General features: G+C 37.9%; 1 protein-coding gene across 1 annotated transcript; it reads right to left on the bottom strand.

Moving 5' to 3' along the window:
• Positions 1-32,354: 32,354 nt before the first annotated feature.
• On the bottom strand, positions 32,355-58,062 carry MUC7 (mucin 7, secreted). The gene is made up of 3 exons (XM_035726328.1): positions 58,009-58,062; positions 53,357-54,177; positions 32,355-32,574 (listed from the first exon to the last, which is right to left on the bottom strand). The coding sequence occupies exons 1-3, from the start codon at positions 58,060-58,062 to the stop codon at positions 32,355-32,357; spliced, it is 1,095 nt and encodes a 364-aa protein (XP_035582221.1).
• Positions 58,063-72,089: the final 14,027 nt, after the last annotated feature.

The raw sequence follows: 72,089 nt of genomic DNA, 5'->3' as shown, positions 1-72,089 counted from the left end.
GGACAACTTATTTGAGTATATAGCTAAAGTCTGACTCTTTCTGAGTTATTTTCAGATTATTTTAAGTGTATGGCTTTGCCTTGATTTCATATTAAAGTCTATTGATAACAGCATTATTTATCACTTTTCCGTTATATAGCCAAAGGAAGCTAAAGTTAAATGAACATCATGCCAGTATTGTTCTAGGCTATTTAGGAACTATTATCCCCTTTTTCTGCTAGAAAATTTCTGATTCAGAGGAATCAAGTATTTGTCCAAAATAATTAAATAACTAGTGGGTAATTCCAACCTATATGACCAGAATGACCTTAATTTTTCTGTTATATATTTCAAAGTGGGTTGAATGGGTTGGCTAAATGTAAATGTAAGTATTACTATTATTATTATTTTTTTATTATGTTATGTTAGTCACCATACAGTACATCATTAGTTTTTTTTTCACTTATCTGCATACATTTTATTTTTATTTTTTTATTTTGAAAAGTCAACTCTTTATTGGGTAACCATATATGATTACAAAATTTTTTTCTTGATACATCTACATAATTTTTATTTTGTATTTTTTATAATATTTATTTTTATTTTTTTAAAGATTTTATTTTATTATTTATTATTATTTTTTTAAATTTTATTTTATTTTATTTTTTATTTTATTATGTTAGTCACCATCATTAGTTTTTGATGTAGTGTTCCATGATTCATTGTTTGTGTATAACACCCAGTGCTCCATGCAGTACGTGCCCTCCTTAATACCCATCACCAGGCTAGCCCATCCGCCCACCCCCCCTCCCCTCTAGAACCCTCAGTTTGTTTCTCAGAGTCCATAGTCTCTCATGGTTCATCTCCCCCTCCGACTTACTCCCCTTCATTTTTCCCTTCCTTCTCCTAATGTCCTCCCTGCTATTCCTTATGTTCCACAAAAAAGTGAAACCATATGATAATTGACTTTCTCTGCTTGACTTGTTTCACTTAGCATAATCTCCTCCAGTTCCATCCATGTTGATGTAAAAGTTGGGTATTCATCCTTTCTGATGGCTGAGTAATATTCCATCGTATATATGGACCACATCTTCTTTATCCATTTGTCTGTTGAAGGGCATCTCGGCTCCTTCCACAGTCTGGTAAGCATTAGAATAAAGTAACCATACAAAAGTACAAACAACTATTTTAAGTACAATTTGTTGAAATAGGTAATTCATATGGTAGGTCATTATGTACTCAAAGCTTTTAAAGTTCTATTTGCTAGAGACTCTATCATTTTGCAAAATCCCATTATGTTTCTCCCCATGATTTGCCTGGACTCTCAGTGGGGACAACACAGTTGATGATAGGGTCTACTATACACATAGCTAATGGCTTTTATTCTAACACTTCTTTCACCCAGTTAAAACTTTGGAGGTTGAAAGAAAACTTTCCTAGCTAAAAATAAGAAATCCTTGGCTTAATAACTCATTTAAAAATTTTAGATCTTTCTTATTTAAATACATATTATGAATAGCTTAATTAAGAACTTCAAGATGGGGGCACCTGGGTGGCTCAGTCGTTAAGCGTCTGCCTTCAGCTCAGGTCATGATCCCAGGGTCCTGGGATGGAACCCCACCGGGGGCTCTCTGCTCAGCGGGAAGCCTGCTTCTCCCTCTCCCACTCCCCCTGCTGTGTTCCCTCTCTCGCTGTCTCTCTCTGTCAAATAAATAAATAAATAAATAAAAAGAAGTTCAAGATGATGTGTTGGTAATCCCTACGTAGGTAAGATTTGTGGTTACTAATTTGATATGATAACACAGTAATCTGATGTCTCCTTAGAGTATCTTAACTGTGGGATAGAGAAGGTTTCCCAAATTATAATGGAAATTGAAAAGATATATACAATATAAAATTAGAAGATATATACAATACTGATTTTCCTTAAGGTGTAAAGGAAGATCAACACTTATTTTCAACAAAGCAGGGCTAAAGGACTGACAATAACCAAAGTTGGCACTTCAATCATCTTTGGTGAGTATGTTAATAAGAAGGTTAGATAAACACCATGCTTTATAGTAAATAGCTCCACTTATGATTTTCAGTCTTTTCAGACTTAACCTTTCAACTGACATTAGTCTGCTTTTGTGTCAAGAAGGAGATCTGAGTTTTATTTGCCCATGTAGATTCTTTGGGATAAGGTGGTGAAGGTCAAAGACAAAGTGTTTTTGATTTAAACCTTTAAATGTGTCATTTCCTTCTTGCTTTTACAACAGTGACTTAATTTTAAGGTGGACTATTTGAGCTCATGTGCTCTTGAACTAGTATTGGTTCTCATTCTTGGGAGCTTCCTGGGTGAAGCCTGAAACTGGCCTTGACACATGGAGGGCAAGGAGAGACCAAAGAAAGAGGCAGGTGACTCCAGACTGGTAGTGGCAGGTTTAATAAGGGAACTTACATATGGGGCTTATCCTGGGTGGCTGCAAGACAAGGACACTGCCACCCGAAGCCTACCTGAATCTTAAAAACTTCTATAGAGGACTTAACGTGTTTAGTCATGTATACTGTCAAGGTTGTTGCAAGAACACATTACTGTCTCAAGGCTGTATCCTTCAGTTGGCTTCCAGTGTGGAAAAGGCAAGCAGAAAGTACATTTCAAGGGCAGGGGAGAGGGTAAGCAGTCTCTAATTGACCCGGGTCCATCTCATAGGTCAATGAGTACCTTGGTAACCTCTTCCAACAACTAAATTCAACAAAAAATTTGAGTAATCCTAAATATGTATTTTAATGTTCTTTCATCATGGAATTCTGTGATTCTGTGAAGTGTATGGATTACATAAGGAGTCCAACATTAACACAAGGCTTTGGCTTTTTGCCTTGCTTATTTGAGGTAGGTCTGTTACTTTGGCCACCGGATCCAAACCACAGAAGGTACCAGGTATCTTGGTTGAGAACAGAGATGGAGACAATGGAATAGCTGGAGAGAGAGATAGCCTTGGCTTCTGGCAGGAAAATCAGATTATGATTTGTGACACTAGCCAAAGAATGTGGCGATTCAAAGGGCAGGGGAATAGAAGGGAGAAACTGTGCACATCCTCTTTACCTAATTTCCTAATTATTTCAATGTTTTCTCATGGAGAGTTTATGCACCATTCCTTCCTGGGACGACTGAGAAGGAAGGATGGTCAGTTTAGGGACGTATTCATTTGAAAGCTGATTTTTTCATTGCCTTAAATAATTTTTGGAGGGGTTGCCCACAGAGCTCATGTTGTTCCTTCATACATCCCGATCCATCTATCTACCCATTCTCTCTACCCACAAAAATTTGTTGAGATTCTGCTCTGCTCCACTGGGGATATAGTAGAGAGCAAAAAAACATGTTCCTTGTCCTTGTGGAGATTACAGACAGGTGAAGGAGACAGACAAAGCAAGTAAACATACAAAAAATTTATAATTACATTTTTATTATTTTAAGAAAACATACAATTGTGATAAGTGCTACTGAGAAAATAACAGGTACTATGAGAATAACAATCCATGTTTTTTTCTGTAAATAATGCTCAAGTTGCTAATCTGTCCTCAAGGTTTTAGGTACTTTACACAGATTGAATCTCCATTTTCTTTCCTAAAATCTTAACTCTTTCCAACTTCAGCTCTTCAACTTCCTGTGAACATCTCCATTTGGATATACCATCAATACTAAAAATATTTTTGTAAACTATCCCACAAGCAAGCAATTGTATCCAACAGGGAACTACTGTGTATTTGTTGGGTCTACTGAAAGATGTAGGTTGTTTTTGTCCTTCTTTCTCCATCTTCATCTTTGACCTCAGTCTTGCTAATTTCCCCTGACATTTTCTTGTTCTAGACTTTGTTTTGTGCTTTGGTGCTCCTTCCCTCTTCTAATCTTGCTTTACTTTCCATCTTGTTTCGTTAATACTTTTACTCTTTACCCATACTATAGCTATAAAATATACTCAGGTCGTGGAATTATTAGCCCCAAGCTCTATTTTCTCCACATTATTTTGCTGTTTCAAAATATACCTGTTTTTTGATTGATATCGATGGGTCAGCAATATTTGTGGACAAATGAATGAAATGAAATGAAGCAATAACCCTGGTACAACCACCAGATTCAAGTTATAGACACAGGAGAATATCCTGATCGATTTTATTTTTTAGGTCCTTTATGCCTAATGTTTCATCACACTCTGGTTATGATGTATATGTGCCTGGAATTTTATGAATTAGAAAAGAAGAGCATATGCAGTGATGTTGACATTCACCTCATGTTTGTGCAAATTGGGAGTTTTATGTAAAAATATGTATACATAAAAGAAGGAGTTCAGTGTATATAAATAAAAATATTATATTAATGGGCTATAAGTTGGGTAAGAAGAGAAAGAAGAGAAAAAGGGACAGGAGGGAGGTGATGGAACTTGATTCAGCTGGGGAGGTGAATTGATTAAAGGCCAGATATACCAAGGAATTATTGAGATTGGTAGTACTGGAACTGGAAAGATAGAAGATGGTGATTACAGAATAGAAAGCTTGAAATTGGGATTTTGGCAGAGATCCAGTAATTGATTGCCAGGGTTTGACCATGGGAAAGGGTAGAGAAGTGGGGTGGAGGAAAGGATCATTGGTTATGAGGTGAAAGAAGTGAGGCCAGGTTTTAAGCAAATCCCTTGTGTGATTGTTAGAGTCATCAAGCATGATAAAGCAAGAAATGGGAAAAATTCAGTGAGCTGGGAAGGAAAATATTCAGTGACTGGAGGAGTGACTGGGAGAAGAACAGGTAACTGCAAAAAGGGAGAGTAGTGTTTGTAAACTCTGATAAAACAAACTTTAAGGGAGTTATGGGTTTTGAGGGAAAAGGAACAGAAATAATCTAATTGAGGCCAAGAGGTGCCCATATATGCTATCTCCAAGTCCTGTGCTTCATGAGGGTGTGAGAAAAAAGCATCCAATACTAGAAAGTCTACTTTGAGGAACCCAGTCACACCTAGGGAAATAGGATGACAGGAACTTTCTGATTAGAGACTGAAGACCCATGGTATTGTGTTCATGACTGACCTGCCCTTGAGTCACAGTGGAAAGGCAGGGATTGAGGGGAGGGTGGGAGATCTGGTTCTAATAAGGCATATATAGATCTATATGGGGATAAAAGTCCAGATGGTGATCAACAATTTGGGAGTCCTAAACATCTTTCATTGATTGACATGAAAAAGAGAAATACTTTAATCTCTAGGGGGGAAGCAAAATCATTTGCCACTTTAAATGAGCACTATCCAAGTAGAGAGTATTTTAAATACAGATAACCCAGAGGAGACAGAATTGTCTTCAGAAATAAAAATAATCTTATGTCTCTCTAATTTAGGGGGAATTTACATGCATTTTTTCTAAGAGATTAGGTAAATATGTCAAAAATGAATTTTTCAGTGCCTGGTGGTGCTTTGGATGCATGTACTGACATTTTAGCCACCTATTTTCAGAAATAAATTCAGTAAAAATTTAGAAAAATTTCTTTTTCAGTACTGTATTTCATCCAGTTTATATAACATGTGACATAACAACATGACACAAATCTTTTCCAAAATATTTCACTTTATTGTCCTTCCTCAAAAGCAGAATCAACAACATAGAGGGCAAATTTGATACAGTATAAGTCTCAGGAGTGAAGCTTAAATTCATATGATCTGAATTCTCTAGGTGATATTTTGCTTTAATATCCAATTTTGTATTGAATCTCTGAAAGAAAATGATACAATCAAGAGCTTATAAGGACTGAAGAGTCTACCTACCTACCTACCTGACTTTTAATATGGAGTAAGGCAGTCTGGTTTCTCATATTTAACAGATGCAAGTGAATGGGTTTTAAGGAAGCCAAGATCAATAACAACCTGTTGTACTGCAGGGATACTGCCAGCCAAGTGCTAAGCTAAAGTGGAATGAAAAAAAGCAGAGAGAGTTCTACTTCATGTGTAGGAGGGCAGGAAGGAATAACTCTACATGATTTTCTGACAACAACCACCATTTAGTGGTTACTGTGTTAGGTACCTATGTGAGGTACATCATTCGTTTTAAATTTCTCAACTATTTTATAAGGTGAGACATTATTATCATTTTAACACATGAGGAATTTGAAGACTGGAAAGGTTGCTCAAGGTTATTCCACCAACAAATGGCAGGAATAAGACTCAACACTAGTCTGACTCCCACACCTATACTTTTCAGCAGTTCACAATATTTCCTTTACCCTTTTCTACCAGAACAAATTAAATGACAATTTTCAAAGAAATCCCTGAAAGTCCACTAGTTTCTTCCTCCTCTCCAACCCCAAAACTAAGCTTTGAGCCTTAAGGATGACTCTAGAAGTGTTTGTGTTTCTATTTGTACTTTAAGTTATCTAATTCTCTCATTGAGGGCTTAGTGGAGTCAGGCAGTGGTGGAAAAGGAGGGTAGTACTTTAAAATGACTAATTAAAGAGTTCTTTTCTAGAGGTGCCTGGGTGGCTCAGATGGTTAAGTGTCTGCCTTTGGCTCAGGTCATGATCCCAGTGTCCTGGGATCGAGCCCCACATCGGGCTCCCGGCTCGTCGGGGAGTCTGCTTCTCCTTCTCCCTCTGCCTCTCTCCCTGCTTATGCTCTCTCTCTCTGTATCTCTGTGTCTCGAATAAATAAAATCTTAAAAAAAATAAAGAGTTCTTTTCTAATGAAATCATAAAATACCTCATAATTTCACTTGTTTAATCTTTATTGTCTTTCTGAACACTCGAAAATTATTTTAGAGAAAAAAGGCATAATCATGGAGTTAAAGAGCAATATAGTTTAGAAAATTGTGGTATTTAGTTGGTGGTAGAGGCAGGTTTGGGAGTGGTGTAGGTAGGCGTTGTAATTTCAGAATCAGAGGCATCAAATTATTCATAATAGTAACAAGATTCTGTAGTTTCAAGTATGTGGTTATTATCAGGGTTGGTGCTGCTATAGGGAAGTTCTGCTGTTTCATATCTTGACTCGGTGGTCATCCCGAGGGCCTTGATCCCTTCTGTATCAGCTGCGGATGAGGTGTTAGTGAAAGGAGTGGCATTTTGCACAGTAGTGGCAGATGATCTGGTGGTAAAGAGAGTTGCATCTGTGAATGTGATGGTTGTGTTGGAAATTAGAGTTGGATCTCTAGTGACTGCATGTACAGTGGTAAGCTCTTGTGTGGTAAAAGAAGTTGTTTGCATGGTGGTCGTGAGAGAAGTGGTAGTAACAAGGGGAGTTGGGGCATTAGACGTGGTTGCAGCAGTGGGCGGAATGGTGGCTGGAACTTGGATTTTTAGGACTGGAAACTGAGATATCAGAAGGAGTTGTACTTTCGGAGATGAGAGCAGATGATATTTTGTTTGTGGTTGTAGTTGAGGTTGTGGGGGAGCTGATAGTGTAGGGAGTTGTGGTGGCAATGGCAGCAAATGGAGTTGTGTTTAAGACTTGGGTTCTGGTGCTTACCACCTTGCTAGTTGGTTGCACCTGAGGTTGTGGGCTGGGAATGAAGGGAGGTGGATATAGCTTGCCTGGACAAAGAGGTATATGTGGATGTGATCCAGGTTTGTTTTGAATGTGTGGCCTAATACAAGGCTTAATTTGTCCAGGTACTTTAATTGGTGGATTTGGTATCTTTTGACCAAGTGGTTGTGGGTATCGTCTTCGACTAGATGACTGTGGACATCTTCCTTGAATTGATGGTTGTAGACATTTTCTTGGATTAAGTGTCTGTATACATTTTCTTCCACCAGGTGTTTGTAGATGAGTTTTGGTGTGGCATGGTGTATTTTGGACAAGTGCTTTTGGATTAGGCTTCCTTTGTCTAGTTCTTCTTTTAGCAAATTCATTTGCATGTGGCTTGTTTAGGTTAGGTTTTTGAAGAGTGTGTGGATTAGGATTACGTTTGGTCAGTTGAGGTTTTGGCTGAAAGACTGTATTTAAAGGAGATTTAAATGGCCTGATCACTCTTTTAACAGATGAATTTAGAGGAGATTGGGATTTTTGAGGTTTCTTTTAGAGTATGATAATGGACCAGGTTGTAATGAATTGGGTCTATTGTGAATAGTTGACTTGAAATGGGTCCTTTTTTGAATAGGGTTATTTTGATAAACTTGCAGCTGTCTAGACCTACTTTGAGTTTTTGAACTGTGCTCAGTTGGATCTAGTTTTGGTTGGCTAGCTTTATTTGAATGAGTTTGTGGTTTTGTGAGGTTTTTGGGGATAGATGACTTTAAAAGGAGTTGCTTTTTGGGAGGAAGTAACTTTGAATTGGTTGATCTACTTAGTGATTGGCCAGCTAAGTTTTGGTGATATTGAGGCAAGATGGATCTTGGTGGATTTGGATTTGGAAAATGCTTGACTTGAGCAGATTGTGATTGAGCTAGCGCTTGACCAGATGAACACAACTGTCGTCTTTGATTGAACCCATTATTCCTTTCTTGACTCTGACTGGCCTGAAGATAGACATAGGCAAAATCAATCATACTTAATATCTTTATTGCAAAATATTAAATTACAAAGAATTAAGAACACTTGTTCCTAATAGTTATGGTCTGGCTCATTAAAAAAGGCCTGCATTTAAACAAGTGAGCATCTCTCTCTCTCTCTTTCTTTCTTTTGTTCAGTATTTCTTAGTGAGATATACAAGACCTTGTCACTGGCACATATAAAGATGAAGTCTTTGGCCATTCATGCATATTATGTGTATGCATGTACTCAATGTTGTTTTTCCAGACAATCTTAAAAAAGTCCCTCGATTTGAATTACTTTTTCCCTCTTCTGTAGAATTTCGTTTTTATTTCTATAATAGTAATCAGGACCTCATGTTATAAAAAATTAAGTATTTATCTAAATTATAAACTTCTAAAGATTCTACAATAAATTCCTTGGAAGAAATAATTGTCTTTTTTGCTTATCTTCATGTCATCTTAAGTCTTAGTATAATTTTTGGTACATATCAGACCCTGAATAACTTAGTCTTGAATAATTCCTTCTTTACTGAAAAACAAGTTTAATTTAGGATAAATTAATCATATTACTTAAAAACAGTACAATATTCAAGAAACTCTTATATACATGTCTCAAAAAGTTGCTGCTGATATACTTGGACCTTGATAAAGGAACTCATATATGTTACTATAGTCATCCACAGTACTCCATTCAAAGCTTTTTAAAAATTTCATACAATCTCAGTCCAACTCATTTGTTAAATAAAATTGAGTGGAGCAGTAGCTGGGAGAGACATGAAGGGAGTTGATAGAGGTTTTCTTTGTTAAAATAGAAGAACAAACTTTCATGTTGTTGAGAATAATCTAGCTGAGAGTGAGAAAAGTAATGAGAATGGAGAGAAAGGAGGTTTTAGGGGTGGTGTCCTTGAGTAGGTAAGAAGGCGTGGGAACTAGTGGATGAGTGGAAAGATTGGTCTTAGCAAGGAATTTGGGCTGCTCAGAATATATAGGTATGGCTGAGAGTATGGTGAGTATAGATAATGGTGATAGGAACTTGTAAAGGTTTGTTTTTAGTTGTTTTTATTTTCTTGGTGAGATGGGAAGTCATCAGCTGAGAAAGAGGATGGAGGAAGAGTGAAAGGAAAGGGAAGGGAAGTGTGAAAGGAAAGGGAAAGGTGCTAGTTATCTAGAAGAGTGAAAAGGTGTATGGATGGGAGGAAAAGCAAAGAAGGGCTAATACTGGTAGACCATGAACTCTAATTTGGCTAAGGAGAAAAATGAGGACACAAGGGAAGTTAGGACAACAAAATAGGCTTAGAGGATTTAGAGCACAAGAGGGAGAGGCCTCGAAAGACTGAAGTGTTGGTTGGGTGGATGATAAGATCTTTTAAGATGGCAGAATCAGCAACCGAGAGGATAGGGTTTTGGAAGGATTTTCTATGGGGATATTGAAACTACCAAGAATTAAGACAGGAATAACATCAGAGAGTGATAATGAGCCAGGTGCGAAAATCCTTGAGGAACGAGGACAAGCAGCCTGGGTAATTGATGACTGAAGCTAGACAGGCTGGTGGGTATCTATAATAGATGATGGGAAATTCAAAGCTAGTGGTTTTCAAGAATGTGGGAGGGAAGAACAGGCTGGAAGCAGTGATCAAAAGCAAGGAAGTCAGCCATCACAACAACAGGTCTCATGGAATGAAGGAAGAGGGAAGAAACTAGCTCCCATTTGAAAGAGGTACAAGGGAAGCCAGGTTCTTAGGGAAGAGCCTGATTGCAGTTAGTGTGAGAAAGGATGGGGAACATTTAGAGAAGACATTTGGGATGTAGGGTCTATCAGATTCATAGCTTCTACTATGATTTCTAGCCCATGTGCTACATACAGGCTTTTAAACCTGAACACCCTCACCAGCTTTCGCCCTGAGTTCTGAACTACTGCCAATGTGATGAAATGAGGACAGGTGGAAAAAGAAAAAAAGAAAGAAAGAAAAGAAAAACACTTAGAGGGGTGACTCAGTCGGTTAAGCGACTGCCTTCGGCTCAGGTCATGATCCCAGGGTCCTGGGTTCGAGCCCCGCATCGGGCTTCCTGCTTAGTGGAGAGCTCGCTTCTCCCTCTCCCTCTGCTGCTTCCCCCTGCTTGTGCTTGCTCTTTCTGGCAAATAAAAAAATAAAGGAAAAACACTTAGATGCTTTTCCCTTAAATAATTATACCAGAACATATATATCTAAATGAAATTCTGCTTTAAAGTAGTCACTTGATTCTTTATATTCCTGTTTCAATAGTGCTATTGTTCCAAAGTAATTTTTGGAGACTTTTTTTCTTTTTTTTTTGGCTATTTGCCTTCATGGCTGATATATTAAGCCCATGTAAAAATTTGTATCTTTTTTTAAATTTTTTTATTGTTATGTTAATCACCATACATTACATCATTAGTTCTTGATGTAGTGTTCCATGATTCATTGTTTGTGCATTACACCCAGTGCTCCACGCAGAACGTGCCCTCCTTAATACCCATCACCAGGCTAACCCATCCCCCCACCCCCCCAGAACCCTCAGTTTGTTTTTTAGAGCCCGTCGTCTCTCATGTTTCCTCTCCCCCTCCGACTTACTCCCCTTCATTCTTTCCCTCTTGCTATCTTCTTCTTTTTCTTTTTTCTTAACATATCTTGTATTATTTGTTTCAGAAGTACAGATCTGTGATTCAACAGTCTTGCACAATTCACAGCACTCACCATAGCACATACCCTCCCCAATGTCTATCACCCAGCCACCCCATCCCTCCCACCCCCCACCACTCAGCAACACTCAGTTTGTTTCCTGAGATTAAGAATTCCTCATATCAGTGAGGTCATATGATACATGTTTTTCTCTGATTGACTTATTTCACTCAGCATAACACCCGCCAGTTCCATCCACGTCGTTGCAAATGGCAAGATCTCATTCCTTTTGATGGCTGCATAATATTCCATTGTGTATATATACCACTTCTTCTTTATCCATTCATCTGTCGATGGACATCTTGGTTCCTTCCACAGTTTGGCTATTGTAGACATTGCTGCTATAAACATTGGGGTGCACGTACCCCTTCGGATCCCTACATTTGTATCTTTGTGGTAAATACCCAGTAGTGCAATTGCTGGATCGTATGGTAGCTCTATTTTCAACTGTTTGAGGAACCTCCATACTGTTTTCCAGAGTGGCTGCAGCAGCTTGCATTCCCACCAACAGTGTAGGAGGGTTCCCCTTTCTCCACATCCCCGCCAACATCTGTCGTTTCCTGACTTGTTAATTTTAGCCATTCTGAGTGGTGTGAGGTGGTATCTCATTGAGGTTTGGATTTGGATTTCCCTGATGCAGAGCGATGTTGAGCACCCTTTCATGTGTCTGTTGCCCATTTGGATGTCTTCTTTGCAAAAATGTCTGTTCATGTCTTCTGCTCATTTCTTGATTGGATTATTTGTTCTTTGGGTGTTGAGTTTGATAAGTTCTTTATAGATTTTGGATACTAGCCCTTTATCTGATATGTCATTTGCAAATATTTTCTCCCATTCTGTCGGTTGTCTTTTGGTTTTGTGGACTGTTTCTTTTGCTGTGCAAAAGCTTTTTATCTTGATGAAATCCCAATAGTTCATTTTTGCCCTGGCTTCCCTTGCCTTTGGCGATGTTTCTAGGAAGAAGTTGCTGCGGCTGAGGTCGAAGAGGTTGCTGCCTGTGTTCGCCTTTAGGATTTTGATGGACTCCTGTCTCACGTTTAGGTCTTTCAACCATTTGGAGTCTATTTTTGTGTGTGGTGTAAGGAAATGGTCCAGTTTCATTCTTCTGCATGTGGCTGTCCAATTTTCCCAACACCATTTCTTGAAGAGACTGTCTTTTTGCCATTGGACATTCTTTCCTGCTTTGTCAAAGAGGAGTTGACCATAGAGTTAAGGGTCCATTTCTGGGCTCTCGATTCTGTTCCATTGATCGATGTGTCTGTTTTTGTGCCAGTACTATACTGTCTTGATGATGACAGCTTTGTAATAGAGCTGGAAGTCTGGAATTGTGATGCCGCCAGCTTTGCTTTTCTTTTTCAAGATTCCTCTGGCTATTCGGGGTCTCTTTTGGTTCCATACAAATTTTAGGATTATTTGTTCCATTTCTTTGAAGAACGTGGATGGTATTTTGATGGGGATTGCATTGAATGTGTACATTGCTCTAGGTAGCATTGACATCTTCACAATGTTGGTTCTCCCAATCCATGAGCATGGAACGTTTTTCCATTTCTTTGTGTCTTCTTCAATTTCTTTCATGAGTATTTTATAGTTTTCTGAGTACAGATCCTTTGCCTCTTTGGTTAAATTTTTTCCTAGGTATCTTATGGTTTTGGGTGCAATTGTAAATGGGATCGACTCCTTGATTTCTCTCTCTTCTGTCTTGTTGTTGGTGTATAGGAATGCCACTGATTTCTGTGCATTGGTTTTTATATCCTGCTACTTTACTGAATTCCTGTATGAGTTCTAGCAGTTTTGGGGAGGAGTCTTTTGGGTTTTCCACATACAGTATTCTATCATCTGCAAAGAGTGAGAGTTTGACTTCCTCTTTGCCGATTTCGATGCCTTTGATTTCTTTTTGTTGTCTGATTGCTGTGGCTAGGACTTCTCATACTATGTTGAATAGCAGTGGTGATAGTGGACATCCCTGCCGTGTTCCTGACCTTAGGGGAAAAGCTCTCAGCTTTTCCCCATTGAGAATGATATTGGCTGTAGATTTTTCATAGATGGCTTTTATGATATTGAGGTATGTACCCTCTATCCCTATACTCTGAAGAGTTTTGATCAAGAAAGGATGCTGTACTTTGTCAAACGCTTTTCTGCATCTACTGAGAGGATCATATGATTCTTGTTCTTTCTTTTGTTAATGTATTGTATCACGTTGATTGATTTGTGGATGTTGAACCAGCCTTGCAGCCCAGGGATAAATCCCACTTGGTCATGGTGAATAATCCTTTTAAGGTACTGTTGGACCCTATTGGCTAGTATTTTGGTGAGAATTTTTGCATCCATGTTCATCAAGGATATTGGTCTGTAGTTCTCCTTTTTGATGGGGTCTTTGTCTGGTTTTGGGATCAAGGTAATGGTGGCCTCATAAAATGAGTTTGGAAGTTTTCCTTCCATTTCTATTTTTTGGAACACTTTCAGGAGAATAGGTATTAATTCTTCTTTAAATGTCTGATAGAATTCCCCTGGGAAGCCATCTGGCCCTGGGCTTTTGTTTGTTGGGAGATTTTTGATGACTGCTTCAATTTCCTTAGTGGTTATAGGTCTGTTCAGGTTTTCTATTTCTTCCTGGTTCAATTTTGGTAGTTGATGTATCTCTAGGAATGCACCCTTCTTCCAGGTTATCTAATTTGCTGGCATAGAGTTGCTCATAATATGTTCTTAGAATTGTTTGTTTTTCTTTGGTGTTTGTTGTGATCTCTCCTCTTTCATTCATGATTTTGTTGATTTGGGTCATTTCTCTTTTCTTTTTGATCAGTCTGGCCAGGGGTTTATCAATCTTGTTAATTCTTTCAAAGAACCAGCTCCTAGTTTCGTTGATCTGTTCTACTGTTCTTTTGGTTTCTAGTTCATTGATTTCTGCTCCTATCTTGATTATTTCTCTTCTCCTGCTGGGTTTAGGCTTTATTTGCTGTTCTTTCTCCAGCTCCTTTAGGTGTAGGGTTAGGTTGTGTATTTGAGACCTTTCTTGTTTCTTGAGAAAGGCTTGTATTGCTATATACTTTCCTCTCAGGACTGCCTTTGCTGTATCCCAAAGATTTTGAACACTTGTGTTTTCATTTTCATTGGTTTCCATGAATTTTTTAAATTCTTTTTTAATTTCCTGGTTGACCCATTCATTCTTTTAGTAGGATGCTCTTTAGCCTCCAGGTATTTGAGTTCTTTCCGACTTTCCTCTTGTGGTTGAGTTCTAGTTTCAAAGCACTGTGGTCTGAAAATATGCAGGGAATAATCCCAATCTTTTGGTACCGGTTGAAACCTGATTTATGACCTAGGATGTGATCTATTCTGGAGAATGTTCCATGGGCACTAGAGAAGAATGTCTATTCTGTTGCTTTGGGATGGAATGTTCTGCATATATCTGTGAAGTCCATTTGGTCCAGTGTGTCATTTAAAGTCTTTATTTCCTTGTTGATCTTTTGCTTAGATGATCTGTCCATTTCAGTCAGGGGGGTGTTAAAGTCCCCCACTATTATTGTAATGCTGTCAATGTGTTTCTTCACTTTTGTATTAATTGCCTTATATAATTGGCTGCTCCCATGTTCGGGGCATAGATATTTACAATTGTTAGATCTTCTTGTTGGATAGACCCTTTAAGTAGGATATAGTGTCCTTCCTCATCTCTTATTACAGTCTTTGGTTTAAAATCTAATTTCTCTGATATAAGGATTGCCACCCCAGCTTTCTTTTGGTGTCCATTAGCATGGTAAATGGTTTTCCACCCCTTCACTTTCAATCTGGGGGTGTCTTTGTGTCTAAAATGAGTCTCTTGCAGACAGCATATTGATGGGTCTTGTTTTTTAATCCAATCTGATGGCCTGTGTCTTTTGATTGGGGCATTTAGCTCATTTTCATTCAGGGTAACTATTGAAAGGTATGAATTTAGTGCCATTGTATTGCCTGTAAGGTGACTGTTACTGTATATGTCTCTGTTCCTTTCTGATCTGTGCTGCTTTTAGGCTCTCTCTTTACTTAGAGGACCCCTTTCAATATTTCTTGGAGGGCTGGTTTCGTGTTTGCAAATTCCTTTAGTGTTTGTTTGTCCTGGAAGTGTTTTATCTCTCCTTCAATTTTCAGTGAGAGCCTAGCTGGATATAGTATTCTTGGCTGCATATTTTTCTCGTGTAGTGCTCTGAAGATATCATGCCAGTCCTTTCTGGCCTGCCAGGTCTCTGTGGATAGGTCTGTTGCCAATCTAATGTTTCTACCATTGTAGGTTACATATCTCTTCTCCCGAGCTGCTTTCAGGATTTTCTCTTTGTCTCTGAGACTCGTAAGTTTTACTATTGGATGTCAGGGTGCTGACCTATTTTTATGGATTTTGAGAGGGGTTCTCTGTGCCTCCTGGATTTTGATGCCTGTTTCCTTCCCCACATTAGGGAAGTTCTCTGCTATAATTTGCTCCAATATACCTTCTACCCCTCTCTCTCTTTCTTCTTCTTCTGGGATCCCAATTATTCTAATGTTGTTTCGTCTTATCGTATCGCTTATCTCTCGAATTCTGCCCTCGTGATCCTGTAGTTGTTTCTCTCTCTTTTTCTCAGCCTCTTTATTTTCCACCATTTGGTCTTCTATATCTCTGATTCTCTCTTCTGCCTCATTTATCCTAGCAGTTAGTGCCCCCATTTTTGATTGCACCTCTTTAATAGCCTTTTTGATTTCGACTTGGTTAGATTTTAGTTCTTTTATTTCTCCAGAAAGGGTTTCTCTAATAACTTCCAGGCTTTTTTCAAGCCCAGCTAGTATCTTTAAAGTCATGATTCTGAACTCTAGGTCCGACATCGTACTAATGTCTGTATTGAGTAGGTCCCTGGCTGACGGTACTACCTCTTGTTCTTTTTGCTGAGGTGATTTTTTCATCTTGTCATTTTGTCCAGAGTAGAATAGATGAATAAGAGAACAAAATGCTAACAGGTTAACAACATCCCCAGCAAATATACTCTATACAAATCAGAAAAGACCTGAAACCAGGGGAAAAGTAAGGGAAAGAAAGAAAAAAGGAAGAGAAAAGAAAGAAAGAAAAAAAAAGAAAAAGATTAAAAACAAAAACAGAACAATACTAAAAAAACCGAATATGATCAAATATGATCAGGCTAGTGTATAGATCAGTGCCACACACTAGATTTTGGGTGTATTTTGGTCTGTTAGAAAAAAGTGCCTCCTAAAATTTTAAAGGAAGAAAGACTTATATATGTACAAAATAAGGGTTGATACAATGGAGGGATGGAAGATGACTGTAAAGATGAAAATTATAAAAGATTTTATAAAAGGAATTGATACGATAAGAAGTTGTTTGAAAAAAGAAAGAGGAAGATTTAAAAAAAAAAGGGAGAGAATGTGATCAGGCAGGAGACTAGAACAAAGCCATACACTAATGATTTAGGGTATATTTTGATCTGTTAGAAGAAACTGTATCTCAAAATTTTAAAGAGAGAACAACTGATATATATTTGCCAAAAATAAGGGTAACTACTATGAAGGGATAAAATATGACTCTAAAAATGAAAAATAAAAAATGTTTTTTTAAAAAAAGGGATTGATAAGATGTTGGTTGAAAAAGGGAAAAAGAGAAATTAAAAAAACCGTTAAAAATTAACTTTGAAAAACTAATGAATCATGGTAAAAAAAGCCATGAATTCTATGTGCAGTATTCCCCTAGCGCTGGAGTTCTCCCGTTCTCCTTGATTGGTAAACTTAGTCTTGGCTTCCTGGCTGTTCGTGCTGATCTTCTGGGGGAGGGGCCCGTTGCCGTGGTTCTCAAATGTCTTTGCCGGAGGCGGAATTGCCCCGCCCTTGTCAGTCCGGGCTAAGCAAGCTGCTCGGGTTTGCTCTCAGGAGCTTTTGTTCCCTGCAAGCTTTCCGAACAGCTTTGGAGGATGACAGTGAAAATGGCGGCCTCCCAATCTCCGCCCCAGAGGAGGCAGGAACTCGGGCTCCACTCCTCAGTGCACCCCCAGAGAAAAGCAGCCAGTCACTCCCGTGTCCCCGGTCTCTGGCCGCACTCCGTGCTCATCGGGCCTGTGACTGAGCATTTCTAGCTCTGGCACCCGACCGTGTGGAGTCTCCAAACCCAGCAGATCCCTGCGGTGCGCTCCTGCGCCCCTCCTCCCGGGGGAGGAAGGGTAGTCTCCCCGGCTCTGCTGCTTGTTGGGTCCCTGCTGGAGGGGCAGTGGCCCAACTGGGCCACAGATCACAGTTTATGGCAACCCCGAGCTGAGAGCCCGCGCCTCGGCTCCGTCTCTGCAGCTGGCTTCCCTGCTCCAATACCTGGGAGCTCTGCCGCACTCAGGTACCCTGGTCTTTCTGTGACCCCGAGGGTCCTGAGACCACACTGTCCTGCGAGGGTTCCACCCCCCGCTTAGCCACTGGAGCGACGTCCCTCAGCGGAGCCGACTTCTAAAAGTTCCAATTTTGTGCTCCGCGGCTCTATCACTTGCCAGAAGCGGCCGACGGAGGCCCCCTCCCCCGCCGTCTATCCTCCCGAATATCGCCTCGGATTCACTTCTCCGCACGTCCTACCTTCCAGTAAGTGGTCGCTTCTCTGTTCAGAGAGTTGTTGCTACTCTCCTCTTCGATCTCCTGTTGAGTTCGTAGGTGTTCAGAATGGTTTGATCCCTATTCAGCTGAATTCCTGAGACCAGAGGAAATCCAGGTCTCCTACTCCTCTGCCATCTTGCTCCGCCCCTCAAAAATTTGTATCTTTTAAAAAATCATCGTAGTGACTATGTATCATTTTACTACAGTGTTTGGAGTCAAAGATAAACTACGGTGAAAATTTTCAAAAGATGATTGTAAATTGAAATGCTCACTCACTTTTAAAAATTTATTTATTTATTTATTTTAAGTAATTTCTGCAACCCAACGTGGGTCTTGAACTTACAACCTGGGGATCAAGAGTTGCAAGCTCTTCTGACTGAGCCAGTCAGGTGCCACGTCTCACTCCCTTTTAAAAGTTAAACACAATGAGGGCACCTGGGTGGCTTGGTTAAGTGTTTGACTCTTGATCTCAGCTGAGGTCTGGATCTCACGGTCATGAGTTCAAGCCGCACACAACGTGGAGCCTACTTAAAAGTTAAACACAACGTATATAAAATTCTTATATGGTTAAGAAATCATTAAAACAAAATTTAGTTCCTTATAATGGGATATTATCTAAGAAGTACAAAGAGATGGAAGTAGTGAAAAGAGGAAAAAAAGAAGTGTAGGGGAAAGCAGAGCAGCAGAAAAAGGGAAAAAGAGAAAGAATAGGAAGAGAAAACAGTGCCTTTAGGAGGGTCTTGTCTTCCCATTGTATGTGTCTCCCTAGAGCAATCTCATCCAAGTGGGGACTTCAGCTGCCAGCTCTATGCTCTTGCCTCCCAAATCTCTATCTATGCAACAGAGCTCTCTCTGAGCTCCAAAACTATATATGTGGTTGTAGGCAAAAGGATTTTCCTTCACATTTCCAATGGGAACTCCAACTGATATCTGCAAAATTAAACTAGTAACATGTCTATCTCATCCTGCCTTGTGTCTTTCTGAAATAGCCCCTTCAGAAGGAGTAATACTAGCATTCACACACTTGTTTAAAGAAAAATTTGAAAGTTATTTTTGACTCCTCATTGTCAAAACTCCTCTTCATTCCATACTTCCACCTCACATTTCAGCAGGATTCACCAATCCTAACAGTGACCAAATGTTCTCTATTCAGTTCATTCGGTTTCCTGATCCTTTTTGCCTTATTCCATGTCCCCATCTGGGGGGACATGAAAAGCTGTAGTTCGGCTTTTCACAATTTCTTAATGTACTATGTAATAATTTCCAAACTGAAGCCCTACTACTCTGCCTTCCACCCTTCCTGCAACTCCTTTCCCTTGGTAACCAGAATGTCCTTCCAAAAATGTGAATGCCTTCATGGTGCTCCCCTGCTTACAATCCTTTGTTTACTTTCCACAGCTGCAGGATGAAATCCAAACTCTCTGGGTGTACAAGATCCTCCGCATTCTGTCTAATGTTTTTTAAAACTGGCTACGCCAGCATGAAGGACTGGCAGTTTTCTAGATATCCTATGTTCTTACTGCCCTTGGTGCTCTTACCTGGAATCTGCATGGCTTCTCTGTCTCCTGTTGCTCCAGTGAGTAGATAACTTCTACTCATCTTTTAAAAGTTTGTTTGGCTATGGTCCCTAAGCCTTCCTGTGTCCTCACATTATGCCCAATACTATCCCCTGAGCTATACTGTATTATCTACTCTTCTCCCCAGACCACCCCTACATACGTCTAGACTGAGAGTTTCTTCTTAAGATTGGAACTTAAAACCCCCAAATCTCTGTATTCTTAGTGTCTGGCAAAGTACCTCCCACAGAGCTAGCACTAATAAATGTTTCCTCACAGAGTGCAGGTTGAGAGTGAGAAGAAGGGTTGGTAGGTTAGGAAGCAAATATTTTAAATGCTCTTATAATTTTTATTTGAATAATGTACACTACTCTTTGAGATAAGGTTCAACTCTAGACTAAACCTTAGTTTTTTTGTTTTTATTTTTACATTGTAAGATGTTCATTATTTCATTTTAAAGCTGAATTTTTTTTAAAATGATTTTTTTTTTAATGAATCCTGAAGATTTTGCACACACAAAGAAACGACTGGGGTCTTATACATGACTTTCTAACTTCAAATATTTCACCTAGTTCAGTTAGTTTGAAATCACATTCATTTTTTGAGAGATAATGGTTTCCTGAAGATTATATTTTCATAGGTGTTTACTTATTGCAAGTGTTTGGTTAACTAAATTCAGTTTTGATCTTGTAGACATAATAAGTGATGGGAATAAAAAAAAATCACAGTAAAAAAACACAGTAAAAAAGAAAATATTTTGTTCCTGTTCACTTCATGTTTGGCTCAGATAAAAGAAACCACAGGACATATTGGGGGTTTTTCACTATGACATTTATTTTGACAAGTTCTAACTTAGTTTGCTTTCTATTACCTGTTCTGGTGAACATTACAGAAAATTAAGTTATCCTGAGAGGAATATTTTATTTAAAGGAAAATTGGATGAAAACTTACTGCAAGTCTATTACATGGCAGGAGTATGTGGGACGCTAAGAATCCAACAGTGAGCAAAGCAGAATTCTTCTACCTCATAGAACAAGTTAGGGAGCCAAGCAGTAATTAAATAAAGACACAAATACCCAGTTAGAAGTGGTGGTAAGTGCAATGAAGAATAAGTACAGGTGCTATGGGAGGGTATGTAATGGGACAGTTTTGATTGAGAGGAGTAAGGAATGCAAACGGAAGACCACTTTGGTGAAGTGACATTTAAGCTGACATCTGTAGAGTGAGTAATGTTAGCTAGATAATGAGTATGGGAAGGGGGTTTGAGGCAGACAGATGGCTAAATTTCAAGAAGTCCAGTGTAGCGGGAGGATAGAGGTCAACAGGAGGAATGGTTGAGATAAAGCTGGAGAAATGCCAACAGTAAGACTTATTACTTCTTACACAGGGCTTTTTAAACCATGGTGAGGTCTTGGATTTTGCATTTTATCTTAGTTTCAAGAGTAGTTCCAAAAGAACTGTTTCAAAATACAACAGAAGCTCTTTTCTTAGCCACATTCAGTTGCTGAAAACTTTAAATCTTTTTAAAAAAATATTCATTTATTTTAGTAATCGTTATACCCAATATGGGGCTTGAACTCACAACCCCGAGATCAAGAGTCACACACTCTTCTGATTGAGTTAGCGAGGTGCCCTGAAAGCTTTAAATCTTAAAAAATATTATGTCCCTCCTCTTTCTCTTGGGGCATGTTTTAGTTTTTGGATTGGCTGCAATTAATATCTTCTGGCATTTCTTATATGTATCCTTTATTAGGGACTCTATTGTAAACTGAGGAATTTTAGATAGATTCCAGAATGGACTGGGTATTTCCAAATATCCATACACTTACCCTGTTAGGAATTCCTTCTTGTCACGTTGATTCTTATCAGCTACTCTATGTGAGCATCCTCTTGATGGTAACTAGAAATTAAAAAACAAGATTAAGAAGGAGAATTTATAGGAAAAAACTGGTGATTATATACAGCCCTTTTGCTGGTAACAAAAAAGTTTGATGAACTTATTTCTAGTCTGATGATCTTTTCTTAAACAATGGGTAGTTGTGAGTAGATATTGGCAGGCATGCTTTTGCATATATTCTTTTCTTAGGCAAATAGAGACTCATATTCTTCTGATGAACAGATTGTACATTCAAGTCCATTTTGAAAATTCTCTCAACTCTTGAATCCCTGGGGTGTGTCTATGGGAAGACCTTTAGTTGATGGAAACTTATTGTCCTTGGTGTCTTTTAATATTATTTTATATAATATCTAACATGCTTTCAGGAGGAACTAAAATATCAGGAGAATTTAAGATTGTCAATTCTCTGGAAATGACATCAAGGGGTTAGAGTTCATTGATATTTAATATTAGTAAGGTAAACGTACTTAAAAGGGAGAGTAAATGCAAACAGGAGTTACTAACCTGTCTCAGATCTTCAGCTATTACTTCAGGCTAAATTCCAGGGACAGTATGATGTCTTAGGCAATGTGACGCAGGGTCTTGACTCTCTAGTCGAATGTTTGAACATCCAGTACTTGTGAAAAATTAAAGTGGAATGAACTGGAAGAAATAAATGAATTGTTCATAATATTATGTTTATAACATTAAATGTCTAAATTTGTTGAGACAGTTTTGTGGGAGAGTTAAATTCAGATAGATTTTACATTAACATAAGTTATTTCTTACAGTTTATAAAAAAGTGTGATTCTTAAGTATAACTTTTAGTATATTTTTAAGTTCTTTTTCTGTGTTTATATGCATATATATGCATGTGTTTATATGCATATATATGCATATGTTTATATGCATATCTCTAGCACTGTAATGAAACTTAAAAGGAACAAATTCAATCAGTTATCCGTTTTTATTTAGGATGGATTATTTTGATAAAAGAGTAAAATCGTTAAAATAAGCCAGACTATTTTCTATCTTGTGACCTTTGTTCATGGAGACATTGAGAACTAAGGATAAATTGTAAGGAATCTCACAATAGTTTCTATTCCACTTTCCATGCTAAAGTGGATTGTAGAAAGGTTAGACAAACAATTTACACTTTAGAGTAGGTTCGTTTGGGACAAGCATCTTAGTTACTGATTGATGCTAATATGTTTTTGTGTGAAATGACTGTTGCACTTGGAGAGGCTGTTAACAGAACTTTATAGGTTTTGCACTAAATTTAACCTTCACATTGGCATTTCCTCTTTCTTTTTTGTACAACTCCAAACCTAGGAATTCTAAAGTTCAGACAGGCTGTCCTTCATGTTGGAAGTTATTTTAACACTTGTGCACAATATTCCATTTTCTGTTCCATTCATCTGTGCTCAGGTGAGAGAGAAGTGTCTTAAACTAAGCAGGGGGACCTCAGAGATGTCGTGACACAAAGTGCACCTCCTTAAAATCTCCAAGGTGGAGTGCACCCACCTGGGGATATGTGTAAGATTATCAATTAAATGTGGAAAGGAAATTCTAGAACTTAGTCTTTAATTAAAAATAAAAAATAAAATAAGCATTACTGGTAGCTAACGTAGGTACTGATGGGCCCAAATGTCAAAGATTCATATGTCATGTTTCTACTGAGGAAGCTTGCTTTTTGTTGGTAGACTATTGAGTTAGTATAATAGGGGGCATGTTGCAATGTTTTGTTTTATTTGGTAGTATGCATAGTGAAGTATATGTTGAGAAAAGAAAGGGAGTTTCATAGCGTGAAGTGACCACTGTATTGTAATGTAATATGGTTTAGGTATGTTAGATGAAGACATTTATCAATTATATATTGTTTTAAATAGTAAAATCTTAAAAAAATTTTTTTTTAATGAAATAGAGCGACAATGAAAATCTTTCTTATGGGGTGCCTGGGTGGCTCAGTTGCTTAAGCGTCTGCCTTTGGCTCAGGTCATGATCTCAGGGTCCTGGGATCGAGTCCAGTGTTGAGCTCCTTCCTTGAGCTCCTCCCCAAAAGAATCTTTCTTATGGCGCAGAGGTTTGATAGTAAAGTTTTAATTAAGTGTTTAAAAAGTCTGTCAAATTTAAAGATGAGATGCATTTTCTTTTACAAAAGGCTTTAAATTTTCTAAACTTTTTCTAGGTTGCTGTTGGCAGTAAGCAACATTTTGATTCTTTGAAAAGTTAGAAGCATTAATATGCCCCTACAAAGTAATTCCTAAAATGAACATACAATGATGAATGAAAGAGTAACTGTTTCTTGAGTACAACTTGTTTTACGAAAAACACAATTTGTAAAATATGTTTTAGAAATATTTCTATAAGTTTTGTTGTCAAAAATTATTTGTGCCTCCTACATAACCTCTCATATATATATGCTTAAAAAACTCAGGGGCGCCTGGATGGCTCAGTCGTTGAGCAGCTGCCTTCAGCTCGGGTCATGGTCCCAGGGTCCAGGGATCGAGTTCCACATCAGGATCCCTGCTCGGCGGGGAGTCTGCTTCTCCCTCTGCCTCTGCTGCTCCCCCTGCTTGTACATGCTCTCTCTCTGTGTCAAATAAATAAATAAAATCTTTAAAAAAAACTCGGAAAATAATACTCTAAACTATTTGAAAACCTTCCAAAGGAAGAGTTTCAGTGGGTTTTGAAACAGTTTGTTAAAAAATGCAAGACCATCTGACTGTTTAATGAGAAAAACTGATTGATAGTAGGAAAAAGGATATAATAAAATACTTATAGACTGGTGAATAGGATGGAAAAACAGGTGTCATGATTCGGCAGTCATAGCCAATCCAAGCTCGGTATGATAATTTGGTAAGCACAGCCCAAACGTTCTGTTTGGATCTACACTTACTTGTGAGGTCATATGTGCAGCTGTGACTGCCTATAAAGCCGATTATTAAAATAAACTGAACACTAAAGCAAACTTTGAATTTCTGTATTTTATAGTATTAAATAAATATTTTAAAAAAGTAATAGAGTTAATTTCATTACTCCCAGTAAATTTCTTAAAATTATTAATGTATTTATGAAAAGTATTTGTTATAACTAACAAGTAAATAAAAATTTAAAGCATTGGGTTTTCTTCCCTATCTTTATCTCATTTGTCTTTACTTTCGTCTTCCCTCATTCTCAAAGGAGACTATTACTTTTATCTGCCTGGTTCCTCGACTTTTATAATACAGAATCAGGAGGCCTGTTAGAGAGAACAATACTGGTAGATCAGAAAAAGAGGTAAGGGGAACTCAAAATGAAAGGCTGCCTGGGTTAATATATTGGGGAAAGTTTTTTGGGGCTGGTCGAGAGTACAAGAGAAGCCTGGGGTAGGGATGATATCTTCATCAAGGCTCTTCTCCGAGCCAGCTCCATGCCTGGCACATAATGGGTGCTCAGCAAATATTAGGATGATTGATGCACAATTAACTTGCAGGTTAGAAACAAAACAAAATGAACACTTTAACATTCTCCTTAGTCTAATTGAATTCTAAGCAATTTCATAAAAAGAAAGTCTAAAATTCAATGTTTTGAAAAATGCAGTGCAAAGAACCTAAATAAAAATCTGTCTCTGAGTAGATGTGTGTCAGAATTACCTTGAAGCATTTAAAAATGCATGACGGCACTCTCTTTTGTTAAATAGAAATTCTACTACGCATTATTTTTGTTGCTCTTTTGGAATAATATGCTACTTTTCTAAATGGGAAAATCAGAAAGATACAACAAAGGAAACATTTCCCCTTGCATAACCTAGTTATCTCTACAATGCATTACTTTGATGTACTGGTGGCCTCTTAACACATAACCAGAGATCACAGAATCAAAAGACTCACAGACCAAATTGGAATGTTTGAATCCCATGGTTTATTAAATCAATTAAATTTTTTTTATAGATTTATTTATTTGACAGAGAGAGAGAGATAGTGAGAGTGAGAGCACAAGCAGGGGGAGGGGCAGAGGGAGAGAGAGAAGCGGGCTCCCCGCTGAGCAAGGAGCCCAATGTGAGATTCGATTCCAGTTGCCCCTATTAAATCAATTTAAAACACTCGTTGAGGGGCACCTGGCCGGTTCAGTTGGTAGAGCATGCGACTCTTGATCTCAGGGTTGTAAGTTCAAGCCTACTTAAAAAAAAATGATTAAAAAAACCCACCACTCATTGAGAAGTAAGAAGAAAGAGATGGGGCAGGCGCAGCGCTTCGGATAGGGTGCAGGTAGGTGGATTCCTGTGTTACACAGCACTCATCTGTCCTGTCTCTCTCTGACACACCCCATTCCCACCGATGGCATCGTCACAAAACCAGAGTGGAGGTTTGGGCAAGGAAGCTCGACAGGAGAGTGACCTGGGCTGATTGTGCCCTTTTCTTTCTCAAAGAGAGGCAGGGAAAGTATGCCTGGCTATTGCTGCAGCTCACCAATTAGCCTGCTGAAAAACTATGGAGTTTAGCACATATGGGGCCCAAATGGGATCAGTGTCACCAGTGGATGGCAGAAGAAGAGATGACAGTTGTCAACCTAGAAGTACCATTGTCATCACTTGGTCTGTACATCTTTTTCTATCTCTAAGTAACATTCTTGTTTGTTTCTCATTGTTTCATTTGTTCTACCTTTTAGCATGTCTCACAGGTTATTAATCTATTTGCTATCTATATTTAACACATTTTATGAATTCTGCCTATGTATCACAAGCCATTTACTTACCCTTTATCTAATGTATTCAAGCATACCTCAGAGATGTAAATTTGATTCCAGACCACCGCAATAAAGTGAATATGGCAATAAAGTGAGTCAAATGAACTTCTTGGCTTCCCAGTGTGTATAAAAGTTATGTTTACACTCTACTGTAGTCTATTAAGTGTGAGCATTATGTGTAAAAAATGTACATACCTTAAAAAAATACTTCATTACTTAAAAATACCAGCCATCATCTGAACTTCCAGTGAGTTGTGATCCTGAATCACAGATCACCAATAGCAAACACAATAATAATGAAAAGGTTTGAAATGTTGCAAAAATTACTAAAATGTGGCACAGAGACACAGAGTAAGCAAATACTGTTGGAAAAATTGCAGATAGACTTGCTCCATGCATGGTTGCCACAAACCTTCAATTTGTAAAAAAACACAGTATCTGCAAAAGGTGGTAAAGTGCAGCACAATAAAAGGAGGCGTTCCTGTACTGTTTTGCCTATGTCTCACAAGCTATTATGCTAAATGTGGCTTATGGATTTTATCCATTTGTTAGATTTTTTTTGTTTGTTTTTCTTGTTTTCTATGGCAATATTGAATATTCTCAAATAATGCAGAAAACACATATCACACACTCCCTTTTTTATGGGCCCCAAATATCTATGCAGTTGATCTTGAACAACATGAGTTTAAACTGTGCGGATCCACTTGTAAGTGGATTTTTCCTTCTATAAATACAGTACAGTATTGTACATGAATTTTTTCTAGCTTACTTTATTGTAGGAACACCATATATAATACATATAACATACAAAAATATGTTAATTGACAGTTTATGTTATTGTTAAGGCTTCAGGTCACCAGCAGTCTAACAGTAGTTAAGTTTTTGGGGAGTGAAAAGTTATAGGTAGATTTTTGACTATGAGTGGTTGGCATCCCCAACTCTTGTTCAAAGGCCAGCTGTACCTTCCTTTATGATTGTGTAATAACTAATGTCTGTCTGAGAAGGTGCAATTAGATAATTTTAAGACTGTACCTTTATTACCTTATTGTCAAGAAAAACTTTTAAATAAGATGGTTTAGTTTACTAAAAAGTTTTGGTACACTTTTATTTTAATGGCTGCAAATATGTTGGAATTTGATCATCCTGTGAATTTTATGGGTGAGTCGCTTTCTTGGGTACTACACAGATATGCATGGAGCAGGCCCTGGTTCTCCACTGCCTGGGATTCAAAGTTCTTCTTCTTCCTGGCTCAAGGGAATGTCTTCTGGTGTGGCGTAAGCTTTTCTCTTCCCTTTTTTTAAAATTTTTATTTATTTTTGAAGATTTTATTTATTTGAGAGCAAGAGAAAGCACGCATATGAGCAGGGGGAGGGGCAGAGAGAGAGGGACAAGCAGATTCCCCGCTGAGCAGGGAGCCCGATGTGGGACTTGATCCCAGGACCCTGAGATGACGACCTGAGCCGAAGGCATCGTTTAACCGACTGAGCCACCCAGGCGCCCAACCTTTCTCTTTCAAACTCCATTCACAGTGACTTAGGCTCTTGGAAGTAAAAGCCAGTAAGACTTATGGACTGTTTCTGCTGTCTAGCTATACACCTTCCTTCTTCAGGTGATGAAGCTCACATCCTGCTATGTGACTGAATATGCAACAAGGGAAAAGAAATATAAATTGATATCTGAAATAATGTTTAGTTGGTGTCCACTGAGGTGAAGTTGTAATCCTCTGGTCTGAAGGGTCTGAGGAGGCTTCTCTCATGTGTCTGATGTCTCGGCAGAGAGGCCTATAAGGCTGGGGCCGTCTACCAGAGAGCCTACATAATAAGACCTCTCCAGCATGATGGTTTCAGGGTACTCAGGCTTCTTTATTTCTAGATACATATTTTCTGATATTACTGTAAACTGCCTTTTCTTTTTAATTGTGATTTCTTCTCGAAAGCTGCTGCCTCTTTCGGTCTCTGGCGCCTCAGTGACAGGAGCTGCCACCACGGCTGCCTATCCAGAATGGATGGACGTTCAGAACGAAGAGCTTCTTGAGCAAGAGAAGTAAGTCGGCCTCTGCACAGCACCCAGCCCAATAATCTGCAGGCCTGCAACGCCTTCCGCTACAACGGGCTGATTCACCGCAAGACTGTGGGCTTAGAGCTGGCAGCTGAAGGCAAAGGTGTCCTGGTGGTCATAAAGTGGAGATGGGCCAGAAGAAACCTCCATTCCTACCTTTGACCACCATCAACAAGAACGAACGCAGGCAGCACCTGTCACGTGATCTGCAAGATCTGCAGGAACATGTACCGCCCCCATCTGCGCACGCCTGCTATCCGATCTGCACATGCCTGCTATGCGTCCTGCGCAGCTGGTGACGTCCTGCGTAGTCAGAAGCTGCGGGTTTCCTGAAGAGTTCGCCCGCGTTCCTAGAGTCGGCTAATAACCCTTGCTCACCCAAAGCGATAAAGTCAGTTTTTCTCGACAACAAAAACAAAATATTTAGAAATGCAGGTAAGTCTTACTGTAGGCACCTTGCTAAGTTTTCCCATTATTTTAAATATTTTGCCCGTAGTTTTTCTATAAAAATGACTATGGCCTGTATAACTAATAATAATTTTATTTCTTCCTTTCAGACTTAGGTCTAAGTTCCTTTTCTGTCTTACAGCACTGGCCAGACCAGTGCAATAGTACTCTTGCATAATACTGAAATTTAAAGTAAGTGTATCTAGGGGTGCCTGGATAGCTCATGGGTTAAGTGTCTGACTTTTGATCTCTGCTCACGTCTTGACCTTAGGGTGGTGAGTTCAGGTCTCCCAGTGGGCTCCATGCTGGCCGGAGCCTTCTTAAAAAGAATTAAGTTTATCTAATGTTTTCCACTTAGAATGATTTTTTTTTCTAGCTTAAAAAAACATATTCTTAAGCTTAAGGGAATTCCTTTATATTTCTAAGTTAATATAAATTAAAAAAATGAGCAGCGTTGAGCTTATTAAATGCTTTTCTCCCTACATCTATGGAAATGATCATTTGGTCTTTTAACATCTCTGTTGCATTGAATTACATTTACGAATTTTTCTTTTCACATTTAACCGTGTTTAATTTTCACTCAATTTGGTCGTTTCTTTAATAATTCTTTAATAGGATTTTGGTTCCTAATACCTACTGCTTCCCGCCCCCATCTCTTTATGAGTGAAATAGGCCTATAATTTTCCTTTCTCTGTTTGGTATCATGGTTGAGTTGGGGAGCTTTCTCTCTATCTTAATGTCTGGAAGAATTTGTATAAAAATTGGACTAATCTGTATACTGACAATTTTGCAGACCTATTTTCTTCCCTGTAAAACCTCTGGGCCTATTTTTTTCTTGAGGGAAGATTTTTAACTATCTCTTCAATTTATGTAATAGTTATAGGGCTATTTGAGTTTTTTCTTTTTGAACAAGTCTGTAAGATATTTTTTTATGAATATGTCCATTCAGTAAGTTTGAAAAATTGTTGGCATATATTTATTTGTTCATGGCATTTTCTTACCTTACTTTTTAACGTTCACTTTGTGTGTAGTAACTGTGTTTTAACTTACCATATTGTTAACTTGTGCTTTTTCTCTCCTACTCTTGATCTGTCTTACTAAAGATTATTTTTTAGTTTTTGCTAAGAACTAACCTTTGGCTTTTAAATCTTCTTTATTCTACCCTTATGTTCTATTTAATTTATTTTGACTCCTATTTATTGTCTTTCTTCTGTGTTATTTGGGATTATACTGTTGTTCATTTTATAACTTAAGAAGGATGTTTAATTCATTTTAAAAGAGAGTATAAACTTTACTACAGTATTTGGCCATTATTACTTCATGTATCTTATAATATCGGGTTTTTTCTATTATTTAATTTTTTAATTAAAAACTCTTTTTTGGCAGTGTTTTGCATGGCAGAACTCTGTAACAAAGCCTTTGAGTCTTTGAATGCCTAAGATTATTGCCCTCATATGCTGATGGCAGTTCAGTTAAATATAAAATTCTGGGTTCTTGTCCATTAGTACTTTGTAAACACCACTCCATTGTCACCTTACATCCAGTGTTGGTAATGAAAAATCTTATGTCAATCTGATTTTTTTCTTTCTTTTGAAAGCTTTTAGAGTTTTCTCTTGGTTTTTAATATTCTTAAATTACACCAAATGTGTTTAGGGCCGTTTCTGTATCATTTCCCTTTTACTCTGAGATCTCTCATCTTTCTAAAGATTTTTTTTTTAAAGATTTTATTCATTTGAGAGAGAAAGAGAGAGGGAGAGGGAGTGCATGTGCATGGGGTGGGAGGGGCAGAGGGAGGGAGAGAAGCAGGGAGCCCAATGCTGGGCTCTATCCCAGGACCCTGGGATCATGACCTGAGCTGAAGGCAGATGATTAACCGATGGAGCCACCCAGCCGTCCCTCTGTTGTCTTTTTAAATCTGAGAAATACATCTGTATTTTCTCTTCAAATATTGTTTTTTACCCATTTTTATTTTTTTTCAGGGAATTCCGTTAGTTGGATATTAGCACTCCACTTCTATCCCCCATATCTCATACTTTTTTTTTTTAATACTTCCTATTTACATGTTCTTGTTTTTTCTTTCTGGGAGATTCCCTCAGTTTGTTCTTCCAATTTGCTAATCCATTCCTCCACTATATCATTCTCTATATCCCAGTGTTTGGGCTCTTTCAGTTATTTTATTTTCATACATAATATTTCTGCTTGTTTTTTTTAAAATTTTTTCATATTGCTAACATCTTTCCTTATTTCTTTTAGTAATTTTAGCAAGATAACTATTTGTCCATTGTTCTAATAGTTCTGTTTCTGATAGATGCCATATTCCAACATGTATTTTTCTTTTGAAATAATTGTGCTCCTCAAATATTTTGTTGATTATTCTTATGAACTTAGTTTTCCCTGGTAGTATGAGCTTCTTCACCAGTCAGTACTCAGTCCCTGATAGCCCCAAATTGCTCGGTGTGTTGGGGTGGGGTGGGGTCACTGGCCTTTGAGTCTGTCATTCCTAGTTCATAAAGCAATTCTTAGGCTAGAGAGCTGCTCTGCATCACACAGAGAAGAAACATTAGGAGGAAATGCATCTTAAATTGTAACTCACCGCCCTGGGACTTAGAGGGGAAAGGTGCAACTCTTCAAAGTTTCTTAGTTCCTGTCTGTTTTCTTCTAACTTTTCATAAGCTGTTTTAGATTGGGTTCCCCAGGTAAGAGACTGAGATGAAGATTTGTTTGTGGGAATTTATTGGAGTGTGGTCTCAGGAACAACACTTGTAAGGATGTAGGGGAAGCAGGATTGGGTGGGGGTGGGGGGAGTGAACTTTGATGCTGTTGCAGCAGGGGTTTAGCTTATCCCACAGGAACTCTGGAGTGAGGAGAGACCTTCAGAATGTCTGACACTGAGGCAAGGGGGCTGGAATTTGGTACCATCTTCTCATCCCCATTGACCAGTAATTGAATGCAGGCTATGCCTATTTTCTGGTATGTTTTCATGTTCTGCACTCTTTTCTGGGGTGGTTTCAAGTTTGGTTGTGGTCATTGAGATGGCTTTAGGTTGAGTGGTGATCTCAGGGTGGTTTTGGGTTCAGTGATGGTCTCTTTTTTTTAAGTTTTAGAGAGAGAGAGCACGAGTGGGGAGGGGCAGAAGGAGAAGGAGAGAGAGAATCTTAAGTAGGCTCCTTGCTCAGTGTGTAGCCTAATGTGGGGCTTGATCTCACGAACCTGAGATCACGACCTGAGCAGAAATCAAGAGTCGGATGCCTAACCAACTGAGCCACCCAGGCACCCCCAGTGATGGTCTCTTGAATGGAGTCATGTTGGTTAATGATTTCTGGAGTGGTTTTGGGTTTAGCAGTGGTTTCTGGGATTGGTGTGGTTTAAGGTTTAGCAGTGTTTCCTAAGGAGGTTCAAATTTAGCACTGGTCATTGGTTGTCTCAGTTTTTTTTTTTTTTTTTTTTTTGAGGGGAAAGTTTACGGTGATTTCAGGTTCAGCAGTAATCTGGGGTAGTTTTAGTTGCTGGGTGGTCTCTGGTGATTTTAGGATCAGCAGTGTTTTTTGGGGTAGTTTCTTTTTAGCTGTGGTCTCGGGTGTTTTTATGTTCAGCAGTGATTCTTGATGGGGTTTCAAGTTTAGCGCTGGTTGTTTGTGTGGTTTCAGGATCAAGGGTGTTATGTGTGGTTGTTTTGAGTTCAGTGGTGATCCCTTGGCTGCTTTCAGGTATAGGAGTTTTCTGGGGGTGGTTTTAAGTTTGGTGATGGTCACTGAGTTTGTTTTGGTGTTTTGAGTTCATCAGTGGTCTTTGGGTTGGTTTTTGGTTCAGTGGCAGTCTCTTGTCTGATTTTGTGTTCAGTAGTGGCCTCTGGGTTGGTTTTGGGTTCAGCAGTGGTTTTCAGTATGGTTTCGGAGTTAATAGTGGTGCCTGAAGTGGTTTTAGTTTCAGCCACAGTTTGTGGAGTAGATCTGGGTTCAAAGGTGGTTTTTGTGGTGTTTGTGAATTTGGTGGTGGTCACTGAGGAGGTTGTTTGGAGTGGTTTTGCATTCATCTTTAGTCTTTTGTGTAGCTTGTTCAGCAGCAGTATTTTCTGGGGTGGATTCATTTTCAGAGGTGATTGAAGAAACGTCTAGAGTATGTTCAATAATAATTGGAGTGCTGGTAGATTTATGCAGAATGCTAATAACATCTTGGCTGGGCAGAAAGGAGGCAGCAGGTGTTTTTGAAGGGATTTTTGGAGCAGTTATTTTATGTTGATTGTGAAAGACAAAGTTATCAAGATAAATTATACAACCTGAAAATGGCATTCGATGTGGCTTCTTACAAATTTTTTTAGGTAGATGGTTCTTTTTTGGTTTAATTTTTTTTGTAAAGGTAGCAGTTACTTTCCATTGATGTTTGTGTGATATGTGTGGGAGTCTTTGAAACTGAATAATTCTGCTTTTATGCAAAAGGCCATATTTTGAGAAGAATAAAGTGTTTGGGTTTGTTTTCCCACTGAAGACATCCTGTGGGTTTTTTTTTTTCTTACTCTCACTAGGCTGTAAAAAGAGGAAGGAGACTATTATTCATGAATAAAATAATTATTGAAATTTAGATGAATCAAACATCATTTACATTTGAAGCATATTTTTATTTAGTTACTGAAGTGTATCACACATACATAAAACATAATGTATATATATTTCAATCAATTAAGGTAAATACCTGTGTAACTATAGCACAGATAAAAAAATATATAACATTGCCATCATTCCAGAAGACTCCCTTGGCCCTTTCCAATTTTTATTCTTCCTTTCTCCTCAAAGTTAACCACCATCCTCACTTCTAAAACTTGTGTAGACCTGTTTTCTGAATTTTGTTTGAATGGAATATACAATATAAAGTGATTCATGTATGGCTTCTTTTGTTCAACATTATGTTTATGATATTATCCATGTTGTATGTAACTGTAATACATTTTTTTGAAGTCACCATAGAGTAAATAGTCTCTTCTATAAATTTACCACAATGTATCCATTCAATACTTTATGAACCTTTAGAATATTTTCAGTGTTTCATTATTAGAAATGATGCTGCTGTGAACTCCTTGGTGCCTGTGTATTGCTATAGCTGTATAGGCATTTTCTTGAGGGGAATATACTAATTTTGTTTACTTGATGACTCAGTATATACAGATCTTGAATATTATTGTATAAAACCATACCGTTTCTAAAGTGATTCTACTAACTTGCTCTGCTGGTAGTGTATGAGAATTCCAGTTGCTCCAAACTTCACCAACATTTACTGTTGCCAGTCTTTTAAATTTTAATCATTTTGATTAGTATGTAGTATTATCTCATTATGGTTTGCATTTCCATTTCCCTCTACATATGAGGTGACTCTTACTACAAATATTTAATGGCTACTTGAATATGATCAAAGTCTTAAAGATATTCTATTACCTTCTAGATACTTTAATGTATTGTCTTTTTACTTTGAGATCTACAATTCAGTAGTTGTTTTGGGGAAAGAAAGGTGGGATGATACGAGTTTGGGGTCAGGTCTGATTTTTTTTCCCCCAATTTGGATTGTAATTGACTCAGTAATTTTATTGAAAAGAGTATTTTTTTCTCTATTGATTTACAGTGTTACCTTTCTTATAGATTAGTTGTCCATATATCTATGGGTCTGTTTCTGGGTTTTCTGTTTTGTTCTGGGAGTTTTTTTGTTCATCTTTTGCCAAAACCACACATTGTGATCACTCTTGCTTTATATTGTCTTTGTGATCAGTAGAGCAATCCTATGAATGAACTTACCAACTAACTTCCTTCCTTCTTCCCCTCCCTTCTGTTCCTTTCCCTTCCCTTCCTCCTTCCTTCCTTCTTTCCAAGATTATCTTGGCTTTTCTTAAACTTTTGCATTTCTGTGTAAGTTTAATGATTGGTTTGTCAATTTACAGAAAAGACATCTTGTGCTTTTTTTTAAAAAAGATTTTATTTTTAAGTAATCTCTACACACAACATAGGGCTCAGATTTACAATCCCGAGATCAAGAGTCACGTGCTCTACCAACTGAGCCAGGCAGGCGTCACATCTCGTGTTTTTGGTTGGGATGGTATTGAATCTATAGATCAGTTTGGGAAGAATGATTATTTTTATAATAATGAATCTTCCAATCCATGGACATTTTATGTTTCTCTATATCTTTCCATGTTTAGGCAGATTTTAATTTTTTCTTTATACTGATACCTTGTATAACACCCTTAGTCTCCTAATTTTTTGAATACTGTCTTTTATTTCACTGTTGGGAGGAATATTGAAATCAGTTACTGGTTTTTTTCGCAACCCTTTTTCTCTGTCCTAGAATTTAATTTGAATTATTTGTTTACTCTCTTTTATGTCTATAAAGCAATCAATGAGCTTGTACTTTCTATATATTCTCCTACTAGCGACTAGTACAATTTCTGAAAGTTGTACTGTAGCTTCATTATGAGAGCATATAACCATTACATACACATCTCCCTTATATCCATAATTAAATCTTAGTTATACAGGAAAATACATATTCAGTACTCATCATGAACACATTTTTGATACCTTTTGTAGCATTTGTTTTTTTTTCTTTTTTCTTATAAATTAGGATATAGTTGGCATATAACATTGTATTAGATTTAGGTGTACAACAATTACATGATTTTGTATACAATGCAAAATGCTCACTATAGTAAGTTTACTTAACATCCATCACCACACATAGTCAGTTTTTTTTCTTATGATGAGAACTTTTAAAGATCTACTTTCTTAGTAGCTTTATAATACACAATACCGTATTATGAACTGTAGTCACCAGGCTGTATAGTAAATCTGAAGGACTTATCTTATAACTGGAAGTTTGTACTTTTTGACCATTTTACATATTTTGCCACCCCACAACCCTGCCCTACCTCTGTTCTCTGTTAGAACCACCATTCTGATGTGTTCCCTGTATCTGAGTTCTGTTTTGTTTTTTGTTTTTTTACATTCCACATATAAGTGAGATATTATGGTATTTGTCTTTGTCTGACCTATTTCACTTAGCATAATGCCCTCAAGGTACATCCAGGTTGTCACGAATGGCAAAATTTCCTTCTTTTGTACAACTGAATAATGTTCCATTGTATATATATACACACACCACATTTTCTTTATCCATTCATCTGTTGATGGACACTTATGTTGTTTCCTTTGCCTGGGCTATTATAAATAATGCTGCAGTGAACATCGGGGTGCAGGTTTCTTTTCTATTCCTTTCTCTTTTTTATTGTACAGATCCCAGTACATGAGCTAGAGACCTCAACTTAAAATAGTTACAGAGGTGAGACAAAAGAGACAAACTAAACTGGTCATTAAACTTTCTCCAACAGCCATGGATAAGGTGAACTTGAGGGAAGGTGCAGATATGTAAAGGAAAAAGAAAAGAAGAGGAAAGAAAGAGGAAGTTTCTGTCCCAACTTTTTCTGATTGCTTGTTTCCATGTTTCTGAAATGAGCCGAGAAAAGCTGCCAACCAAGAAGGCACAGGATAAGGAAATGGATGTAACATATAGATTCTTAGTGTCTAGTGAGAAAAGGAAAGGGACTCTGACGCTCCATTTCCAAATAACAGAACAGGTGTTATTTAATTATGCAATCCTTTCTATTCTCTTAGATGTTGGCAAAATTTTCTGTGCACCATTTTAATGTTTTGTGATGTAATTCTTTTATGATTTAACATGTCACTTAAATTTATATTTCCTGCCTGTTCTTTCCACCCTGATTTTAACCATACAAAAAACTTACACAAAAGAGGAGAAAATTCATGCAGGACAAATAAGAATATAGTATTGGGGCAATTCTTGATTAAGGTTAGCATTTTACATAACAATACAAGATATAGCAAAAGTCAACTCAAAATGTAATATGTTGCAACTGCATTATAATTAACCAAGTCCATACTGAAATTTTACACCAATTGTAAATCATGGACTAAGATAAAACTCAGTAAAACTCATGCCTGAGCCAGAGTTTGCTTTCCTTGACTTTAAAAAAAATTTTTTAATTTAAATTCAATTTAGTTAACTTATAGTCTATTATTAGTTTCAGGGGTAGAATTTAGTGATTCTCATCAGTTGCATATAACACCCAGTGCTAATTACATCAAGTGCCCTCCTTAATCCCATCACCCAATAACCCCATTCCCCCACCCACCTCCCCTCAGCAGCCCTCAGTTTGTTCCTTATTAAGAGTCTCTTACGGTTTGCCTCCCTCTCTGTTTTTATCTTACTTTAATTTTCCTTCCCTTCCCCTCTATTCATCTGTTTTGTTCCTTAAATTCTACATATGAGTGAAATCATAATGAGTGAAATCATATGCTGTCTTTCTCTGATTGACTTTTAAATTTTATTTTATTATGTTATGTTAGTCACCATACAATACATCATTAGTTTTTGATGTAGTGATCCATGATTCATTGTTTTCATATAACACCCAGTGCTCCTTGCAGTATGTTCCCTCCTTAATACCCATTATGGGCTAACCCATCCCCCCCACCTCCTCCCCTTTAAAACCCTCAGTTTGTTTCTCAGAGTCCATAGTCTCTCATGGTTCGTCTCTCCCTCTGATTACCCACCTTCATTTTCCCCTTCCTTTTCCTAATGTCCTCCACGCTATTCCTTATGTTCCACAAATAAGTGAAAACATATGATAATTGACTTTCTCTACTTGACTTATTTCACTTAGCATAATCTCCTCCAGTCCCATCCATGTTGATGTAAAAGTTGGGTATTCATCCTTTCTGATGGCTGAGTAATATTCTATCGTATATATGGACCAAATCTTTATCCATTTACCTGTTGAAGGGCATCTCAGCTATTTCCACAGTTTGGCTACTGTGGACTTTGCTGCTATGAACATTGGGGTACATGTGGCCCTTCTTTTCACTACATCTCTATCCTTGGGGTAAATGCCCAGTAGTGCAATCACTGGGTCATAGGGTAGCTCTATTTTTAACTTTTTGAGGAACCTCCACACTGTTTTCCAAAGTGGCTGTACCAGCTTGCATTCCTACCAACAGTGTAAGAGGGTTCCCCTTTCTCTACAACCTCTCCAACATTTGTTGTTTCTTGCCTTGTCAATTTTTGCCATTCTAACTGGTCTAAGGTGGTAGCTCAGTGTGGTTTTGATTTGAATTTCCCTGATGGCTAATGATGATGAACATTTTTCATGTATCTGTTAGCCGTTTGTATGTCTTCTTTGGAGAAGTGTCTGTTCATGTCTTTTGCCCATTTTTTGACTTGAGTATTTGTTTTTTGGGTGTTGAGTTTGAGAAGTTCTTTATAGATCTTGGATATCAGCCCTTTATCTGTAGTGTCATTTGCAAATATCTTCTCCCATTCCGTGGATTGCCTCTTTGTTTCATTGACTGTTTTCCTTTGCTGTGCAGAAGCTTTTTATCTTGATGAAGTTCCAAAAGTTCATTTTTGCTTTTGTTTCACTAGCCTTTGGAGATGTATCTTGAAAGAAGTTCCTGGGGCCATTGTCAAAGAGGTGACTGCCTATGTTCTCCTCTAGGATTTTGATGGATTCCTGTCTCACATTGAGGTCTTTCATCCATTTTGAGTTTATCTTTGTGTATGGTGTTAGAGAATGCTCGAGTTTCATTCTTCTGCATGTGGCTGTCCAATTTCCCTAGCACCATTTATTGAAGAGACTGTCTTTTTTACATTGGATATTTTTTCCTGCTTTGTCAAAGATTATTTGACCGTAGAGTTGAGGGTCCATATCTGGGCTCTCTATTCTGTTCCATTGGTCTGTATATCTGTTTTTGTGCCAGTACCATGCTGTCTTGGTGATCACTGCTTTGTAATATATCTTGAAATCCGGCAACGTGATGCCCCCACCTTTGTTTTTCTTTTTCAACATATCCTTGGCGATTCGCGGTCTTTTCTGATTCCATACAAATTATGGGCTTGTTTGTTCCAGCCCATTGAAAAATGTCATTGGAATTTTGATCTGGATGGCACTGAAGGTATAGATTGCTCTGGGTAGCATAGATATTTTAACAGTGTTTATTCTTCCGATCCATGAGCATGGAATGTTTTTCCATCTTTTTGTGTCTTCTTCAGTTTCTTTCATGAGTGTTCTGTAGTTGCTAGAGTATAGATCCTTTACCTCTTTGGTTAGGTTTATTCCGAGGTATCTTATGGTTTTTGGTGCTATTGTAAATGGAATCGTTTCTCTAATTTCTTTTTTGACAGTTGCATTGTTAGTGTATAAGAAAGCAACTGATTTCTGTGCATTGATTTTGTATCTTGCCACATTACTGAATTGCTGTATGAGTTCTAGTAATTTAGGGGTGGAGTCTTTTGGGTTTTCCACATAAAGGATCATGTCATCTGTGAAAAGAGAGAGTTTGACTTCTTCTTTGCCAATTTGAATACTTTGCTGTCTGATTGCTGTTGCTAGGATTTCTAGAACTATGTTGAACAATAGTGGCGAGAGTGGGCATCCTTGACGTGTTCCTGATCTTAAGGGAAAGGCTCTCAGCTTTACCCCATTGAGGATGATATTTGCTGTGGGTTTTTCATAGATGGATTTTATGAACTTGAGGAATGTTGCCTCTATCCCTATACTCTGAAGAGTTTTAATCAGGAAAGGATACCCTATTTTGTCAAATGCTTTTTCTACATCGAGAGGACCATATGGTTCTCTCTTTCATTAATGTGTTCTATCACATTGATTGATTTGTGAATGTTGAATCACCCTTGCATCCTGGGGATAAATCCCATTCTCTTGGTGGATGATCCTTTTAATGTATTGTTGGATCCTATTAGCTAGGATTTTGTTGAGGATTTTGGAACCCATATTTATCGCAGATATCGGTCTGAAATTCTCCCTTTTGATGGGGTCTTTGCCTGGTTTGGGGATTAAGATAATGCTGTCCTCATAGAATGAGTCTGGAAGCTTTCCTTCTGTTTCTGTTTTTTGAAAGAGCTTCAAGAGAAGAGGTATTATTTCTTCTTTGAATGTTTGGTAGAATTCCCCAGGGAATCCATCAGGCCCTGACTAGGTTTTTGGGTGGTTTTTGATTACTGCTTCAATCTCATTACTGGTTATTGGTCTATTCAGGTTGTCAGTTTCTTCCTGTTTCAGTGTTGGGAATTTGTAGGTTTCCAGGAAGGCATCCATTTCATCCAGGTTGCTCAGCTGATTGGCATATATTTGTTGATATTAATTTCTAATAATTGTTTTTATTTCCTTGGTGTTAGTCATGATCTCTCCCCTTTCATTCATAATTTTATTAATTTGGGTCTTTTCTCTTTTCTTTTGGATAAGTCTGGCCAGTGGTTTAGCGATCTTATTAATTCATTCAAAGAACCAGCTTCTAGTTTCGTTGATCTGGTCTACTGTGTTTCTGGTTTCTAATTCATTGATTTCTGCTCTAATCTTATTTCTCTTCTAATGCATGGCTTAGGCATTGTTTGTTGCTTTTTCTCTAGTTCTGTAAGGTGTAGGGTTAGATGGTGAATTCGGGATTTTTCTATTTTTTTGAGTGAGGCTTGGATGGCTATGTATTTCCCCCTTAGGACCGCCTTTGCAGTATCCCATAGGTTTTGGACTGATGTGTTTTTGTTCTCATTGGTTTTTATGAATTGAAGTTCTTCTTTGATTTCCTGGTTGACACAAACATTCTTGAGCAGAGTGGTCTTTAGCTTCCATGTGTTTGAATTTCTTCCAAATTTTTTCTTGTGATTGAGTTCCAGTTTTAAAGCATTATGGTCTGAGAATATGCAGGGAATAATCTCAGTCTTTTGGTATCGGTGGAGACCTGATTTGTGACCCAGTATATGGTCTATTCTGGGGAAAGTTCCATGTGCACTCGAGAACAATGAGTATTCTGTTGTTTTAGGGTGGAATGTTCTGTATATATCTATGAGGTCGATCTCGTCCAGTGTGTCATTCAAAGCTCTTGTTTCTTTGTTGATTTTCGGCTTAGATGATCTGTCTATTGCTGAGAGTGGAGTATTGAGGTCTCCTACAATTAACGTATTGTTATCTATATGACTCTTTATTTTGGTTAACAGTTGGCTTATGTAGATGGCTGCTCCCATGTTGGGCGTGTAGATATTTACAATTGTTAGATCTTCTTGTTGGATAGACACTTTAAGAATGATATAGTGTCCTTTTGTGTCTCTAATTACAGTCTTTAGTTTAAAATCTAATTTTTCTGATATAAGATTGCTACCCCAGCTTTCTTTGAGGTCCATTGTCATGGAAGGTGGATCTCCATCCCTTCACTTTCAGTCTGGATGTATCTTTAGGTTCAAAATGAGTCTCTTGCAGACAGCATATGGATGGGTCCTGTCTTTTTATCCAGTCTGCAACCCTGTGCCGTTTTATGGGAGCCTTTAGGCCATTCACGTTGAGAGTGATCATTGAAAGATATGAATTAATTGTCATCATGTTGCCTGTGAAGACCTTGTTTTTATAGATTGTCCCTGTAAATTTCTTTTCTGTATCACTCTTGGGGTCTTTCTCCTTTTATAGAACCCCCCCTTAATATTTCTTGCAGGGCCAGTTTAGTGGTCACATATTCTTTCAGTTTCTGCCGGTCTTGGAAGCCCTGCATCTTTCCATCCATTCTAAATGACAGCCTTGCCTGATAAAGTATTCTTGGCTGCATGTTCTTGTTTAGTACTCTGAATATGTCTTGACAGGTCTCTGTGGATAGGTCTGAGGTTATTCTGATGTTCCTCCCTCTGTATGTAAAGAATCTCTTCCCCCTATTTGCCCTTAAGATGGTTTCCTTGGTTCTAAGATTTGTGAGTTTTACTATTACATGCCAGCATGTTGGCCTGTTTTCCTTGATCTTGGAGGGGTCCTCTCTGCCTCTAGGACACGAATGTTTGTTTCATTTCCCAGATTAGGGAAGTTCTCAGCTACAGTTTGCCCAAATATATCTTCTAGTCCTCTCTCTCTCTCCACCCCCCTCAGGGATTCCAATAATTCTGACTGGAACATTTCATGGTGTCGCTTATTTCTGATTCTATTTTCATGGATTCTGAGTTGTTTTTCCCTGGCCTCTTTTCTCTTTTATCTATTAATTGGTCTTCTAGGTGACTAATTCGTTCTTCTGCCTCGCTTACCCTAGCTGTTAGATTATCTAGATTAGATTGGATCTCATTGATAGCATTTTTTTTCAAAGATTTTATTTATTTATCTGAGAGAGAGAATGGGAGAGAGAGCATGAGAAGGGGGAGGGTCAGAGGGAGAAGCAGACTCCTTGCTGAGCAGGGAGCCCGATGTGGACTTGATCCCGGGACTCCAGAATCATGACCCAAGCCTAAGGCAGTCGCCCAACCAACTGAGTCACCCAGGCATCCCTCATTGATAGCATTTTTAAGTTCTGCCAATTTAGTTTTCATTTCTGGCCTTAGAGACTCTATGTTGCCATTAATTGATTTCTCCATTCTAGCTGTTGTCTTCATAATTGCTAGCCTGAATTCCATCTCCAACATCTTGGTTATATCTGAATCCATTTGTAAATCTGTGGCATAAGTCATAGTCTCTGAGTCTTTCCTATTTTGGGGGTTCCCCCTCCTAGTCATTCTTTTGAGGGGTGGTTGAGGTAATGTACGGAGTCCAAATTATTGACCACAACCCAAGCAAGATGCACCTGTTTTATAGGGACCTTAGGGTTGCTGGCCTCTTATTCTCCCAGCCTGTCTTCTGGGGGAGGGGCCTGCCTGGCTGTTACTCAAGCAACCCTGTTTAGGCAGAGTTGCCGTGCCCTCTGTGGGGGGGATGGGCTCAGTGATAACCGGTTTTTTGGGGCTTTTTTTCTCCGGCGGCTTTCTTTGGTGGCTTTCCACATCTCTTCCCAGAGAGCAGAAGAGACATTTCCAACCCTCTGCCTCAGAGCAGAGAGATCGCAGTCTGTTCTTCAGTGAGCTCTTCCAGCTACACTATCTCTGTTTCTGTCTGTGCTGCTATAAACTGCAGCATCCTGGGTTGTGTGCCCCTTAGCAGTGCTCCCAGTCCTCGCTTCCAGGTCGGGGCACGTCTCTGCCCTTTGTGCTTCTAAAACCACCAGCCGTCCCCAGTTCACATGTGCGACGCCCCCGCTCTGGATTTCCATCCGGGGGGCTGCCCTAAAGTTCTTTCCCCACCGCTAGCAGTCTGAGAGTCTGTGCCTGGTCCCCAGCATGGGAGGCTATCGCTCACTGGGGGTGCAGGATCCACATGGCTCCCTCCCCCTGCCGTTTATCCTCTGATATCTGCCTGCGGAATCACAGCTCCCCGCTTCGTACCTCGAAACCAATTGCTTGCGATATTCTGTTTGTAGAGATCCAGATCTATCTTTTTACGTCTTAGGCTGATTTTGTCGGTGTTCAGAGTGGTCTGGTAGATATCCAGCTCAATTCCGGGGACCGATTGGAATAGGGTCCCCTACTCCTCTGCCATCTGTTCCCTCCCTCAGCTTTTGGATATTTATGAGGACTGTCATTATAGTACTCTAGTTCCTGGATGAGGAATCTTTCCTTACCAGGATCCACTGGCCAGGCCCTGAGTGGGCTATGTCTCCTCCTGGTTTTGTCAGTTTGCTCATCCCTGACTGACTTATTCTGCTTAGCTAATACCCTCGAGTTCTACCCACATCATTGCAAATGGCAAGATTTCATTCTTTTGGATGGCCAAGTAATATTCCATTGTGTGTTTGTGTGTGTGTATATATATGTATCACATCTTCTTTATTCATCTTTTGATGGACATCTAGGCTCTTTTCATATTTTGGGTGTTGTGGACATTGCTGCTATAAACATTGGAGTGCATGTGCCCCTTTGAATCACTATTTTTGTATCTTTTGGATAAATACCTAGTGCAATTGCTGGATCATAGGGTAGTTATATTTTTAACTTTTTTATAAAAAAGATTTTATTTATTTATTTGTGAGAGACAGAGAGAGAGCACAAGCCGGGGGAGTGGCAGGCAGAGGGAGAAGCAGGCTTCCTGCTGAGCAAGAAGCCTGATGTGGGACTCGATCCCAGGACCCTGGGATCATGACCTGAGCCAAAGGCACATGCTTAACTGACTGAGCCACCCAGGTGTCCCTATTTTGAACTTTTTTTTAAATTAAAATATTTTATTTATTCATTTGAGAGAGAGAGAAAGAGCACAAGCAGGGGGAGTGGCAGGCAGAGGGAGAGGGGGAAGCAGGCTCCTCGCTGAGCAGGGAGCCCGACGTGGGACTCGATCCCAGGACTCCAGGATCATGACCTGGTCTGAAGGCAGATGCTCAACCATCTGAGCCACCTTGCCACCCTATTTTTACCTTTTTGAGGAACCTCCATACTGTTTTCCAGACTGCATCAGTTTGCATTCCCACCAACAGTGTAAGAGGGTTCTCCTTTTTCTACATCCTTACCCTTGCTTTGACAACTACTAATTTGCATAGGATAAGCAGGAGAGGAGAAAATACTACATTTCTTTGGTCCAATCCATGGTAATAAAGGATAGCTAATTCTTTTTTACTTACCAATTAGATTTTTAAAAAAAGATTTATTTATTTTAGAGAGAGAGAGCCTGCATGCACTCATGTGGGAGGGGCAGAGGGAGAAGGAGAGAGAATCTCAAGTAGACTCTGCGCTGAGCACAGACGCTGCTGGTGAGCCCAGTCTCATGACCCTGAGATCATGACCTGAGCCCAAATCAAGAGTCAGACACTTAGCTGACTGCACCACCCAGGTGCCCCACCAATTAAATTTTTAAATAACAAATCCAACAGAAATAGAACTGCATCCAAACAAACTATATCCAAAGGTCACTATGTAAATATAAACTGTGTTCTAAATGACATTATTAAACTTATAGAAAGAATAAAACCAATAGAACCTATCATTTATTAGAGCCTAGCATGTGCTAGTTAGTAGGCTAAGTAGTTTATGTACATCATCTTGTTTAACCTTTTTAGAAAATTTTATGTATTTGTTTATTAAAGTCCATAGTTTACATTAGGGTTCACTATTTATATTGTACATTCTATGGATTTTGGTAATGAAAAGTGTCATGTGTCCACCCTTATAAGATCGTACAGAGTAGTTTCACTGCCCTAAAAATCCCTTGTTCTTCATTTGTTCATCTACAGCCTCCCACTCCCCACCCCTAGCAACCATCGATTATTTTTACTGTCTTCAGAGTTTTGTATTTTTCAATATGTCACATAATCTGAATCATACAGTATGTAGCCTTTCCAGACTGGTTTCCTTTACTTACCAGTATGCACTTAAGGTTCCTCTATGTCTTTTCATGACTAGTAGCTCATTTCCTTTTATTAGTGAATTAGTACCCATCATATGGAGGTACCACAATTTGTTTATCCATTCAATTATTGAAGAGTATCTTGGTTGCTTTCAAATTTTGGCAATTTTGAATAAAGCTTCTGTAAACATTCGTGTGCAGGTTTTTATGTAGACATAAGTTGTCAGCTCCTTTGGGTAAATACTGAGGAACAGATCTTCTGGATCATGTAGTAAGGCTATGTTTAGCTTTTTAAGAAACTGCCAAACTGTCTCCCAAGGTGTCTGTACTGTTTCGCATTCTCATTGCTTCATCTTTTAGTAACCCTTTGATGTATGTATTTTGCACCTGTTACTTAGATGGGAAAACTGAGATTCCAAGAGGTTACATAATTTGCCCAAAGTTACACAGCAGAGAATGGGCTAATGCTGGCATTCAAATTTGAGTTGGTCTGGTTTTAGAACTGGTGATCTTTCTGTTACACTATGCTGTGTCTTTGAGCAAATCAAGCATTAAGCTGGGTAGGGTCCTTTAATGGTGTATGTGTATGTAACCAGTTTCTACTATGTACGTATGTACGTATGTATTAGTGCCTCTGAGTTTAAAGCTAGACATCAGGAAAATATTCTATTGCGTAAGCCTAAAAACTTTCCTCATTTCCCTGGGACGGGGAGTCACTCTTCCCCACCTCCTGTGCCACAGTTCTGGAGAGGAGCTACAAGGCCCTATGAATATGGTAGAGGGCAGGTGCTAGAGGTAGCCGTTCCTGAGTCCAGCTTTAGCTATAGGCAAGAAGACAGTTTGCTATCATTATACTTTGCATTCATTCAATAAAAGCACTTTAAGTAATGCACATACTAATCAAAAGATTTCTGAATTCAAGGCTTTGTTTTTAAAGAACTAGGAAACTAGCAGCTGTCTGTTCTAGGATGGAAGGCCGGGGGAAAAAGTCACTGGCTGTCACTTGTAAGTTGTTTTGCCAGAAACAACTTAACATGATTGTTCTAGACTCAACTGTAAGCTAACTAAACTATTTCATCACTTAACAATTTTCAGCTCAAGACAGGGGAGTTTTGCATTGTACTTTTAAGGTGTCATCTGAAATAGTCCTCATTCTCAACAGGGGCACAAATCCAGAAGGACTTGTACCTCGGTTAACTGATTATGACAACATACAGTGTAGGTGTTGGGGAGGAGTGACAGGAAGTGATAGTTGGGGGGAACAGGAGGCATGGCCAGACTAAGTTCACTGTCAGTACAGGCTTTGAGGCCCAACCCTGTCTTTTACTTAGTATGATCTTGAAGCATAATATGGAGACCATTCCACCATTGGGAATAAGGTAATACACATGTCAGCCATATTGTATTCTGTAAAGTGTATAGTAAAATTCCATGTTCTCAAAGATAATTCTTTCTTTTTCTCTCTTTTCCTGCCAGCGTTTCCAGCAACATTAGTCACACCAGCTTTCAAACAGGGTGCAGAATGTCCTACTCCAAGGGGCACCTGGGTGGCTCAGTCAGTTAAGCATCTGCCTTCGGCTCAGGTCCTAGGATCAAGCCCCGCATCAGGCTCCCTGTTCAGTGGGGAGTCTGCTTCTCTCTCTCCCTCTATCCCTCCTTCTCCCACTGGTCATGCTCTCTCTCGCTCTCTTGTGCTCTCTCTGAAATAAATAAAATAAAATAGTTATGGAGAATATTTCTTTGGCTGCCACTTGTAGAATTGGCTGGAATTCTCTCAGGGAGGACACAGGTTGAGGGGAAGGGATGAAATTGTTCCATATGAAAACAGGCTAAGTTCATGGAAATTTTATGAAAATTCAGGAGCTATAGCCTGTTTAGAACATACGTGTTGGAGAGATGATAAGCTCAGCCCTAAAGACTGCACACTGTACTGTCTCAAACTCATAAAACATTTTTAGATAGTAAATAGGTACTTCCTTATTTCATCTTCATTTTTTGAAAGACAATAACAGACTGCAAAACTTTCTAGGATCTGTTTTATTAGTAAAACTGAAACCATCTGTGCCAATTTGAATACCTTTTATTTCTTTTTGTTGTCTGATTGCTGTTGCTAGGACTTCTAGTACTATGTTGAACAATAGTGGTGAGAGTGGGCATCCTTGTTGTGTTCCTGATCTTAAGGGAAATGCTCTCAGCTTTTCTCCATTGAGAATGATATGTGCTGTGGGCTTTTCATAGATGGTTTTTATGAAATTGAGGAATGTTTCCTCTATCCCTACACTCTGAAGAGTTTTAATCAGGAAAGGATACTCTGTCACATGCTTTTTCTGCATCAAATGAGAGGACCATATGGTTCTTCTCTCTCCTCTTATTAATGTGTTCTATCACACTGATTGATTTGCAAATGAACCACCCTTGCCTCCCAGGGATAAATCCCACCTGGTCGTGATGGATAATCCTTTTAATATACTGTTGGATCCTATTAGCTTGGATCTTGTTGAGAATTTTGGCATCCATATTCATCAGGGATATTGGTCTGAAATTCTCCTTTTTGATGGGGTCTTTGCCTGGTTTGGGGATCAAGGTAATGCTGGCCTCATACCATGAGTCTGGAAGTTTTCCTTCTGTTTCTATTTTTTGAAACAGCTTCAGGAGAATAGGCATTATTTCTTCTGTGAATGTTTGGTAGAATTCCCCAGGGAATCCATCAGGCACTGGACTCTTGTTTTTTGGGAGGTTTTTGATTACTGCTTCAGTCTCCTTACTGGTTATTGGTCTATTCAGGTTGTCAATTTCTTCCTGTTTCAGTCTTGGTAGTTTATAGGTTTTAAGTAAGGCATCCATTTCTTCCAGGTTGCTTAATTTATTGGCATATAGTTGTCGATAATAATTTCTAATAATTGTTTCTATTTCCTTGGTGTTAGTCGTGATCTCTGCCCTTTCATTCATAATTTTATCAGTTTGGGTCCTGTCTATTTTCTTTTTGATAAGTCATACTCTCTCTCTTCGCAGATGACATGATACTTTATGTGGAAAACTCAAAAGACTCCACCGCTAAATTACTAGAACTCATACAGCAATTCAGTAATGTGGCAGGATACAAAATCAATGCACAGAAATCATTTGCTTTCCTATACACTAATAATGCAACTGTAGAAAGAGAAATTAGGGAATTGATTCCATTTACAATAGCACCAAAAACTATAAGATACCTTGGAATAAACCTAACCAAAGAGGTATAGGATCTATACTCTAGGAACTACAGAACACTCATGAAAGAAATTGAAGAAGACGCAAAAAGATGGAAAAAGATTCCATGCCATCCTGACTAAAATACCAATGGCATTTTTCAAAGTGCTGGAACAAACAATCATAAAATTTGTATGGAACCAGAAAAGACCCCGAATCGCCAAGAAAATATTGAGAAAGAAAAACAAAGCTGGGGGCATCACGTTGCCTGATTTCCAGCCATATTACAAAGCTGTGATCACCAAGACAGCATGGTACTGGCAGAAAAATAGACACATAGATCAGTGGAACAGAATAGAGAGCCCAGATATGGACCCTCAATTCTATGGTCAACTAATCTTCGACAAAGCAGGAAGAAATATGCAATGGAAAAAAGACAGTCTCTTCAGTAAATGGTGCTGGGAGAATTGGACAGCTATATACAGAAGAATGAAACTCAACCATTCTCTTATACCATACACAAAGATAAACTCTAAATGGACGAAAGACCTCAGTGTGAGTCAAGAATCCATTAAAGTCCTAGAAAACATAGGCAGTAACCTCTTTGACATTGGCCACAGCAACTTCTTTCAAGATACATCTCCAAAAGCTAGTGAAACAAAAGCAAAAATGAACTTTTGGGACTTCATCAAGGTATAAAGCTTCTGCACAGCAAAGGAAACAGTCAATAAAACCAAAGAGGCAACCCATGGAATGGGAGAAGATATTTGCGAATGACACTATAGACAAAGGGCTGATATCCAAGATCTATAAAGAACTTCTCAAACTCAACACCCAAAAAACAAATACTCAAGTCAAAAAATGGGCAGAAGTCATGAACAGACACTTCTCCAAAGAAGACATAAAAATGGCTAACAGACACATGAAAAATGTTCATCATCATTAGCCATCAGGGAAATTCAAATCAAAACCACACCTTAGAGCTACCGCCTTAGACCAGTTAGAATGGCAAAAATTGACAAGGCAAGAAACAACAAATGTTGGAGAAGTTGTGGAGAAAGGGGAACCCTCTTACACTGTTGGTGGGAATTCAAGTTGGTACAGCCACTTTGGAAAACAGTGTGGAGGTTCCTCAAAAAGTTAAAAATAGAGCTACCCTATGACCCAGCAATTGCACTACCGGGCATTTACCTCAAGGATAGAGATGTAGTGAAAAGAAGGGCCACATGTACCCCAATGTTCATAGCAGCAAAGTCCACAATAGCCAAACTGTGGAAAGAGCTGAGATGCCTTTCAACGGATGAATGGATAAAGAAGATGTGGTCCATATATACAATGGAATATTACTCAGCCATCAGAAAGGATGAATACCCAACTTTTCCATCAACATGGATGGGACTGGAGGAGATTATGCTAAGTGAAATAAGTCAAGCAGAGAAAGTCAATTATATGGTTTCACTTATTTGTGGAACATAAGGAATAACATGGAGGACATTAGGAGAAGGAAGGGAAAAATGGAGGCAATTCAGAGGGGCAGATGAACCAAGAGAGACTATGGACTCTGGGAAACAAACTGAGGGTTTTAGAGGGGAAGGGTGTGGGGGGATGGGTTAGCGTGGTGGTGTGTATTAAGGAGGGCACGTATTGCATGGAGCTCTGGGTGTTATATGCAAATAATGAATCATGGAACTCTACATCAAAAACTAATCATGCACTGTATGGTGATTAACATAACGTAAAAAAAAAACAAAAGGAGAGAATGTAAAAAAAAAACCTGATACCATCTGGGGAGAGTGTTCTATTTGTATAGAATACTTAGAATAAATATGTCTTAATTCTTCAGTTTTTACAGAGTGCTAACTCATGCATTTTTGCTAGAAGGTCATAAAAAACTAGAGTCAGTCTAGTTTTCAGAGCCCTCAGCCCATTCTTTTCTTGTCTCTGGATCTGTTCCATCCTGGTTTTTTACAGGTCTGGACCCTGTGCTTCTGCTCTTTGTGCTTTTGAGTGCGCTTGGTTTCCCCATCATTACCCCCTGTGTTCCTATATAAGACTGTGGCTTGTGTTCAGTCCTGTAGTGTTTTGGGCTCTGGGCTGCTTTGGATGGTATATATTACCCTGGCCCCTAAGACACAACCGACTCTGCTTGTACTCCAGCTACTCCCCAGGAAGAATGCAGGCCTTGCAAATTATATTTCTTCTATACTGACACAAATCAAAGCACCTCATTAAGTAATTTGTTGTTCTAATCAATGACTGGTAACTATATTTTTTTACGATGACAAGCATCACATTTATGTTGAAAGGTTTTATAGTAAAAATTGAAGTTGCGAAATTCAACTTTAATTCCAGTACAGATACTTCAGAGAAATATCAAAGTTTTTAAAAATTCTAAACATTTGAGTTACTAAAATCAGTGGGGAAAACAATACCTCTGTAAGATTTAACTAGATATTTTCCAAGATAGTGGTTTTGTTTTCCTTGGATAAATATCTAGCAGTGGAATTAATGGATCATATGGTATTTCTGTTTTAAAGTAGGCTCTATGCTCAGTGTGGAGCTCAGTGTGGGGCTTGAACTCATGATCCCAAGATCAAGAGGCCTGAGCGACCCAGGCGCCCCTCTATTTTAAATTTTTTTGAGGAATTTAAATACTGTTTTCCTAGTGGCTGCCCCAATTTACAGTCCTACAGACAGTGCACAAAGGTTCCCCCCCTTTTTAAAAATGTTTTATTTATTTATTCATGAGAGTCAGAGAGAGAGAGAAACAGAGGCAGAGGGAGAAGCAGGCTCCCCGCCTAGCAGGGAGCCCGATGTGGGGCTTGATCCCAGGACCCCCGGATCATGACCTGAGTCGAAGGCAGACGCTTACCATCTGAGCCACCCAGGTGCCCCCAAAGGTTCCCTTTGCTATATACCCCCACCAGCACTTGTTATTTTTTGTCTTTTTGATAATAGTCATTCAAACAGGTGTGAAGTGATACCTCACTGTGGTTTTGATTTGCATTTCCTCATGATCAGTTGTGTTGAGCAACTTTTATGTACCTGTTGGCCATTTTTTGTCTTTTTCAGAAGAATGTCGTCTTGGTTCCTCTGCCCATTTTTAAATCAGATTGTTTTTTCTCTATTAAGTTGTACGAGTTCTTTATATATTTTGGATATTAACCCCTTATCAGTTATATGATTTGTAAGTATATTCTCTCAGCCTTAGGTTGCCTTTTCACTTTGTTGATGGTTTCATTTCCTGTGCAGCTTTTTAATTTGATGTAGTATCACTTATTTTTGCTTTTGATATCAAATCCAAAAAAATTATTGTCCAGATCAGTGTCAAAGAGCTTATCCCCTTTGTTTTCTTCTAGGAGCTTTTTGGTGTCAGGTCTCATGTTTCTCTAATCCATTTTGAGTTGATTTTTATGTATGATGTAAGATAGCACTCTGGTTTCATTCTTTTGCTTGCATATGGATGTTCAGTTCTTCCAACACTATTTATTGAAAAAACTATCTTTCCCCACTTTATATTCTTGGCTCCTTTGTCCTAAGTTAATTAACCATATATGTGTGTGTTTATTTATGGGTTCTCTGTTTTGTTTCATTGAGCTGTGTGTCTGTTTTTGTGCCACTACTGTACTGTGTTGATTAATATAACTTTGTAATATAGTTTGAAAACAGAATGTGTGCTGCCTCTAGCTTTGTTTTTCTTTCTCAAGGTTGCTTGGCTATTCAGGGTCTTTTTTGGTTCCCTACAAATTTTAGGATTATTTTTTCCCTTTCTGTGAAAAATGCCACTGGAATGTTGACAAAGATTGCATTGAGTCTAAGATTGCTTTGGGTAGGATAGACATCTTAACAATATTAATTTTCCCAGTCCATGAGCAGGGTATATCTTTTCATTTATGTGTTTCTCCTTAAGTTTTTTCACCAGTGTCTTACGGTTTTCAGTGTACCATTCTTTTACCTCTTTGTTAAATTTATTCCTAGGTAGATTATTATTTCTGATGCAATTGTAAATGGAATTGTTTTCTTAATTTCTCTTTCTGGTAGTTCTTTTTGATCTAGTCTGAGATGAGACTGAAGGAACAGAATTAAGTGAGAGGATTGGGGGTCTTTTGTAGTCAGTCTGGGAAGCATAGGGCAAACACAATTTGGATTGGAAATGTATTTGTAAATTAAGACTAAGTAAAGATTAAGTTAATCTAAGTAAATTAACCACTTTGCTTAAAGGATTTGAAAAACCCCCCAGTGTTCAGAGATATTGAGTGTTCTACCCAGGTCATTGGCTAATTAGTGGCAGAGTTGACAAGAATCCAGATGTTCACTTTCACCCTTCTCAGAATCTAAGTGATAAGTGGCTTCCAGATACACACAATGAAAATAGATTGCCATGTGAAGTCTTTATTAGTTGACAAAAAAATCTAAATAAAATCATCAGAGTTCTCAGTAGTAGTAACACAAAGTAAAAATACCTCCACATCCCAAATTAACATTATCTCTCTATACCACGTAGGTAGTTTTTATTCTCCTGTTGATTAGAATCAGGGTTTATTTTCAGAGACAATTTTGCAAAAATGACATCAGGGCAGTAGTTTGGTATGGTTTGCTTTAAAACACATTTAAATAGATGGCTAAAACTTTTAGAAAATATTCTGCTGAATACATTTCACACTGAATTAATTGAATTAGTAAGATGAAATTAATTGAATTCATAGTAAAATATTATAACCACCATGTGAACATACACAAAAAGTCTTCTTGTGATTCACAGAGGCTAGAATGAAGTACATTGGATCGAAATTAACTTAGAGATAATACAGTAAATATCAACCATAAAACCTAAACAATTATGTGCTCTCAAGTATGTAGTGCCAGAGATCTGGTTTGTTCTTGGCTGCCAGATTTTGTTTTCACCACTTAAGATCTTCTTTTCAAATCAACTTTCTTCTTTCTTGGTTCACATTTTGTGGAATGGAATTGGATTTAAAGATTTAAGATGATTGTCTAAAGAATTTTTGTCTTTAATCAGTAATGCAATGATAGGTCTATCTAGATTTACATGTTTTTGTTTGAGAGACCTAATTTTAACCCTTTTTATTTGTGGGATTAGTTCAGGTGGGTTCTTGGTTGGGGCTACAGAGTAGTGACCTTATGGTTTCCAACATTTAGGAAAAGTAAAGGGCTCCTGATTCATATAATTTTCTCTGTTTAGCTAATGTCTCCCCCCACTCCCCAGCGGGCTATCTCCGCAAAGTGGAGATTCCACAAAGTGATCTTAAATTACGGTTATGCACCTGTTTTGTGGGATAGAGGTGGTTTTCATGTTAATAAGTCATGTGAGGTAAATCGATTCAAAGATTAGTAATAGTGCTTTACATTTGAGGAATATTATAATTTCACTTTGAGATTGGTGATAAAAGTAAAGGTGGTAGTTCTGCACTCATAAATCATATCTGACAACAGAACACTTCATGATATATGATGTACTATTTCTTTTGTGTAATACCAGAAATGTACTTTATTATATTATAAATATATTGCCAGAATTGAGAATTTGCATTTTGGCTGGAAGGTGAGGTTGTTTGTTCAACAGTAGTTTGAGTAGTGGCTGGAGTGGTAGTTTGGGGTGTGGGTGCAGTTGTAGTTTGGGAAGTTTCAGGTGCAGGAGTGGTTGGGGAAGGATTAGGTGTGGTATTTGGGGCAGCTGTGGTGTCCGGCAAAGCTGGGGAAGGTTGTGGTGCTGGTGTAGTTAGGGAAGATGTAGATGGTGCAGCTGTAGGCTCTGGCAGAGGTGGGGGAGATGTCAGTGGGGCAGCTGTGGTGTCCGGCAAAGCTGGGGAAGGTTGTGGTGCTTGTGTAGTTAGGGAAGATGTAGATGGGGCAGCTGTAGGCTCTGGCAGAGGTGGGGAAGATGTCAGTGGGGCAGCTGTGGTGTCTGGCAAAGCTGGGGAAGGTTGTGGTGTTGGGGTAACTGCAGGAGAGCCCGTGTTATTTTCTTTTACAAATGTGGTGGTAGTCTGAATAAGAGAAGTCACACCTGGAGATTCAGTAATTTTGTTGGAAGTAGATGTGGGACTCAAAGATGGGATTTGAGTGGTAGCCCCTGAGGTGTTGTTATTGACCACGGTGTTATTTTTAACTGGACACCTAGATGGCTGGCGATGTTTTGGCCTTGGCTTTCTCTTGATTGGATATGAAGGCCTTGGGTATTTGTATGGACCAAAAATTAAATGCTTTTGAATTAACATATTCCAGTTAGGTTGAAATTTTTGATACAGTGGTAATCGGCGGTCTAATATATGTTGTAGGACATAATTCTTTCTGTGCTGTGTTTTCCATGGCCTTTTTCGACCTTCACTGAGCTGTGGGAAGAAAGAAAACGCAAGAACTGAAAACATCCATTGATTTATCAACTAGGGGATTATTGCTGAATGTTGGATGGGCAGTATTTATGGAGTTTTGGGAATGGAAACCAGATTGCAGTGGGTTTAGTGAGTATTGTTCTAATTTCACCAAATCTCAAGAACAACTTGCTATTAGTTTATTTTGTCATGCATTTATTTCTGAGCTAGCTACAATGGATATATTCCTGTGGGTTCAAGCTTGGAGGATTAGCTAGATCTGCCCTTTGTGCTTATAGTTCCTCTCTTCTTCCTCTGTTAGAAAATGATTAGGTTACTGCCTGAGGACCGAGCAAAAGGCCACCCTGTTTGCTGCGCTCTGTTCATGAAACTTCTGTTAAAGACGTTCAACTGAGATCAAGGAGTCTTTTCTGAATCACACCTTTCACATCTGCCATCATCAAAAAACAAAACAACAAAATCCCAAACAACCAACTTAACAAATACCCCACTTCACCTTTTATATTCTCCACATCGAAAAAAACTTAGTTTTTAGCTTTTTTAAATTGGAAAAAGAACTTTAGCCATTAATATTTATTTAAAGTAGGTTTCACACCCTACGTGGGGCTCGAACTCATGATAGCAAGTTCAAGAGTCACAAGCTCTACAGACTGAGCCAGCCAGGTGCCCTGGCCGTTACCTTTAATTGTAAATTATAATTACAGAAACTCGGGTCAATGAATCCTATGATATTGTAGGAAAATTTTGCATGTTTATGCATTTTGTCTGCAGAGAACCTATAGCTTTCATGATTTCTCAAAGATGTTCACATCTGAAAAGAATACTGATTTAGTCCAGTTCCACAACCAATACTTGATCTTTTTTTCCAGTACACCTGAATGGCTTTCCAGCCTATGCTTGATAACTTTTTCTAATTCTCTACCATGTCTCACCAGGTTGCCTGGTAGAGAGTTGTTCTTGATACTAAATGGATTTTTTTGCGGGGGGGGATTTCCATTCTTAACAGAACAGAGAATTTTTTTTTTTCAGGTATTCATTCTTGGTCCTAATTTCGCACTTGGCAGCACATAGAAGATCCTGGAGACCTTCAAAATTCGAAAATATTTTACCATGTCATCTGGGTTTTATATTCTTCAAGATTAACATTCTTAGTTCCTGACATTATTTGAGTTAGAGTTCCACTACTGTTTCAGTATCTTATCTCTAAACATACTGCAATTTGTCTATATCATTTTTTCCTGCATTTCATCTCATACTAAAATTATCAGTTATATTAATTTAGAGAAAAGAAATATTAACATAAGGATAAGGGAGCACATGCCAGAATTCCAAGCAAGGATAGGTTACTTTTTACCTCCTGATAATTTACACATAAACCCTTTTGAGACCACCCAATAGATAAATCATTCCAGTCTCACACTATAAAGCTTGGCATAGGCAAAGGTGACAACTTTTGAGAGACCAGCAGTGTTGTTCAGCTAAGATAACTTCTTCAGAGACTAATATATACAACCTTAAAATAACTTTGGAAAGCATGAGTTGTTTGAAAAAATTTATTCAGGACGTTTTAGTTCATAACTTAGAATGTTCTTAAATGAAAATATTGGCTTGTGACCCACATAACTGGTATTTTTGCATAGTTCTCTTATAAATGGGCATAGAATTCCGGAGTCTGCAACTCTGAATCTGGGATGCTCATGGAACGTCTCAGAAGATGTTCTTATAGGGTAATATTTTTCTAATATGAAATAAACAGGTCATATTGTTCTGGCAAATTTTTCAAGATTCAGTATGTGATCCAGATAATTAGAAAATTGCTTTGATTGAAGCAGGATTGGGGGCCTTGAATTCCACCAGCTCCTTCTCTACTTTTTCTTGTGGTGTTTGAGGATGGTGAGAAGAACTCCCAGATCTTAAAGGAGGATGTTTGAAACACACTGCAGCAGACCATCAGGAGAGGTTTGGGTCTGTCCGGCATCTGCCATTAACACTGAGTAACTTTGGGCAAATCACTTAATTTCACTGGATCTCAGTGTACTCATTTATGAAGTGATGCAAATTAAATTGCAGATCTGAAGTCTAATTCTATGACTTCTATACTTTGAAATATTTAATACTGTTCATTCCCTTAATCAGATGATTAAATTCATGAGGGTGAGGATTTTGTCTTGTTAATCTCTGTATGCCCAATATCTAGAACTATGCCTGGCTCATAATAGGCACCCCTTAGATATTTACTGAATGAACAAATGCATAGAATTGATAATAAGCCAGATTTCTCATCAAATAAAATCTTAACATTTATAAGTGTTTATTATGTGAAAAAGTTTCAGCTATTTTAATTTAGATGACCAAAAAATATCTGTGATGTTTTACTAACTTTGTTAGCATAGAACATGTATCAAATGAGCAGTTTGACTAGTTTACTTAAAATATATTGACTAATTATCATTAAGATCGGCAGTTATGGATGGCTCTGACAGGACTTTTTGACTAGAATTGGGATTAGGGAAGTTTGAGAGGGGGACAGGTTGAAAATGCCTCTAAGGGTTTGAGCTTAGATTTAAGGATGGAAGTGCTTATAAATATAAAGCCAGGAAGAGCATATTTAATATATCCTCATTTGCCTGTTCACATCTGTCATTATCTTTGTAAAAAAGTCCTTTTACTTTTTGTGCACTTAACTTTGTGTCAGGCCTTATTTTAAATGGTTTCCAAATATAAGTTTTCTTAATTCCTTAGCAACACCAGAAGGTGAGTTCTATTATTATTCTCATTATACAGATGAAGAAACTGAATCCCAAAGAGATTAAGTAAATTTTAGGAAATGTGTTTTATAAGAAAAATAGAAGGCCATGTCCTTCTATTTTTGATAAGGGAGAGGGGCAGAGGGAGAGGGAGAAGCAAATTCCCCTGCTGAGTAGGGAGCCCATTGCAGGGATCACGACCTGAGCTGAAGGCAGATGCTTAACCAGCTGAGCCACCCACGTGTCCCAGACCCTAAATATCTTTTAAAGGTAGGGCCCATTTTACAATCTCTTGGTTTTGGAAACTGTACTTTCCTGTCCCCTTTGTGCTTCCTTCATTTTCCCTATCCATATCCAAAGCACCTACATGTTTTCTCTAGGTAATCTTATAAGGTCCCATGGCTTCAAATACCTTTAAAACATAAACTTTACTCTTAAACTTTTTTTTGAACTCCAGAAATTTAACTTTCAAATTTAACTTTGAAATTTCAAATTTAACATGTCTAAAACTCTTATGTTCATTTCTTTCTTTCACTACACACCTAAGCAGCATAAGTTATGGCAGACTTAATCACCAAACTGTATCTTAAATCCACCCTCATATTTTGTTTTAATTGCTGACATTTAGTGCAAGATACCATCATCTTTTATCTGGACCACTGCCTTAGCTTCTTGCCTGTTTTCTCTACCTTAGCTTTTGTCCCCTGAAATCTGTTTTCTCCCCAGGACCCAAAGTCAGGTCCTTCCCCTGTGGACACACTAGTCATCCTGAGGTTTCCCAGTATACTGAAAATGGAATCCGTGTTCTACACCAATGAGGCCCTATATGATCCATTTTTTCTGCATCTCCATCTTACTTCATCACACCTATGATAAAGTTAGTGATGTGGAAATATTGATTAAAATGAATGAAATGAATCATTTCCTAGTGCTTTAATTAGCTGTTTTTTTATGTTTCACAGAAAACAAAAGATGTTAAGCTTCTTGGAAATAGGAATTGCGTGTACTTTTCAAGTCTCAATTAGGTATACACACTAAATGTTATCGATATATAAGAATAACAGTTACTTGGGTGGATACTTACTGAGAAGCAAGCACTCAGTGCACAGATGCACGCCAGCAGTGTCAGAGTCTTCATCTTTTTCTGCTAATTCTTGGGAAAAGCAGAAAAGTTGCTCACTATTAGTTATGATATTGTGAGAGATGGGATGTGTTTTGACAAATGACTTAGTTTTGTTAGAAAGTACAATTTAAAAGACAGCAGTGGTTTCTGAAAATTGTGTATATATTTTCATTCCATAGTGGTGAGGCAAAATTACTTCAAGCTAAAACACATTCTTTAAGAGAGAAAGTAATGGAGGAAAGTCAAGAATTATTATTCTTATAACTAGTTTATAGGATGGGCATTTTCCACTGATACTAAAGTTTGCCTAGGAAGGGCAGGATCTTAGGAAGTTTAACAATAAGAGAATGAAATAGTTTCCTTTTTATTTCTATTCTAATCCTAGAAACTTCCCTGTTTGATGGACCATGATACAAATTTTCTGATATTTATTGAGCAGTAAATGTTCATGATTTTGTAAATGTTCTATGATGTTCTTTTAAGCAAGGAAAGTGTTCCTTGTTTCTGTTTTATAAGGCTGTTACTTAGGACTAAGAACCATATCAAATGGACTCTTTCCCAAACTTCTTTCTACTGAAGATTTTGCTACCTGATGCCCTTTTTCTAAATCCCTAAAGGATGGAATTATGTTTTATTCATTTTTATATCATTGTAGTCAGTAGAGTGCAGATTTAATCAATTAAAAAATACTTCCAAAAATAATTGTACTTTGGTTTTAGGTTGTAGGAGGGGAGAGTAAGGAAAGGACATGGCCTTCTATTTTTATTTTGATCATGTATACAATATGTACATATCAACTTGATTTCAGAAAACAAAGGTAAAATTATTATGTAGAACAAGTACTGTTAGGGCAAGTAAATTCCCACGTCAATGTGGTGTGCTGTCAGATCAGATAGATCAAGAGATCAATAGAGCCCTGCTGTTTATCACACTGGTGTTAGAGTCGGTCATACTGGGTTTAAATCACCGCTTTGCCACTTACTGTGTGACTTTGAGTGAATTGCAAACCTGCATTTTAAGGTTGTACTGAAGATTGACTGGAATGATGTATATTACAGATTGTACTGGGCACAATGTCTGGTCTATGATAAAGGCTTAGTGGTGGTAATTATTATAGTACGAGTATACCAAGAAGAAAACCATCTGGCCCAACTGGAGAAAGGAGTTGTTATTATTATATTATTAGATTCCTAATATCCTGTCAGAGTTTCTTCTCAAGATTAAAAAATATTCTCCACTGGGTGGCTCAGTTGTTAAGCGTCTGCCTTCGGCTCGGGTCGTGATCCCAGGGTCCTGGGATCGAGCCCCACATCGGGCTCCCTGCTCCGCGGGAAGCCTGCTTCTCCCTCTCCCACTGCCCCTGCTTGTGTTCCTTCTCTAGCTGTGTCTCTCTCTGTCAAATAAATAAAATTAAAAAAAAATTCTCCACTGATTATATTTTCTTCTAATAGCATATGAGTTGAGTCTGTTATCACATAGTGTAGCAGTTCACAAGAAGAGAGGAGAATAACTATTATAACAACTACTACTATTATTACTCAATATATGTGTATAACTTGAAAGCTGCTTAGTTAACATTAGATATATTAGTCCCCAATATATCTAAAATATTCATATACCTGGCTTGGTGTGATTCTTCTTAGGATGTTCGATCCAATTGATGGCTTTCAGCTGATCCTTTTAGGATGGTAACTGGAAGCAAAGGAGGAGAAAGCACAAGAGAATTTTCAGGTTTTATAGCTCTTCAGTAGAATTTTTTGGAAATAGGAAATGTATTAGATTCATGTTAAGGTCACTTCTGTCAAAGAATTTGATTTCAAAGACAAAGAGAGGATAGTTGTAATTTGCCGGGGTTGAAAGCAGTCCTTTGTGCATCAGTTTCTTCCTGATCAATATGGTAACAATAAGCTTCTCAGTGAATAATTTACTTGATTGATGAGAAGTATGATAGTGAATGATGACACTTAAGAAGACTTGGACAGCCATGGCTCAGGTCTTCCAAGTAGGAACAGATCTTCCACACTTTCCTGTTGGCTTCTCAAAGTAAGCAGAGTGATTGCCCTCTGACAGTTTCATATGATGGAGCACCATTTTTCCTCTGTCAAGAAGTATGATTCAGCTAAGGTCAGAGGATTAAAAAAAATAACATGATGCTAAATCCTGGTAAAGAACATTTGTTTCAGAGCTGAAAGATAAACACTGACTTTCATGTGAGCAGTTTTTGAAATTTTGACTTTTTATTTTGAGAAAACTTCAAATATACAGGAAAGTGAGGACAGTTGCAAAATGAACAACCATACACTTGTTCCCTAGATTTCTGTCTTTTTAACCTTTTGCTATAGATGCTTAATTGATTGTTTTGCTGTAATATTTTCGGGTAAATTACAGAAATCATGAGAGCTGATCTCTAAATATTTCATAATAATATTTCTTTAAATCGTTAACTCCAAAAAAACCTTTGTCTTGTAACAAAACAACTGTAACATCTAACAACATTGGTGATTCACACATAACATAAAACTCAGGCCACATGCAAATTTCCTGAATTTTGCCAAAATAATTTTTAGTTGTTTTGTTCTAACCAGGACTCAGATAAAGAACATGCATTACATTTACTTGTTTTATCTCTGGTTTCTTTTATTCTAAAACATTCTCCTCTCTTTTCTCCCATGATATGATCTTTTGAATGATTAGACCAGTTGTCTTATAAGTACTTATTTTTAAAAAGAAGTTTAGAAACCATTTTTATAGATTTCAGAATTAGATACTTTTACTGTATAAAATCATCAAATTGGAATACAATTTTGAAGCTGTGATTGCACTTCTAGCTAGTCAGTTTGTTCTTTTTCACATCTGATCCCAGGGTAAGGGCAGGTTCAGAAGTAAATTGGGTTTGATTCGTTGCTTCTCCAGTTAATAAAAATATAGTATTTGGCAAGTTATCTAATTTCTCTAAACTTCATTTTCCTATCTACAAAATAGGAATGGCATCTACCTTATAAAATTGCTATGAGAAAAACATTAGATAATTTAAAGGGTCTCATATGGTGCTTTAAAATTTTAAGCCTTCAGCCATTGAATTGCCATCAGAGGGTAGTAGTTTTTGACATGGCATTGAGTTAGTGCACATAGGTTATAATATCAATTTCTTTCCCCCTTTTTGCTAGTAACCAGTGATATATATTTACATTATGCTTGTTGTAGTCAAAATTGACTGTGGAATAGAATTTTTATTGATATGAAACAGGTTTTTCTGAGTCTATGGCTTCATTAGAACAATTCTCAAACTACCTTAAGTTCTTAATTGATGATTTGTAATGACCTGAAAAATTGATAGGATTTCTAGAAATGTTTATTTCCTGTCTTGATCCACACCTGAAGATTTAGTTTTCTTTAAATATTGGAAAAGCGGGGCGCCTGGGTGGCTCAGTCGGTTGAACGACTGCCTTCGGCTCAGGTCATGATCCTGGAGTCCTGGGATCGAGTCCCACATCAGGCTCCCAGCTCAGTGGGGAGTCTGCTTCTCCCTCTGACCCTCTTCCCTCTCGTGCTTTCTATCTCTCCTTCTCTCTCTCTCAAATAAATAAATAAAATCTTTAAAAAAATAAAAAAATATTGGAAAAGCATAAGAATCCAGTGCTGTTTAGCTTTTATTTTTTAATAAATAATGAGTATCATTTATTCTTTGAATGTTTTGCAGTATGGGATCCACTTGGCATTTTAGGAATTCATAATCATACCATAGCAATTATACATGTCAATGATATAATTCTTGGAAATAATGTATGGAAATTACCAACATCTAGACTATAAATCAGCATTATGACATATTTTAAATTAGCACTGAGTTTTGTGACATGGGGTACAACTGATAACCTCACAGCATACTGGCCATTGAGTTCTGCTCTTCTGGAGTACAAAACTGTAGCTGATTTTCTGCTCCTCACTCACTACACTCCGCCTCTACACTAAAATATTTCATGGTTGGAAAAAAAAAAAGATTCTCACCTGATTCAATCAGGATCAGATGTTAGTTAATAGAAAAGTCCATTAAAGTAGACTTCATAGTAGAAGGCTTTTACCAACCTTCTTTCTACACTGACACCAACCCCATGGATTTTTCAGATTCTTTTACGCTTTCTAATATTTGGTAGACATAATTAGAATATGGAGAACATCAGTTATTTCAATCAGTGGATTAAGACAATTTTTATTGTATCAATGTTATCTTGGGATTTGTTTTTGTAGTTCGAAATGTATCTTCTGTTTTTACTAAAGTTGAGAGTTGACTTCCGTTTAGAGTTTTGAGGAAGTCTTTGCGGGATGGAAGAGACAATAGAATCCACTTGCAGGTTTACAGAAATAATCTGAGATAAAAAGCAAGTGAATTTATTAATAACACCATGGAAGATTGGCCTGGAAAAGTGGTAGGGAGTAGTGTCTCAGCTTGGTCTAGTCTTGGCAGGGACTCTATAATCTATCATCTATCTATCTATGCAAGAAAAAAAGAAAGCATTATTTGCATCTTCTTTAGTTTTTGATTTCTTACTATGATCTGTTTTATCTATATTATCAATCCTAATATCTTAAATGTGTCCTTTTTCTTTTCTTTTTTTTAAAGATTTTATTTATTTATTTGAGAGAGAGAATGAAATAGAGCATGAGATGGGGGAGGGTCCGAGGGAGAAGCAGACTCACTGCTGAGCAGGGAGCCTGATGCGGGACTCGATCCCAGGACTCCAGGATCATGACCTGACCCGAAGGCAATCGCTTAACCAACTGAGCTACCCAGGCGCCCCATGTCTGTTTTCTTTTCAAAGTAATTCCATATACTTCATAACTATCAATGTTCTAGAACAGTTATTGGAATTATTAGAAGTATAGTATTCTGGAAATTTGTCGGGCACTCATTTTACTTAATGTAACAAAGCCAGTGGACCAACAATGGATAATGGTGACATTGAAATCTTCTTAATACTGCTTTCTCTCTGTCTGTTATGGGAAGGTTAGATAAATAGTTTGTACTTTCCAGTTAATACCTCATTTGGTATTTTCCATTTCTCCCACTTAAGTTAACTTGTCAGTCTTTCTTTGTCATGGCCATACCTTTTGTATCAGCTATGTACTTCTGGATTCATGTTCTAAAACTAACCCTGCAGATATTTTTGCAATACTTTATTGATTTCAAGATTTCAGTTTGATTCTTTCTTTCTTGTTTGGATTCAGCAAAATCTAAGCTAAATCATTCCACTAAGACTCTTCCTCATTGAGAGAAATTACAATTATTTTTGTAATTGCTGTGCCTGCTTCTGAGGTTTTAAGTCTGCTTTAAAGATGGCATTTTGTATTGGGATAGGAGACAGAGACACAGGGTAAGAAGGTCTTGGACTTAAAGGGCAGGAAAGGAAACATGTCATTCTGTAGTGGAGAGCAGGTCAGTGAACAGTAGTTTTACAGCAAAAATGGAGGTGATTCTTGGCATCTGTCCATGATTAGGCCTCCCCATAAAATAATTTCTCAGATTGAATTGTGAAGTGGATTAACAGCATTTGTATTTATTACTATATCATTTTAATGCAGATACGTAATAAAACAGTAGTTGAGGAGGACAGACTTTTCTGATATATTCTTGAATCATCCTTTGTTTAAGCAACTGCTGAGAAAAAGATTGTGTTTAAATTCTACCTGATCAAAAAGACAGGTAAACATTATGAAGGAGAGACTCTCCAAACTGCTTTCCAGTGAAAACAAAGCAAAATGGAGACATCTAATTAAAGTGATAGTCTCTGGGCAAGTTGCATAGAAATACTGGAAATCCATAATTTTTCTTTTATTTTTTGCTAATAATAAGAAAGAAAGCAAAAGAAGAGCTTTAAATGTGCAGGAATCTTTTTTCTGATTAGCCTGAGCACAATCAAAAAGGAAAAGGAAAAATATTGCAAAGGCAAATTTGCAGTGATTTTGGTTTTCCTGTAGTCATAATAAGATGGATCCTAAGATGTCCCAGGAAGGAATTGTGCTCTAAGTAAAGAGAACAAATAATAAGCAAAGGTCTAAATGAATCTATGAAAAAATTATAGAATGAAATGTGTATTACAATTTAGGTTTAGTGAAAATGGTAACCACTTTGCTACCAGAGCAGGGTTTAGTAAACCATAGCATTCAAACCTTATTTGGCCTGTGGTTTGGTTTTGTACCAGCAAATGAAGACAGGTGTTTGCATTTTTAAAGGATTGTAAAAACAAACAGCAGAAAATACCCACAAAACCTAAAACATTTACTATCCGGCTCTACAGAAGAAGTTTGCTTATGTCTGCTTTAACTAGAGGAACTTTAAACCATGTAATGTTTGTGTTTGCCTAGTTTTAAAAGTCCTTTGAAGAAAAAAAAAACCAGGAATATTTTCTGGAAAAGTTGGTGTATTTCTGCAGAGCCATGTACTATTGGGCTATATGTTCAATTGTCTGGGCTCTGCTATCTGATTTACTAGCTGCGTGACTTTATGTAAGTTATTCAACTCTTCTGAGATTTAGTTTCTTCATTAGTAATATATGTATGTGATTATGGGATTTACCTCTGGGGTTTTCGTGAATATTAAGTGGGATAGTGCATATTACATGCTTAGCAGTATTTGACTAAAAAGAAATGCCCAATAAAAGTTAGCTGTTATTTACTGTGAAAGCGTTAGATGCAAGCATTCCAGAGTCATCATTTTTTAAAATTAATTCAATTATTTATTTGACAGAGAGAGAGAGAGAGAGAGAGACCACAAGCAGGGGGAGTGGCAGAGGAAAAGGGAGAAACAGGCTCCCTGTTGAGCAGGGAACCTGATGTGGGACTGGATCCCAGGACCCTGAGATCATGACCTGAGTCCAAGGCAGCCGCTTAACCAACTGAGCCACCCAGGCACCCGAATTCCAGAATTATTGCAACAAGGAAACAGACTTAACAGTGTTATACAGGTAGAATTTTCATGACATCCTAGTTTCTGCCCAATGAGGAAATTTATACTCAGTTTGGAGCCCATGCAAGAATTTCTCTTCCCACTTAAACTTGTGAAATTAACTCAGAACATTGTCATAGGTAGGAAGAAAATACTTGTAGCTGGCTAGAGACCTTGGCACAAAGCTCACAGTAGAGATATGTATGCAGAACCACAGTACCAAAAAGCCCTACAAAACAAACAAAAGCTGTTTTCAGGTTGAATAAAACAAAATTACAGATATTTTACAGAGCGTGCCAAGAAACTAACCCATTTCATTTATACCTGATAAAGTGAACTTTGAACCACTGTACAAGTAGAAACTGAAGAAAAGCCACATCTCACCCTGAATTGCCTTGAGACAAGAATAATGAGGTTACAAAAAGAAACTCCTTTTTGTGCTTGTTAGATGCAAAACATGACAGCCTAAATAATATCAGGGGTGTTAGGATAAGAGAATTATCTATAAGGGCTTGTGTCATTGGAGAATATAACTAGCCTAGTGTTTTAAAGGCAGAACTTTCTAAATGATAGCAACTTAAATATCTTTCATGGACTTTACCAGTATAGCGAACCCAGTTTCAGAGAACATGATTGGGAGATTACATATGTCCATGTATCTTTGGGCATGTCCAGGCATGGTTCACTTAGATGGCTTGATGGGGTGGTGGTCATGAGGAGCAGGAATTTGGATTTAATACATTCACTGAGATGGGCTTTTTGGGAATGGAGCCAGCTGTGGTTTCTTGGAAGTAGCTCAGTGTAGCAGGTAGAAAATGGCATTCAAAGTCAACAGACAATAAATGTAAAATAGGTAAGCAGTTGGCACCAAGGGTTACAGTCCAGGGGGGAATTTCCTGACAGACAGTTGAGGGACAGCAATACAAAATCTAGAAAGGAATAGGTAATATTTGGAAATGGAAGCCAACAGGAAGGCATCAGCAGAGCACTAAATCTTAACTGGTATCCAGTCTAAAGGGCTAGATTTGGGAGTCAGGAGTTTCAAGGGCAAGTACCTTTACAAAAGATGAATTGACTGTGTATGTGTGGATTTTTGATGGATTACCTCTTCTAGTCCATTGAACTTCATGTCTATCTTGACAGCAATACCACATCATGTTGATTACGTTAGGTTTATATTGTCTTACATTAGGAAGTGTAAGAACTCCAACTTTTTCTTCCTTTACAAATTTGTTTTGACTATTCTAATTCCTTGACTTTCCATATACGCTTTAGAATCAGCTTGTCAATTTCTACAAAAAATATATTGAGATTTTGATTGGGATTGCATTTGATGTGTAAGACTAGTTTGGAGAGAATTGAATCTTAACTACTAAGTCTTACAATTCCTAAGCATAGTATCTGTGCCCACTTGGATCTTATTTATTGTTTGTTTGTTTAAGTTTTATTTAAATTTCAGCTAGTGAACATACAGTATTAGTTTTGGGTATACAATATAGTGATTCGACACTTCCACATAACACCCAGTGCTCATTGTAACAAGTGTACTCTTTAATTTCCATTACCTGTTTCACTCATCCCCCCCACCCACTTCCATTCTGGTAATCATCAGTTTGTTCTCCATAGTTAAGTCTGTTTCTTGGTTTGCCCCTCTCTTTCTTATTTTCCCTTTGCTCATTTGTTTTCTTAAATTCCACATGAGTTAAATCATATGGTATTTGTCTTTCTCTGACTGACTTACTCCACTTAGCATAATATGCTCTAGTTCCATCCACGTTGTTGCAAATGGCAAGATTTCATTCTTTTTATGGCTGAGTAATATTCCATTTGTGTGTATCTGTGTGTGTGTGTATATATCACTTCTTTATCCATTCATCAGTTGATGGACACTTGAGCTGTTTCTGTAATTGACTATTGTAGATAATGCTTCTATAAGTACCAGGGTATACATAGCCTTTGAATTAGTAGTTTTTCCACAGTGGCTGCACCAGTTTGTGTTCCCACCAACAGTGAAGGAGGGTTTCCCTTTCTCCACATCCTTGCTAACACCTGTTGTTTCATGTGTTGTTGATTTTAGCCATTCTGACAGGTATGAGGCAATATTTCACTGTAGTTTTGATTCACATTTCCCTGATGATGAGTGATGTTGGGCATCTTTTTATGTGTCTGTTAACCATCTGTATGTCTTCTTTGGAAAAATGTCTATTCATATCTTCTGCCCATTTTTTAACTGGGTTATTTGTTTTTTGAGTGTTCAGTTGTATAAGTTCTTTATATATTTTGGATGCTAACCTTTTATCAGATAATGTCATTTGCAAATATCTTGTCCCTTTCTGAAGGTTGCCTTTTAGTGTTGTTTCCTTTGCTGTGCAGAGGTGTGTTATTTTGATGAAGTCCCCATAGTTTATTTCTGCTTTTGTTTCCCTGGCCTCAGGAGACATGTCTAGGAAGAAGTTGCTGCGGCCTATATCAGAGAAGTTACTGCCTGTGTTCTCTTCAAGGATTTTTATGTTTTCAGGTCTCACATTTAGGTCTTTCATTTATTTTGAATTTACTTTTGTGTATGGTGTAAGAAAGTGGTCCAGTTTCATTCTTTTGCATGTTGCTGTCTAGTGTTTCCCAGCACCATGTGTTGAAGAGACTGTCTTTTATCCCACTGAATACCCTTTCCTACTTTGTTGAAGATTAGTTGACCATATAGTTGTGAATCCATTTCTGTGTTTTCTATTCTGTTCCCTTGATCTATATGTCTGTTTTTGTTCTAGTACTATGCTGTCTTGATGACTGTAGCCCTGTATTATAACTTGAAGTCCAGAATTGTGATGTCTCCAGCTTTGTTTTTATTTTTCAAGATTGTTTTGGCTATTTGGGGTCTTTTATATTTCTATACAATTTTTAGGATTATTTGTTTTAGTTCTGTTAAAAATGCTGGTAGTATTTTGATAAGGATTGCATTAAATATGTAGATTGCTCTGGGTAATATAGACATTTTAACAATATTTGTTCTTCCAGTCCATCAGCATGGAATGTCTTTCCATATCTTTGTGTTCTCTTGAATTTCTTTCATAAGTGTTTTATAGTTTTCAGAGTTTCTTTTACCTCTTTGTTTAGGTTTAGTCCTAGGTATCTTATGGTTTTTGGTGCAGTTGTAGAATGGATCAATATCTTGATTTCTCTTTCTGCTGCTTCATTATTGGTGTGTAGAAATGCATCAGATTTTCTTTTTTTTTCCAAGTGAAACCAGACAATTTATTTGTGCTAAGTGAATGGAAATAATGTATTTAGAGTTAGAGTTCTGTACATTATAACCTTGAGACTTTACTGATTTTGTGTATCAGTTCTAGCAAGTTTTTGGTGGGGTCTTTCAGGTGTTCTATATAGAGTATCATGTCATCTGCAAATAGTGAAAGTTTTACTTCTTCCTTGCTGATTTAGATGCCTTTATTTCTTTTTGTTGTCCGTTGCTGCGGCTAGGACTTCCAGTACTATGTTAAATAACAGTGGTGAGAGTGGACATCCCTGTCTTGTTTCTGACCTTAGAGGAAAAGCTCTCAGTTTTTCCCATTGAGGATGATATTAGCTGTGGGTTTTTCATATATGACCTTTATTATGTTGATGCGTACCCTCTCTATCCCTGCTTTGTTGAGGGTTTTTATCAAGAATGGAGATTGTACTTTGTCAAATGCTTTTTCTGCATCTATTGAGAGGATCATATGGTTCTTATCCTTTCTTTTATTAATGTGGTGTATCATGTTCATTGATTTGAGAATATTGAACCACCCTTGCAACCCAGAAATAAATCCCACTGGATCATGGTGAATGATTCTTTTAATGTACTAATATTTTGTTGAGAATTTTTACATCCATGTTCATCAGAGATATTGGCCTGTAGTTCTCTTTTTTAGTGGAGTCTTTGGTTTTGGAATCAGTGTAATGCTTGGTTCATACAATGAGTTTGGAAGGTTTCCTTCCATTTCTATTTTTTTTGTAATAGTTTGAGAAGAATAATCATTAACTCTTCTTTAAAGGTTTGGTAGAATTCCCTTGTGAAGCCATCTGGCCCTGTACTTTTGTTTGTTGGAAGATTTTTGATTACTGATTCAATTTCTTTGCTGGCTGTAGGTCTTTTCAAGTTTTCTGTTTCTTCCTATTTTAGTTTTGGTAGTTTATATGTTTCTACCAATTTATCCACTTATTCTAGATTGCCCAGTTTATTGGCATATATAACTTTTTCATAATATTCTCTTATAATTGTATTTCTGTGGTGTTGGTTGTTATTTCTCCCCTCTCATTTGTGGTTTTATTTATTTGGGTCCTTTCTCTTTTCTTTTTAATAAATCTGACTAGTGGTTTATTATTTTATTAATTTTTTTCAAAGAACCAGCTCCTGGTTTCATTGATCTGTTTTTTTTTTTTATATCATTTATTTCTGCTCTAATCTTTATTATTTTCCTTCTGCTTACTTTAGGCTTTATTTGTTCTTTTTCCGGCTCCTTTAGGCATAAGATTAGATTGCTTATTTGAGGTTTTCTTGCTTCTTGGGGTAGGCCTATATTGCTGTATACTTCCCTTTTATGCTCCCTTTTGTTGCATCCCTAATGTTTTGGACTGTTGTGTTTTCATTTTCATTTGTTTCCATGTATTTTTAAGTTTCTTCTTTAATTTCCTGGTTGACCCATTCATTCTTTTGTAGGATGTTCTTTAATCTCCATGAATTTGTGGTCTTTCCAGGGGGTGCCTCGGTGGCTCAGTTGTTAAGCGTCTGACTTTGGCTCAGGTCATGATCTCAGGGTCCTGGCTTCAAGGCCCGCATCTGGCTCCCTGCTCAGTGGAAAGCCTGCTTCTCCCTCTCCCACTCCCCCTGCTTGTGTCCCCTCTCTTGCTGTGTCTCTCTCTGTCAAATAAATAAATAAAATCTTTTAAAAAATTTTGTGGTCTTTCCAGTTTTTTTTTTTTTTTATACGGTGGTATTCAAGTTTCATAGTGTTGTGGTCAGAAAATATGCATGGTATGATCTCAGTCTTTTTGTACTTGTTGAGGCCTGATTTTTGACCTAGTATGTGATCTATTCTGGAGAATGTCCCATGTACACTTGAAAAGAATGTGTATTCTGCTTTAGGATGAAATGTTCTCAATATATTTGTCAAGTCTATCTGGTCCAGTGTGTCATTCAAAGTCATTGTTTCCTTATTGATTTTCTGCTTAGATGATTTGTCCATTGATGTAAGTGGGGTGTAAAAGTCCCCTATTATTTTATTATTATCAGTGAGTTCCTTTATGTTTGTTATTGATTGTTTTAAAAAATTGGGTGCTCCCAAGTCGCAGGAAAAATATTTACAATTGTTAGATCTTCTTGTTGGGTAGACCCCTTTATTATGATATAGTGCCTTTCTTTATCTCTTCTTACAGTCTTTGGTTTAAAATCTAGTTTGGCTGGGGGCGCCTGGGAGGCTCAGTTGGTTAAGCGTCTGCCTTTGGCTCAGGTCATGATCCCAGGGGCCTGGGATTGAGTCCTGCATGGGGTCCCTGCTCGGCGTGGAGCCTGCTTTTCCCTCTACCCCTCCCCCCTACTTGTGCTCTCCCTCTCTCTCATGCTCGTCTCTCTCAAATAAATAAATAAAATCTAAAAAATAAAATATAGTTTGACTGATAGAAGTATTGCTATTCCGGTTTTCTTTTGGCATCTATTTGCATGGTAAGTGTTTCTCCATTTCCTCACTTTCAATCTACAGATGTCTTTAGGTCTAAAATGAATCTCTTGCAGCCAGCATGTAGATGGGTCTTACTTTGTTTTATCCATTCTGACACCCTATGGCTTTTGATTGGAGCATTTAGTCCATTTACATTCAGAATAGTTATTGATAGGTATGAGTTTATTGTCATTTTATTACTTGTTTTGTTGTTGTTTCTGGAGATTTTCTCTGTTCCTTTTTAGTCTTTGTCACTTTTGGTCTTTTTTTCCCGCTCAAAGAGTCCCCTTTAATATATCTTGCATGGCTGGTTTAGTGGTTATTAACTCCTTTAGTTTTTGTTTGTCTGGGAAACTCTTTATCTCTCTATTCTGAATGATAGCCTTGCTGTATAGAATATTCTTGGCTTCAGATTTTTCTCATTCAGCACCTTGAATATATCATGCTACTTTTTGCTGGCTAGCCAAGTTTCTGTGGATAGAACTTCTGCTAACTTTATTGGTCTTCCCTGTGCAGATTAGGGACTTCTTTTGTCTTGGCTGCTTTTAGGATTTTTTTCTTTAGCTCTGTATTTTGCAAATTTAATTACAATATGGCTTGGTGTTGGCCTGCTTTTGTTGATTTTGATGGGAGTTCTTGTGCCTCCGGATTTGGTTGTCTGTTTCCTTCACCAAATTAGGTAAGTTTTTAGCTGTAATTTCCTCAAATAAATCTTTGACCTCTTTTCTCTCTCTTCTTCTGGGCCTCCTATGATACAAATATTATTGTTTAATGAAGTCACTCAGTTCCCTTAGTTTCATGATCCAGGATTTTTCTTCCCTTCTTTTGTTTAGCTTCATTATTTTCCATAATTCTATCTTTGTATCATTTATTCATTCCTATGCTTCTTCCATCCTTGTAGTCATTATATTCATTTGGTTCCAAATCTTGGTTGTTGCATTTTTCATTTCGGCCTGGTTGGTTTCAAGCTCTTTTATCTTTGTGGTAAGGGTATCACTGATGTCTTTTATGCTTTTCTCAAGCCCAGCTAGTATCCTTTTGATTGTTACTTTAAATTTTGGATCAGGCATATTATTTATATCTGTTTTGATTAGGTGTTTCCCATGACATTTTCTTGTTCTTTCCTTTGGGATGAATTCCTCTGTCTTGTCATTTTGTCTAGGTCTCTGTCTTCTTCTCTGTGTTAGGAAATCCTGTTATGTTTCCTGCTCCTGAGAGTAATGGCTTTATGAAGAAGAGATGGTATAATGCTCAGGGCCTGGTACGTCAGGAAGCATCTCTGGTGTGTGCTGCATGCACTCTGCTGCTTTGTTATGGCTGCACTGTCCCTCTGATCAGTCCTCTGCAGAGTTTCTTCTTGTCTGCAATAGGGGAATGTTTGCATCTTGTCCAGCCAGAGTGTGGCAGAT

Source organism: Zalophus californianus, chromosome 2, assembly GCF_009762305.2.
Source record: "Zalophus californianus isolate mZalCal1 chromosome 2, mZalCal1.pri.v2, whole genome shotgun sequence".
In the NCBI taxonomy this organism is placed as follows: domain Eukaryota; kingdom Metazoa; phylum Chordata; class Mammalia; order Carnivora; family Otariidae; genus Zalophus; species Zalophus californianus.
The sequence above is the reverse complement of the archived record's forward strand: the minus strand, read 5'-3'. Positions and strand labels throughout refer to the sequence as shown.

Coding starts and splice junctions, on each gene's coding strand:
- MUC7 (XM_035726328.1), bottom strand. CDS start 58,062: ATGAAGACTCTGACACTGCTGGCGTGCATCTGTGCACTGAGTGCTTGC. Junction 54,178..58,008: donor CACTGAGTGCTTGCTTCTCA/GTAAGTATCCAC, acceptor TTCTTCCCACAG/CTCAGTGAAGGTCGAAAAAG. Junction 32,575..53,356: donor AATGCAAATTCTCAATTCTG/GCAATATATTTA, acceptor CTTTCTGCCCAG/CCAAGATGTTATTAGCATTC.